At 44.8% G+C, this 67,471-nt stretch overlaps 5 protein-coding genes across 12 annotated transcripts; 2 read left to right on the forward strand and 3 right to left on the reverse strand.

Annotated features, from left to right (window-relative positions):
* Positions 1-7,520: 7,520 nt before the first annotated feature.
* Positions 7,521-10,109, reverse strand: LOC129059387 (annexin-2 receptor-like). The gene has a single exon (XM_054555529.2). It carries the CDS (start codon positions 8,469-8,471, stop codon positions 7,890-7,892), a length of 582 nt encoding a protein of 193 aa, XP_054411504.1. The 5' UTR covers positions 8,472-10,109; the 3' UTR covers positions 7,521-7,889.
* A 184-nt stretch (positions 10,110-10,293) lies between these two features.
* LOC103890625 (uncharacterized) lies at positions 10,294-13,439 on the forward strand. Its single transcript, XM_063724094.1, has one exon. It carries the CDS (start codon positions 10,800-10,802, stop codon positions 11,235-11,237), a length of 438 nt encoding a protein of 145 aa, XP_063580164.1. The 5' UTR covers positions 10,294-10,799; the 3' UTR covers positions 11,238-13,439.
* On the forward strand, positions 10,993-13,439 carry LOC112131654 (annexin-2 receptor). Its single transcript, XM_024241689.3, has one exon. It carries the CDS (start codon positions 12,489-12,491, stop codon positions 13,068-13,070), a length of 582 nt encoding a protein of 193 aa, XP_024097457.1. The 5' UTR covers positions 10,993-12,488; the 3' UTR covers positions 13,071-13,439.
* Positions 13,440-26,194: 12,755 nt separating this feature from the next.
* Positions 26,195-34,563, reverse strand: LOC134761389 (uncharacterized). The gene is made up of 2 exons (XM_063724095.1): positions 31,280-34,563; positions 26,195-26,331 (listed from the first exon to the last, which is right to left on the reverse strand). The coding sequence occupies exon 1, from the start codon at positions 32,638-32,640 to the stop codon at positions 31,936-31,938; it is 705 nt and encodes a 234-aa protein (XP_063580165.1). The 5' UTR covers positions 32,641-34,563; the 3' UTR covers positions 26,195-26,331; positions 31,280-31,935.
* A 16,165-nt stretch (positions 34,564-50,728) lies between these two features.
* Positions 50,729-59,326, reverse strand: LOC129059388 (uncharacterized). Of its 8 annotated transcripts, none has more exons than XR_008525244.1 (4): positions 58,927-59,025; positions 55,192-55,312; positions 53,788-53,977; positions 50,827-51,601 (listed from the first exon to the last, which is right to left on the reverse strand). XR_008525244.1 is itself a non-coding variant. In XM_054555531.2 (2 exons), exon 2 carries the CDS (start codon positions 51,473-51,475, stop codon positions 50,855-50,857), a length of 621 nt encoding a protein of 206 aa, XP_054411506.1. In that variant the 5' UTR covers positions 51,476-51,601; positions 52,525-53,278; the 3' UTR covers positions 50,827-50,854. The 8 variants fall into 8 exon arrangements, 1 of the variants encoding a protein (XP_054411506.1); XR_008525239.1 differs by lacking the exon at positions 58,927-59,025 and adding an exon at positions 55,408-58,926; XR_008525240.1 differs by lacking the exons at positions 53,788-53,977; positions 58,927-59,025 and adding an exon at positions 56,574-58,926 and having other exon boundaries at positions 50,729-51,601.
* Positions 59,327-67,471: the final 8,145 nt, after the last annotated feature.

A 67,471-nucleotide genomic window follows, 5' to 3' on the forward strand; every position in this document is an offset into this window, starting at 1 on the left:
CAGGCACCATAAAAACAGCTTTTCCTCCACAGACATGGTAGTACTTTTTCCTTTCATCTGCAAAACCAATCTGTCCTAATCTAGATAATTTCACCCCAGAAGGTAGGATTTTATGTTAATATCATTAATTCCATCTCCTAAGGAAATTTGCTCCTAAGACTAAAGTTATCATCGAGTTTCTTGTTATCTGGTTACAACCACCCAAGAGAGCAGAAGAGTATAAAAACACAAATACTGGAGATTTCTAAGTTCCAGATACTCTGTCACCAATTGTGAGATGGATGCCATGAAGCAGCACTTTCCTCCTAGGGTGCAGCAGGGGCAGGACTTTCCCCTGGGGTGCATCAGGCCTGGGATTCAACAGACCAGGCACCAGGACTCCAGAGGCCACCAACCCTGAGCCCAGGGGATTGTGTGCCCTGTCTGCTCCATTGTATATTATTGCACACATACAACCAAATTCTGCAATACTTTAAATTTAGCAATTCAGCAGTAGAAGACAATACTGGGAGAGTGAAAGACCACATTAAGTATTGGGCAATGACCAGCCTGGGCAACATGGTGAGACCCTATCTTTACAAAAACTACAGTAAAAAAAATGAGCCAGGTATGGTGGCACAAACTTGTATTTCTAGCTACCCTGGAGGCTGAAGGGGGAGGATCAATTGAGCCTGAGAGTTCGAGGCCGCCAAGGCCATGCCAGTGCATTCCCACCTGAGCGAAAGGGCAAGACTCTGTCTCAAAAAAAAAAAAAAAAAAAAAAAAAAAAAAGAATTGGTCAAGTAATAGGCAAAGCATCCTAAGCAAAAAAAAAAAAAAAAAAGAAGAAGAAGCCCGAGGCATCACATTATCCAACTTCAAACTATTCTGTAAGGATGCCATTACCTAGAGCAAATTAATGCAGAAACACATATTGCATGTTCTTACTTGTAAGTGGGAGGTAAACCTGATACACAGGAACATAAAGATGAGAATGGGGCAGGGTGCGGTGGTTCACGCCTGTAATCCCAGCACTTTGGGAGGCCGAGGCAGAGGGGCAGGGAGGGATCACTTGAGGTCAGGAGTTTGAGGCCAGCCTGGCCCACATGGTGAAACCCCATCTCTACTGAAAAGAAAAAAAAAAAAGAAAAGAAAAAAAATATGTATATATATATATAAATAGCCTGGCATGGTGGTGGGCGCCTGTAATCCCAGCTACTCGGGAGGCTGAGGCAGGAGAATTGCTTCAACCCAGGAGATGGAAGTTGTAGTGAGCCAAGATCATGCCACTGCACTCCAGTCTGGGTGACAGAGTGAGACCCTGTCTCAATAAAATAAAATAAACATGAGAACAATAGAAAACTGAAGGACAACAAAAGGAGGGACGGAGACAAGGGGGTAGAGGCTGAAAAACTTCCTACTGAGGACTATGTTCACTCTCTGGGTGACAATATCAATAGAAGCCTTAGCATCACACAATATACCCTTGTAACCTACACATGTACCCTCTGAATCTAAAATTAAAATTTAAAAAGAGGCCACATAACACACAATAGTATTATGAAATACCATAAAAGGCCAGGCGCGATGGCTCACGCCTGTAATCCCAGCACTTTGGAAGGCCGAGGCGGGCGGATCACCTGAGGTCAGGAGTTCAAGACCAGCCTGGGCAATATAGTGAAACCTCGTATCTACTAAAAATACAAAAAAATTAGCTGGGCATGGTGGCGGGCGACTGTAATCCCAGCTACTCGGGAGGCTGAGGCAGGGGAATCATTTGAATCCAGGAGGTGGAGATTGCGGTGAGCCGAGATCTCGCCATTGCACTCCAGACTGGGCAACAAGAGCAAAACTCCGTGTCAAAAGAAACAAACAAACAAACAAAACAAAACAAAACAAAACAGGTATTTTTATTTTAAAAATGGGCGACTACCGTGGCCTGCTCCTCAGTAACATTATGACCCATCAGGCATCTGACAAGCACTGCTCTGGTGTAGAAAAGGATCCAAGTCTGCTCAGGTACTAGTAATGCATTTGGGGGCAATAATGAACTTTCTAACCAGGGTCCCCCAAAACAGATTTCCCTGCACCCGATAGTATTTTTTCTTTTCAATCCCTAAAGCAAACTATTTAACTAGATAACTTCATCTCAGATGATAGGACTTTATGTAAATCTCATTAATTCCATCTCTTGATGTAATTTGCTCCTAAGAGTAAGGTTTCCATCCACCTCCCTGAAATCTGATTTGGACCCCCAGGAGGCCAGAAGAGTATAAAAACGCAAAAGATGTTGACTTCTGAGTCCCACATACCCGGCGTCAGCTGGTGGATGAAAGACGCGAAGGAGCTGCTGTGGAGCTGCTGTCTCCCCTCGGAGTTTGGCAGGCCCGGGATTCCGCAAAGGAGGCGACGGGGCCAGATGCCTCCAGCCCTGAGCTCAGTACATTCGGTGTCCTGGATGCTCCCTTCCTTTCCTTACCACTGCGAGCTCTCCTGGGACGGCCTAGATTTCCACTGGGACCTACTTTCCGCTCCCTGCGTGCTTCTTTGCTGAAACTGCCGGCGAAAAGATCTCTTTCCCAAGCCTCAGAGCACCTTGAGGCCGGGCGCAGAGTCGCCCGCTCTGGATCCCGCGCCAGAGACCCAGGAGGATCCGCAGGAGCCCTCGGGAGAGCAGGAGGCTGCATAGGGTCTCAACGTACTCCCGTCCCCGCAGCCTGCCTCGCAACTCGTCCCTCGCTCGGTAGGCAGACAACTCCAGCCGGACAGGTCCGTCTGAGGAGACCTTTCAGAGTGTCAGCCTACTGCTGACCTCGGAGCCACCAACCAAAGTTCCAAGACTGCTGGCTGCAGATTGCATGCGCTTGGGACAGACGCCCTAAGAATGTGTCCACCGAGTCCAATGTGTCTTCGGAGTCCTGAGCCCTGAGATTTCCGCTAAGACCTTCCATTGGACGATCTCTTGTAACAGGTGTTCTTACAGTAACACGTGAGTTCGCTCAAACGCGATGGAAGAAGTTTCGCCTTTCGATCACTTTGTGCCTTTTTCTTTCCCCTTCTCAATAAAATCGTACACAAATGTGAAATTCCTGTTGCCTGTGTTCCTGTTGATGTTGGGTAAGGATGAGCCTCAGGGGCGGGGTGGCTGGTTGCTGGTGCCAGGACTATCACGGGGACCCTGAATCCCCTAGATTTGCTGGTTGCAGGGCAAACAAAAAGTACAAGAAGTGTGTGTCTTATGCAGAGATTGGAGGGGAGAATAGGCCAGGGGTCGTGCATGCCTGGTGACTCACAGGCTGAGCCTACAGGAAATCCGGTGAACAGGCAGCAGACCTGAGAACTTACTGCAGGAAATTCTCCTGTTCTGAGGCCCTGGAACTTTTTCCCTCTGAAGATTTGCACCTTTCTATCTTGAGGCCTTGCTAAACTCATAATTTCTGGAAGTTTTCTTCTAGACTCTTTAAGATTTTCTCCATAGGCTCATGTTCTGCAAGTATGGATAGTTTCATTTTTTCACTTCCAATGTGTATGCTTTCTCACCTTATTGCACTGGCAAACGATTCCAGTACCTTGTTGAATAGAAATGGTTGGAGTGAATATCTTGGCCTTGTTTCTGATTTCATGGGGAAAGCACTGAGTCTGTCACGATTACATACAATTTTGCTATAGGTTTTTGTAGACGTTCTTTGCACGGTTGATGAAAATCCCTCTATTCCCACGTTGCTGAGAGTTGTTTTTTAAATTTTAAATCACGAATGGATATAGATTTTCTTAAATGCTTTTTGTGCATCATTTGACAGGATTATACAGTGTTTCTCATTGAGCCTATCAATAGGGTGAAATATACTGATTGACTTTTGAGTATTAAACCAGGCTTACATATGGAATAAACCTTACTTGGGCATGGTGTTGTTCTTTAACATACATTTCTGATTTCTATTTGTTAGTATTTTGGTGAGGATTTCTGCATCTACGTTTAGGTGCAATCTTGGTCAGTAGTTTTCTCTTAGTGTCCTCGGTTTGCCAGGAAAATGCTGATCTCATAAAAAAAGTTGGGAAGTATTCCATATTCTTCTATTTTCTAGAATAAATTGTGTAGAATTTATGTTATTTATTCTTTAAATATTAGGTAAAATTAGTCAGTGAAATGGTAAGAACCTCTAGGTTTTGTTTTTTTTTTTTTTTTGACCATTAAGTCAATATCTTTAATAATTGCAAAAATTTACAGATTATTTTTCATGAGTTGGGTAGACTGGATCTTGCAGGATTGATGCATTTTATCTAATTTGTTGAAATTATGAGTGCAGAGTTGTTGTTAGACCATTTTTAAAAGTTACCATTGTGGGCCAGGCCGGGTAGTTCATGACTGAAATTCTAGTGCTTTGGGAGTCCAAGGTGGGCAGATCACTTGAGGCCAGGAGTTGGAGACCAGCCTCGCCAACATAGCAAAACCCGGTTTCTACCAAAAATACAAGAAGATTAGCCGGGTGTGGTGGTGCATGCCTGTAATCCCAGCTACTGGGGAGGCTGAGTCACAAGAATTACTTGAACCCAAGAGGCAGAGGTTGCAGTGAGCCGAAATCGTACCAATGCACTCCAGCCTCGGTGTCAATGGGAGACTGTCTCAAAAGAAAAAAAAGAAAAAGTTACCATTGTGAGTAGGTTGATCAACATAAAGACACTGCTAGGTAACAGTTTGCCTCTCTAGATCCACTTAAGGCTCTTCAGTCAGCACTATGCTGCAAGAAGCAACCTGTATGGACTGCACTGAGAGCTACTTTTGCTCCCAGGCTTCTGATTGAGTTTAGGCACTGAAAGACAACAGCTGTGCAGAGATATGGATTAGTAATTTATTACCTTGTTTCGTTTCACCTAGACCTCAGGGTACTGAATTATTTTACCTGAAGTCAAAAATAGGCTGGCTGTGGTGATTCACATCACACCTGCAACCACAGCACTTTGGGAGGCCGAGGCAGGAGGATTACTTGAGGCCAGGAGTTCAAAACCATCTTGGGTAATAGAAAGATAACCCGTCTCCACACACACACATACACAGACACAGACACACACACACACACACACACACACACTCACACACAGTAGCCAGGCATGGTGGCACGTACCTGTAGTCCCAGCTACTTATGAGGCTGAGAAGGGAGGATTGCATGACCCAGGATGGTTGAGGCTGCAGTGAGCTATGCTTGTGCCACTGCACTCCAGCCTGGGTGACACAGCCAGACCCTGTCTCAAAATAAGTGGGGGGGGAAAAAAAAGCCAAAAAATACTGTGGAGTGGCCCTTCCTTCAAGCATCTGCTTGCTTTCTCTAACACCACTCATTCTATTGCCCCTACTGAGCTTGAAATGATAATGCTTTCTTCAGGTGCCTGGTCTGGAGTGCTGGTGCACCTATCTCAAAACGCTGTCTCAAAACTCCAACAGGGAGCACCTAACGGTACTGGGTACAACAGTGCTAGCACGAAGCAAACAGCAGTCCAGTAGCCTGGAAATAACAGGCTCTGCGAAACCAAGGACTCTGACCAAGAGAAATTGCCAATTCCAGACATAGCCTGTTTTAGAGAAATGAATGGCGTTGTCATCGAAAAATCACAGACTCGATTGTGACAGAAATACCGCCACAAACGCCGGTACAGGGACAGCCGACACCGAGAACCAAGGGAAGCGGTTGAGAGCTTGCGCCTCCACGGAATAACCGCCAGCCGACACAGTGCGAGTGAGAAACCGGCCTCTCCATGAAACGACCAGTACTGCCACGGAAAGGAATTCGACGTCGCCAACAAGCGGTGCTACCAGGAGAAACGGCTGCTTTTGAAGAAAACAGCCAGGAACGCGACTGAAAGACATTTGCTCCCAGGAAGAATTGGCATTTGTTCCAAAACACAGCCGGATAAACCGAGAACCTTCGGAGTGGTTGCACCGAAACGGGGTCACCCAGCACCTCAGCGTCCTGGGCTCTAGCAAGCCTCACAGAAGCAACCGGCAGTGCTACCACGGAGGAGCACCTAGAGGGACAAAACTAGCAGTAATGCCATGGACGAAAGGCCAGTTAGGCCAAAAGAATAGAATATTTAGTTCCGGGGATTATAGGCCAGCGCAAACCAGACAGCATAAAGCTGAGGGTCAGCAAAACAAAAATTAGGAACAATTTTTTTTTAAAGGGCAAGTTAGCTGAAACACACACACACACACACACACACACACACAATAAAAACAATACATTTGGGAAGATTCATCAAATGAAATTTCAAAACTAAGCAAAACGTGGAAAAATGGACTCTACAAAGAAGAAAATGCAAACACTTCTAAACAATGTGGTTTCACAGAGGTGATATCGCTGTCAGGCCTATATCAATATCTGCTCGGTCTCACCAGGACTTCTAACTAAGGGACGGCAGACCTTAAGGGACTGCTAAACCGCTACTTGCTACTCCTAAAATATCTTCTTCACCTACATGCCCGGACTTCTATATTTAAAACTCAGGCATAAGTAAAGCAGGGTAAGTTATTATGAAACCGAAAGGTACTGGGACTAAGGAGTCGCAGGCATGGCTATGCTAGTACTGGTTGCGACTAAATATGGACTTGCAAGAGCTAAGAAATCGCATTCGCAGGGGCACTTAGAATCGAAGCATGCACTTGTTACTCTAAGAAATCCCTAACCCACGACTCGCTCAGAATATTTCGAACGCAGAATTAAGCATCTCTATCGCAGGCGAAATAAGCCGATACTTATTCCGCTTAAGTTCGAACTTGCTATGCAGAGAAACCACAATCAGGGCCATATTCCGAGTGCAGGAGGTTTAAAACTCCCGAAAAGGCAGTCAAAGCAGGCAGGGCCAAGCCGGACCTGCTGTGCCTACTGGAATTGCTAAACCCAGTTGTGGTACCATTAAGTAATTGGTAGTTCTCTTCTAAGCCACGCTAAACTGTTCCAAAGAAAAAGACGCGGGAAACACTGCTAGCCCTGAGACCTGTGAACAAGTAACCTTTTCAATTATTTATGTATTTTGAGACACGGTCTCGCTCTGCTGGAGGGCATTGGTGCTATCCGGCTCACTGCAGCCTCGACCTCCTGAGCTCAGGCAACCCGCCCACACCAGCCTCCGGAGCAGCTGGCACTACAGGTGCGCACCACCTCACCGGGCTAATTTTTGCATTTTTTGTAGACACAGGCCTCACCCTGTTGCCCAGGCTGTTCTCAAACTCCTGAGCTCAAGCAATCCGCATGCCTCCGCCGCTGAAAGTGCTAGGATTACTGCCGTGAGCCACTCTGCCCCGCCAGAATAAGTAATACTAAGAACTGGTCATCTGTGAAGTTGTATTAATATAAGTAATTGAGTGGTCCTTCCACGAGAAACAGCAAAGATTGATAAACCTCTCAGTCTTATGACCGTGAATAAAATTCCTGAGTGTAAAACACAATGAATTGCTATACTGAAAAACAGAAAGACCGCTGTTAAAAATAAAATTAACAATTAAAATTAAAAAGACGTTATAGTAACGTAAAAGACATGATACAAAATTAAATGTAAACAAACAGTATATTTAAAAAGCAATAATTAGAAAAATAGTAGGAATAAGATTTAAAAATACAATGGAAAAAACAAATACATTTTAAATTTGCCAAAAACTCTAAGAATTCTACAATCGTAAAACAGATTTCTCAAAGTTAAAACAGATACGAATGAAATATTTAATGAAATAAATATACATGTTTAAAATACAAGGAAACTGAAAGTAATAAGCGACGCGAAACAAGAAAGAAACATCAGGGAAAAGAGAATTTAAAAACTGACAACCAGCAATGTGTATTTTTATTTTCTAGGTGGAGACGTTTGGTAACTGAGAATCTTTTCAAGGAGGAGAATCCAAAAAAGCCTTCTGCTGCTATCTAAGGCTGCTTAGCGCCACAGATCCGTGGGCAGCACGCCCAGAGTACAGAGAACGCGGTAAAACCAACGCGAAGAATCCACTCCAGGCAGTCTGAGAAACCCGGGAGGTGGCGCCACCGATGGAGGGCAGGAGGATGGCGGCGTTCCAAAAGGCACCCGCTGTCACAGACCTCGGTGTCCTGCTGTCTGTCCCAGGGATGGGGAGGACTGCACCAGGGAAGCTGCTGGAGCTTGAGTCTGTCGGGTTCCTCTGCCTGCCCCACCTCTTCTACGGGTGCCTCTTGCCGCTTCTGTGTCCCCGGCCAACTGAACTCAGTGGGCTTCGATGTACTCGGTTCCAAAGTGCTCTGGCCTCCAGGAAAGAGTCCGTTTTGCCAGTAGACTCCGGGTAGCCGCCAGCAAGGACTGGAAAGCAGTCCCAAATCACAGCTGTCCAATGAGTACTCTCCTAGTACCGGATACAAAGGAAGAGGCCACGGCCCACGATCTTCTGAACTCACAATAGGCGGAGGCTGGGGCTCTGGCGCCACCTCTGCGGAATCCCAAGCCCGCTTCACACAGCCAAGATAATGTTGCTCCATCGCTTAAGCCTCAGACCAAAGTTTGCGCTGATCAAGGAGGGATAGTCTTCCTGCACTACCATCAGCCTGAGTATTTATGCTCTCCAGAGCCCGTGGGCGGAGGCCAGTCAGATATTAAGGAACTCAGTAGTAAGAAATGCACGAAAATTAGTAAACAAATGAAAAACGATAACATTTTACAGAGTACATAGAACCAAAACGAACCGTAATTCCGACAGAAAAACATAGCGAGAAAATAAACCGAAATGAAATGACACTAAGCAAACCTCGCAGAGAACTAGCGCTACAGAACGCAGGTATTAAAGAGCGCTGCAAGGGCCAAGAACCACCCGTTTCCGGGAAATGAGCGTTGCTGCCACCGGAAAACCGTCCGCTAGGGCTCTGCGCTAAGCACCTTGCAAACGAGAAACTGGAGCGTTGAACTTTAGCAAGCGCCGGCACCTAGCGGATAGCGCTAGTATTGCCAAACAAATATCCGTTTCGGCGCCATAAAGGGTGCTGCTAAAGAGAAACAGCATGCTCTTAGAAAAGAGCGGTGCTTCCACACCTAAACACCCTGTTTGGAGGCAGGAACCAACTCTGTTTCAATGTGTTGTACCAGAAGAATGTGTTGCGGCATTTTAATGTGCTTTAATCCGTTCAATGTGTTTGATAGGTTTAATATGTTTTAACCCGTTTTAACGGGTTGTGACAGAAAAAGCGCCGGCTAATGGTACCACACAATTACCAGCGCGAGCAGCGGCTCCGTGCAATCACCGTTCTGCACCGCAAAACGGGGTTCAGAAAGTTCCTAGGAGATACTAGCGGTTGTAGGACCGAGAAAGTGACAGCACTGAGAACGTAAGGACCCCGCGAATGGGAAATGTCACGTTGGGTGCAGCAACTGAGAAAACGCCCAGTGGGCGCTACTGGCAAACGTGCTGATACAAAACCGCCAGCTCCGCATAGGAAGCGGAGCCGCCAGACAGAACCCGGAACCTGATACCAGCCAGCGAGGCTAAGACCGAGCTCGGCTCCCCGGCTCCTGAGAGAATGAAAGTCAAGAAGCAAGAATCTGAGACGCTCAAAATTAGTACAAAAAAAATACATAACATCTAAATAAAAATAAAAATTTAAAATAATGAAAGTCTGAAATGCAAGTAAAAATGAAAAACACATCGGTAACATTGTCCTCAGAGCAAAAGACACAAAAATAATTTTAAGATAAGCAAAAATTACAGAGAACTAACCCTACAAAGAAGATATTACAAATATGGCTAAGCGGTGCAATGCCTACCATTAGAATATTTCTGTCAGATCTAAACCCCTGCAGGTTGCTCCTGTCGTAATTTCCTACGACAAACAAAAATAGCCACGGTTAAACGTGTTTAGCTACGTCTAAAAAATCGTAGTAGCTGGTACATCCCGATTTGGTCTACAAGAGGAAAAAGTCTCGATGGGCAGGACTTGCTGTTGTGAAAGGGAGCTTGGTAAAACTGAGAAATCGCGTTCGCCGGCATTTCCTGACTTCCACCGGAGTTTTAAAAACACACAAGCATAGCTAAGACGGGACTCGATATTGCGAAACCAAACTTGGTATAAGAGCTCCCAACACTGCTAAACTGGTTATCACTAAACCTTCAAAAAAAAAAAAAAAAAAAAAAGCAAAACAAACAAACAAACAAAAAAAACAAAGAAAAACGCATTCGCTGATACTCACATTTCCACAGGAGTTAAACATTTCCTGCGCAGCTAAAGCAAGTCTTACCAGCAGGAAACGGGAACTTGCTAGGACTAAGAAACTTGAGGCTACGCTGACCCCATGGTTGTTACGATTAGAAATCCGAGGCTACTGGAAACCCGGAGCTGCTGACAAATGAGTCGCAGAGTAACTTCGCCTTCGCATGGGGAAATGGTGACTTCCTACGGCCTAGATATCGCTGCCAAGACCAGACCGGTGTTTGTCTCAAGTCAGGACTTGCTTGGGCTGAGAAATCACATTTTGGCTATTCTCCTACTTGGACAGGGGGGTGGAAATCCCAGGCACAGCGAAATCGAAACTTGCTAGGACCAAGAAGCCAACGACGCGCGAAACCGTGGGGTCCTGCGACAGAGACGCCGGCGGCGCCGCCACAGGACTGCGTTCTGGAGGCTGAGCCGGAACCCGTGCGGCGGCGCTGGGAAGAGACTGTGCCCCTGCAGCTCCCCTGTCACCGGCTCCGAGGAGCGTCGGGCTCCCCCCGCCCAGCCCTGCAACACCCATCCGGCAACGCCAGACTGTGCGCAACTGGGGCAGCTGCGACTTTGAATCTCTCAGCTCCGCGGCCTGAGGGCTGCCGCCACCGAGAAATGGAGGCAGAGAGCTGTGAACAAGAGACCACGGCTCGGCGAAATGGCAGTGCCAGGAGCCTGAAAGGGAATGCAGCCGGCGGGGTTGTCAAGGACAACATTTGTTTTGGGGCAACCAACGGTGCTGTCACCAAGAAACCGTCGACTCTTGAGAAAAAAGAGAAGTTCGGCTACCGAGAAACTCCGTGCAACAAGTGCTGTGACAGCAAAACCGCCAGCTCCACGCCGCTGGCGAAAGAGCCAACGGAAACGCCGGGTGCTGCGACCGCGACGCCGGCACTAGAGGTCCTCGGATGGAGAAAGCCCCGCAGTGAGACGAGGAAACTGTGCACAGCGCAGCTAGCAGTTGACACAAACAGAAAAGTGTCTGGTCTGCACTCTGGGAGAAAGCGCGGATCAAAACCAGCAACTCAGTGGAGGGAACCCCGCAGCCACTGAAGAAGTTGCCCACGTGGCGGTGGGGCCAGAGAAACACCGCGATTTCGACGACAGCCGTGGGGATACGACAGAGAAACATGCGCGGCCACAGAAGTACATCCAGCTCCGCGCAACCAGTGGTTCTGCGATCCAAAAACCGCCAGCTGGGCTCGACCAGAAACTTCTAAAAAACTGTGGTCCCATAGCAGCTTTCCTACCCACGACAGACAGTCGCCTTTAGAGAGCACCTAACGGTGCTGAGACCAGCCTAGGCCAGCAAAAGCGCAGAGCGGTGCCGGTGCCAGGAAACGCCCGACTTGGTGAAACCAACCTCGTGACCACCGATTCCACTGGCTTCTCAGGACGCAACGGGCGAAGGCGGGGCGGAGAAACCGCAGGCTCCCTTCACCGATTATGCTGCGGGCTGGGGATGGTGGGGGGCACCCGCGAAGTTGTGAAACCAGCGGGGCTGGGACCCAGCGATCAGCTGCCCATAGCAAATGCCTGTGCAGTTGCAAAAGACAACTTTTGGCGGAAAGAAGGTTGCCGCCACAGAGCATCCGATAACGCTGACAAAGGCGTGGCGTTGCCAGTGAGAAACCGCCGGCGCTGGGAAAGGAACGGTGCAGCGACCCACCAACTGCGCACATTAAAATGCCGCAACACATTCTTCTGGTACAACACATTGAAACAGAGTTGGTTCCTGCCTCCAAACAGGGTGTTTAGGTGTGGAAGCACCGCTCTTTTCTAAGAGCATGCTGTTTCTCTTTAGCAGCACCCTTTATGGCGCCGAAACGGATATTTGTTTGGCAATACTAGCGCTATCCGCTAGGTGCCGGCGCTTGCTAAGTTCAACGCTCCAGTTTCTCGTTTGCAAGGTGGTTAGCGCAGAGCCCTAGCGGACAGTTTTCCGGTGGCAGCAACGCTCATTTCCCGGAAACGGGTGGTTCTTGGCCCTTGCAGCGCTCTTTAATACCTGCGTTCTGTAGCGCTAGTTCTCTGCGAGGTTTGCTTAGTGTCATTTCATTTCGGTTTATTTTCTCGCTATGTTTTTCTGTCGGAATTACGGTTCGTTTTGGTTCTATGTACTCTGTAAAATGTTACCGTTTTTCATTTGTTTACTAATTTTCGTGCATTTCTTACTACTGAGTTCCTTAATATCTGACTGGCCTCCGCCCACGGGCTCTGGAGAGCATAAATACTCAGGCTGATGGTAGTGCAGGAAGACTATCCCTCCTTGATCAGCGCAAACTTTGGTCTGAGGCTTAAGCGATGGAGCAACATTATCTTGGCTGTGTGAAGCGGGCTTGGGATTCCGCAGAGGTGGCGCCAGAGCCCCAGCCTCCGCCTATTGTGAGTTCAGAAGATCGTGGGCCGTGGCCTCTTCCTTTGTATCCGGTACTAGGAGAGTACTCATTGGACAGCTGTGATTTGGGACTGCTTTCCAGTCCTTGCTGGCGGCTACCCGGAGTCTACTGGCAAAACGGACTCTTTCCTGGAGGCCAGAGCACTTTGGAACCGAGTACATCGAAGCCCACTGAGTTCAGTTGGCCGGGGACACAGAAGCGGCAAGAGGCACCCGTAGAAGAGGTGGGGCAGGCAGAGGAACCCGACAGACTCAAGCTCCAGCAGCTTCCCTGGTGCAGTCCTCCCCATCCCTGGGACAGACAGCAGGACACCGAGGTCTGTGACAGCGGGTGCCTTTTGGAACGCCGCCATCCTCCTGCCCTCCATCGGTGGCGCCACCTCCCGGGTTTCTCAGACTGCCTGGAGTGGATTCTTCGCGTTGGTTTTACCGCGTTCTCTGTACTCTGGGCGTGCTGCCCACGGATCTGTGGCGCTAAGCAGCCTTAGATAGCAGCAGAAGGCTTTTTTGGATTCTCCTCCTTGAAAAGATTCTCAGTTACCAAACGTCTCCACCTAGAAAATAAAAATACACATTGCTGGTTGTCAGTTTTTAAATTCTCTTTTCCCTGATGTTTCTTTCTTGTTTCGCGTCGCTTATTACTTTCAGTTTCCTTGTATTTTAAACATGTATATTTATTTCATTAAATATTTCATTCGTATCTGTTTTAACTTTGAGAAATCTGTTTTACGATTGTAGAATTCTTAGAGTTTTTGGCAAATTTAAAATGTATTTGTTTTTTCCATTGTATTTTTAAATCTTATTCCTACTATTTTTCTAATTATTGCTTTTTAAATATACTGTTTGTTTACATTTAATTTTGTATCATGTCTTTTACGTTACTATAACGTCTTTTTAATTTTAATTGTTAATTTTATTTTTAACAGCGGTCTTTCTGTTTTTCAGTATAGCAATTCATTGTGTTTTACACTCAGGAATTTTATTCACGGTCATAAGACTGAGAGGTTTATCAATCTTTGCTGTTTCTCGTGGAAGGACCACTCAATTACTTATATTAATACAACTTCACAGATGACCAGTTCTTAGTATTACTTATTCTGGCGGGGCAGAGTGGCTCACGGCAGTAATCCTAGCACTTTCAGCGGCGGAGGCATGCGGATTGCTTGAGCTCAGGAGTTTGAGAACAGCCTGGGCAACAGGGTGAGGCCTGTGTCTACAAAAAATGCAAAAATTAGCCCGGTGAGGTGGTGCGCACCTGTAGTGCCAGCTGCTCCGGAGGCTGGTGTGGGCGGGTTGCCTGAGCTCAGGAGGTCGAGGCTGCAGTGAGCCGGATAGCACCAATGCCCTCCAGCAGAGCGAGACCGTGTCTCAAAATACATAAATAATTGAAAAGGTTACTTGTTCACAGGTCTCAGGGCTAGCAGTGTTTCCCGCGTCTTTTTCTTTGGAACAGTTTAGCGTGGCTTAGAAGAGAACTACCAATTACTTAATGGTACCACAACTGGGTTTAGCAATTCCAGTAGGCACAGCAGGTCCGGCTTGGCCCTGCCTGCTTTGACTGCCTTTTCGGGAGTTTTAAACCTCCTGCACTCGGAATATGGCCCTGATTGTGGTTTCTCTGCATAGCAAGTTCGAACTTAAGCGGAATAAGTATCGGCTTATTTCGCCTGCGATAGAGATGCTTAATTCTGCGTTCGAAATATTCTGAGCGAGTCGTGGGTTAGGGATTTCTTAGAGTAACAAGTGCATGCTTCGATTCTAAGTGCCCCTGCGAATGCGATTTCTTAGCTCTTGCAAGTCCATATTTAGTCGCAACCAGTACTAGCATAGCCATGCCTGCGACTCCTTAGTCCCAGTACCTTTCGGTTTCATAATAACTTACCCTGCTTTACTTATGCCTGAGTTTTAAATATAGAAGTCCGGGCATGTAGGTGAAGAAGATATTTTAGGAGTAGCAAGTAGCGGTTTAGCAGTCCCTTAAGGTCTGCCGTCCCTTAGTTAGAAGTCCTGGTGAGACCGAGCAGATATTGATATAGGCCTGACAGCGATATCACCTCTGTGAAACCACATTGTTTAGAAGTGTTTGCATTTTCTTCTTTGTAGAGTCCATTTTTCCACGTTTTGCTTAGTTTTGAAATTTCATTTGATGAATCTTCCCAAATGTATTGTTTTTATTGTGTGTGTGTGTGTGTGTGTGTGTGTGTGTTTCAGCTAACTTGCCCTTTAAAAAAAAATTGTTCCTAATTTTTGTTTTGCTGACCCTCAGCTTTATGCTGTCTGGTTTGCGCTGGCCTATAATCCCCGGAACTAAATATTCTATTCTTTTGGCCTAACTGGCCTTTCGTCCATGGCATTACTGCTAGTTTTGTCCCTCTAGGTGCTCCTCCGTGGTAGCACTGCCGGTTGCTTCTGTGAGGCTTGCTAGAGCCCAGGACGCTGAGGTGCTGGGTGACCCCGTTTCGGTGCAACCACTCCGAAGGTTCTCGGTTTATCCGGCTGTGTTTTGGAACAAATGCCAATTCTTCCTGGGAGCAAATGTCTTTCAGTCGCGTTCCTGGCTGTTTTCTTCAAAAGCAGCCGTTTCTCCTGGTAGCACCGCTTGTTGGCGACGTCGAATTCCTTTCCGTGGCAGTACTGGTCGTTTCATGGAGAGGCCGGTTTCTCACTCGCACTGTGTCGGCTGGCGGTTATTCCGTGGAGGCGCAAGCTCTCAACCGCTTCCCTTGGTTCTCGGTGTCGGCTGTCCCTGTACCGGCGTTTGTGGCGGTATTTCTGTCACAATCGAGTCTGTGATTTTTCGATGACAACGCCATTCATTTCTCTAAAACAGGCTATGTCTGGAATTGGCAATTTCTCTTGGTCAGAGTCCTTGGTTTCGCAGAGCCTGTTATTTCCAGGCTACTGGACTGCTGTTTGCTTCGTGCTAGCACTGTTGTACCCAGTACCGTTAGGTGCTCCCTGTTGGAGTTTTGAGACAGCGTTTTGAGATAGGTGCACCAGCACTCCAGACCAGGCACCTGAAGAAAGCATTATCATTTCAAGCTCAGTAGGGGCAATAGAATGAGTGGTGTTAGAGAAAGCAAGCAGATGCTTGAAGGAAGGGCCACTCCACAGTATTTTTTGGCTTTTTTTTCCCCCCCCACTTATTTTGAGACAGGGTCTGGCTGTGTCACCCAGGCTGGAGTGCAGTGGCACAAGCATAGCTCACTGCAGCCTCAACCATCCTGGGTCATGCAATCCTCCCTTCTCAGCCTCATAAGTAGCTGGGACTACAGGTACGTGCCACCATGCCTGGCTACTGTGTGTGAGTGTGTGTGTGTGTGTGTGTGTGTGTGTCTGTGTCTGTGTATGTGTGTGTGTGGAGACGGGTTATCTTTCTATTACCCAAGATGGTTTTGAACTCCTGGCCTCAAGTAATCCTCCTGCCTCGGCCTCCCAAAGTGCTGTGGTTGCAGGTGTGATGTGAATCACCACAGCCAGCCTATTTTTGACTTCAGGTAAAATAATTCAGTACCCTGAGGTCTAGGTGAAACGAAACAAGGTAATAAATTACTAATCCATATCTCTGCACAGCTGTTGTCTTTCAGTGCCTAAACTCAATCAGAAGCCTGGGAGCAAAAGTAGCTCTCAGTGCAGTCCATACAGGTTGCTTCTTGCAGCATAGTGCTGACTGAAGAGCCTTAAGTGGATCTAGAGAGGCAAACTGTTACCTAGCAGTGTCTTTATGTTGATCAACCTACTCACAATGGTAACTTTTTCTTTTTTTTCTTTTGAGACAGTCTCCCATTGACACCGAGGCTGGAGTGCATTGGTACGATTTCGGCTCACTGCAACCTCTGCCTCTTGGGTTCAAGTAATTCTTGTGACTCAGCCTCCCCAGTAGCTGGGATTACAGGCATGCACCACCACACCCGGCTAATCTTCTTGTATTTTTGGTAGAAACCGGGTTTTGCTATGTTGGCGAGGCTGGTCTCCAACTCCTGGCCTCAAGTGATCTGCCCACCTTGGACTCCCAAAGCACTAGAATTTCAGTCATGAACTACCCGGCCTGGCCCACAATGGTAACTTTTAAAAATGGTCTAACAACAACTCTGCACTCATAATTTCAACAAATTAGATAAAATGCATCAATCCTGCAAGATCCAGTCTACCCAACTCATGAAAAATAATCTGTAAATTTTTGCAATTATTAAAGATATTGACTTAATGGTCAAAAAAAAAAAAAAAACAAAACCTAGAGGTTCTTACCATTTCACTGACTAATTTTACCTAATATTTAAAGAATAAATAACATAAATTCTACACAATTTATTCTAGAAAATAGAAGAATATGGAATACTTCCCAACTTTTTTTATGAGATCAGCATTTTCCTGGCAAACCGAGGACACTAAGAGAAAACTACTGACCAAGATTGCACCTAAACGTAGATGCAGAAATCCTCACCAAAATACTAACAAATAGAAATCAGAAATGTATGTTAAAGAACAACACCATGCCCAAGTAAGGTTTATTCCATATGTAAGCCTGGTTTAATACTCAAAAGTCAATCAGTATATTTCACCCTATTGATAGGCTCAATGAGAAACACTGTATAATCCTGTCAAATGATGCACAAAAAGCATTTAAGAAAATCTATATCCATTCGTGATTTAAAATTTAAAAAACAACTCTCAGCAACGTGGGAATAGAGGGATTTTCATCAACCGTGCAAAGAACGTCTACAAAAACCTATAGCAAAATTGTATGTAATCGTGACAGACTCAGTGCTTTCCCCATGAAATCAGAAACAAGGCCAAGATATTCACTCCAACCATTTCTATTCAACAAGGTACTGGAATCGTTTGCCAGTGCAATAAGGTGAGAAAGCATACACATTGGAAGTGAAAAAATGAAACTATCCATACTTGCAGAACATGAGCCTATGGAGAAAATCTTAAAGAGTCTAGAAGAAAACTTCCAGAAATTATGAGTTTAGCAAGGCCTCAAGATAGAAAGGTGCAAACCTTCAGAGGGAAAAAGTTCCAGGGCCTCAGAACAGGAGAATTTCCTGCAGTAAGTTCTCAGGTCTGCTGCCTGTTCACCGGATTTCCTGTAGGCTCAGCCTGTGAGTCACCAGGCATGCACGACCCCTGGCCTATTCTCCCCTCCAATCTCTGCATAAGACACACACTTCTTGTACTTTTTGTTTGCCCTGCAACCAGCAAATCTAGGGGATTCAGGGTCCCCGTGATAGTCCTGGCACCAGCAACCAGCCACCCCGCCCCTGAGGCTCATCCTTACCCAACATCAACAGGAACACAGGCAACAGGAATTTCACATTTGTGTACGATTTTATTGAGAAGGGGAAAGAAAAAGGCACAAAGTGATCGAAAGGCGAAACTTCTTCCATCGCGTTTGAGCGAACTCACGTGTTACTGTAAGAACACCTGTTACAAGAGATCGTCCAATGGAAGGTCTTAGCGGAAATCTCAGGGCTCAGGACTCCGAAGACACATTGGACTCGGTGGACACATTCTTAGGGCGTCTGTCCCAAGCGCATGCAATCTGCAGCCAGCAGTCTTGGAACTTTGGTTGGTGGCTCCGAGGTCAGCAGTAGGCTGACACTCTGAAAGGTCTCCTCAGACGGACCTGTCCGGCTGGAGTTGTCTGCCTACCGAGCGAGGGACGAGTTGCGAGGCAGGCTGCGGGGACGGGAGTACGTTGAGACCCTATGCAGCCTCCTGCTCTCCCGAGGGCTCCTGCGGATCCTCCTGGGTCTCTGGCGCGGGATCCAGAGCGGGCGACTCTGCGCCCGGCCTCAAGGTGCTCTGAGGCTTGGGAAAGAGATCTTTTCGCCGGCAGTTTCAGCAAAGAAGCACGCAGGGAGCGGAAAGTAGGTCCCAGTGGAAATCTAGGCCGTCCCAGGAGAGCTCGCAGTGGTAAGGAAAGGAAGGGAGCATCCAGGACACCGAATGTACTGAGCTCAGGGCTGGAGGCATCTGGCCCCGTCGCCTCCTTTGCGGAATCCCGGGCCTGCCAAACTCCGAGGGGAGACAGCAGCTCCACAGCAGCTCCTTCGCGTCTTTCATCCACCAGCTGACGCCGGGTATGTGGGACTCAGAAGTCAACATCTTTTGCGTTTTTATACTCTTCTGGCCTCCTGGGGGTCCAAATCAGATTTCAGGGAGGTGGATGGAAACCTTACTCTTAGGAGCAAATTACATCAAGAGATGGAATTAATGAGATTTACATAAAGTCCTATCATCTGAGATGAAGTTATCTAGTTAAATAGTTTGCTTTAGGGATTGAAAAGAAAAAATACTATCGGGTGCAGGGAAATCTGTTTTGGGGGACCCTGGTTAGAAAGTTCATTATTGCCCCCAAATGCATTACTAGTACCTGAGCAGACTTGGATCCTTTTCTACACCAGAGCAGTGCTTGTCAGATGCCTGATGGGTCATAATGTTACTGAGGAGCAGGCCACGGTAGTCGCCCATTTTTAAAATAAAAATACCTGTTTTGTTTTGTTTTGTTTTGTTTTGTTTGTTTGTTTGTTTCTTTTGACACGGAGTTTTGCTCTTGTTGCCCAGTCTGGAGTGCAATGGCGAGATCTCGGCTCACCGCAATCTCCACCTCCTGGATTCAAATGATTCCCCTGCCTCAGCCTCCCGAGTAGCTGGGATTACAGTCGCCCGCCACCATGCCCAGCTAATTTTTTTGTATTTTTAGTAGATACGAGGTTTCACTATATTGCCCAGGCTGGTCTTGAACTCCTGACCTCAGGTGATCCGCCCGCCTCGGCCTTCCAAAGTGCTGGGATTACAGGCGTGAGCCATCGCGCCTGGCCTTTTATGGTATTTCATAATACTATTGTGTGTTATGTGGCCTCTTTTTAAATTTTAATTTTAGATTCAGAGGGTACATGTGTAGGTTACAAGGGTATATTGTGTGATGCTAAGGCTTCTATTGATATTGTCACCCAGAGAGTGAACATAGTCCTCAGTAGGAAGTTTTTCAGCCTCTACCCCCTTGTCTCCGTCCCTCCTTTTGTTGTCCTTCAGTTTTCTATTGTTCTCATGTTTATTTTATTTTATTGAGACAGGGTCTCACTCTGTCACCCAGACTGGAGTGCAGTGGCATGATCTTGGCTCACTACAACTTCCATCTCCTGGGTTGAAGCAATTCTCCTGCCTCAGCCTCCCGAGTAGCTGGGATTACAGGCGCCCACCACCATGCCAGGCTATTTATATATATATATACATATTTTTTTTCTTTTCTTTTTTTTTTTTCTTTTCAGTAGAGATGGGGTTTCACCATGTGGGCCAGGCTGGCCTCAAACTCCTGACCTCAAGTGATCCCTCCCTGCCCCTCTGCCTCGGCCTCCCAAAGTGCTGGGATTACAGGCGTGAACCACCGCACCCTGCCCCGTTCTCATCTTTATGTTCCTGTGTATCAGGTTTACCTCCCACTTACAAGTAAGAACATGCAATATGTGTTTCTGCATTAATTTGCTCTAGGTAATGGCATCCTTACAGAATAGTTTGAAGTTGGATAATGTGATGCCTCGGGCTTCTTCTTCTTTTTTTTTTTTTTTTTTTGCTTAGGATGCTTTGCCTATTACTTGACCAATTCTTTTTTTTTTTTTTTTTTTTTTTTTTTTTTGAGACAGAGTCTTGCCCTTTCGCTCAGGTGGGAATGCACTGGCATGGCCTTGGCGGCCTCGAACTCTCAGGCTCAATTGATCCTCCCCCTTCAGCCTCCAGGGTAGCTAGAAATACAAGTTTGTGCCACCATACCTGGCTCATTTTTTTTACTGTAGTTTTTGTAAAGATAGGGTCTCACCATGTTGCCCAGGCTGGTCATTGCCCAATACTTAATGTGGTCTTTCACTCTCCCAGTATTGTCTTCTACTGCTGAATTGCTAAATTTAAAGTATTGCAGAATTTGGTTGTATGTGTGCAATAATATACAATGGAGCAGACAGGGCACACAATCCCCTGGGCTCAGGGTTGGTGGCCTCTGGAGTCCTGGTGCCTGGTCTGTTGAATCCCAGGCCTGATGCACCCCAGGGGAAAGTCCTGCCCCTGCTGCACCCTAGGAGGAAAGTGCTGCTTCATGGCATCCATCTCACAATTGGTGACAGAGTATCTGGAACTTAGAAATCTCCAGTATTTGTGTTTTTATACTCTTCTGCTCTCTTGGGTGGTTGTAACCAGATAACAAGAAACTCGATGATAACTTTAGTCTTAGGAGCAAATTTCCTTAGGAGATGGAATTAATGATATTAACATAAAATCCTACCTTCTGGGGTGAAATTATCTAGATTAGGACAGATTGGTTTTGCAGATGAAAGGAAAAAGTACTACCATGTCTGTGGAGGAAAAGCTGTTTTTATGGTGCCTGGCTTTAGAAAGCTCATTACTGCCCCAAATCACATTGCTAGTCCTAGAGCAGAGACTAGAACGCTTTCTACCAGGAGAAAAGCTTGGGGGTAATGTATAAAGCAGTTATGGGGTGTTATTGAGGAGCTGGGTAAGCATAGTTGCCCTATTGTTAATGTGGTCTTTCACGTTTCCAGTTTTGTCTTCTGCTGAATTGCTATATTAAAAAGATTTTGGCCAGGTGCAGCGGCTCAGAGCTATAATCCCAGCACTTTACGAGGTGAGGCAGGCAGACCACTTGAGCCCAGGAGTTTAAGACTATCCTGGGTAACATGGCGAAAAAAAATACAACAATCAACTGGGCAAAGTGGTGCATGGCTATAGTCCCAGCTACTTGAAAGACTGAGCCGGAGAGCCACCTGAGCTTGGGAAGTTGAGGCTGCAGTGAGCCGAGATTCAGCTTACTGTACTCTAGCCTGAGCAACGGAGTGAGACCCTGTCTCAAAACACAAAAAGAAAAAAGACTTAGGCTGGGCACGGTGGCTCACGTCTGTAATCTCAGCACTTTTGGAGGCCAAGGAGGGAGGATCACCTGAGGACAGGAGTTCGAGACCAGCCTGACCAACATGGAGAAACCCCGTCTTTACTAAAAATACAAAATTAGCTGGACGTGGTGGCACATGCCCGTAATCCCAGCTACTCAGGAGGCTGAGGCAGGAGAATTGCTTGAACCCGGGAGGCCGAGGTTGCGGTGAGCCGAGATCGCCGCATTGCACTCCAGCCTGGGCAACAAGAGCAAAATGTCATCTAAAAAAAGAAAGAAAGAAAAAAGATTTCAACACTTCTGCTTGTGTGTAATAGCAAGAAGTCTCAGGCCCCACTGGCTAAGTTACAGAGAGGTTACATGCCATTCTAGATGTGTGAACCTCTGTAAGTTATCTAACCCGGTAGCCTTTATTTTAACCACCTCCGAAATGGAAGCCAAATGTGCTTTCATTTTACAAAGTAACTATCAGGGATACTTTCGATGGAAAAAGTTAATGTTTGGACAGTATCCGGTTGAAAGTAATTAGGTCAGTTTTTAACAATATTATCATTATTGATTTTATCATAAACTGAAAGATATTCTTAATCAGAATGAATGTAAAATGAATCCTTCTTTGTTGCATTCTTTCTGTGGATTTTTTTTCCTTCTCATATCCTCTGTGAAACTGGAATTTGTCTGAGTTAAACATGCTATTTGCAAAGCATCAATGGATACAATTATAGAATTACCTAATTAAACATTATTGTTTACTATTGTAAAATCTGATTGATCCCAACATTTAGCAAGCATGTTCTGATACCCTACCGTGTTCCAGGGGCTATAAAGGGAGCCACAAATACAAAGATGAGGAACTGGTTGCAGTTTTCACAACTCTTACTAATGAGAGAATACTCTGTCAGGAGATCATTCAGAACACAGCTGACTCTGTGTTTATTCCAGGAGCTGATTTGAAGACCAGAAAGAAAAGGTCTGAATTGAAGCTTCCCTTCAAAGCCATGCTTCTTTCTACTAGAAAAAAGGAAAATATACAACTATACAACAGGAAGTGAAAAAAAGGAAACAGAATGAGAATGACAGAACAGATACAGAAGGCAGAAGATTGCAAGCTCTTGTTAGGTGAAAGGTTTATGGACTCTAGGTGTCTGGAGAATGGATCCTGAGAGCAGGAGCAACTCCTACCTGCCAGTATTACTCGAGAAGTACCAGTGGTGATTCCAGAAAACTAGCTTTAGTATTTTTTTTTTTTTTTTTTTTTTTGAGACGGAGTCTCCCTCTGTCGCCCAGGCTGGAGTGCAGTGGCGCCATCTTGGCTCACTGCAAGCTCCGCCTCCCGGGTTCACGCCATTCTCCTGCCTCAGCCTCCCAAGTAGCTGGGACTACAGGCACCCGCCACTACACCCGGCTAATTTTCTGTATTTTTAGTAGAGACGGGGTTTCACCGTGTTAGCCAGGATGGTCTCGATCTCCTGACCTCGTGATCCGCCCGCCTCGGCCTTCCGAAGTGCTGGGATTACAGGCGTGAGCCACCGCGCCCAGCCTCTTTAGCATTTCTTTGAGCATGTAGCCTGGATGTGTCTCTCCAGATGTGAACAGTGGATGGAACCTTACATTGTAGAGAGTTGGCAGTGCTCTGCATGGGTATAACACACAAAGTAGTGACCATTCCCAAAGGAGACCCATGTCACGCAGGCAGAGACCTGCTGTCCAGCCTCTTATGCAGACATGCTTCTCCCTCCAACGTGTGCAAAGGAATGTACTATTTCTTTTCAACTTCCCCAGAGAAAAACTGTTAAGGCAGGTGATACTTTCTTAGGGAATGTTGATTTACACAAACTGCAATTATAATATTATCTGAAAAAAAAGAAAACTGCAAGTGATCTGAGGGTAAACGCTGCAGCTGCAAGCCCCACTTGCAAGTATTCTCAGGACAAATGGGAAATGGGTTAAATGATTGCCTGTAGTATTTTGCTTTTACACTTTATTTATATTATGTTACATCCTGCAAGAATTTGCATGTCATAACTTAGAGAATAAAGAACTCAGCTGATATAGGGGTCAACTAATCTGATCAACTTAGGAAGAAAATGTAGAAATATACCATCAAGCGTTATCATTTACAGCTTTCTTACAAACGCCTTTGCTACATCTTTGGCCAACCTGATAATTTATGGAGTCAATATCATATACGTGGGCACTGTATCATCAGTAGTTTAACAATTCAATCAAAACTAAATCAAAACTTCCATCTTTATCTAATCATGTATCATGTTTGCCTGGAGGCCAGCAGGCCATCTTGGGCAGAAGACTACAAGATTTCTTTAGTCTAGATACCTCCTATTTGGTTCACTGAAAGCCATTAATTGCTTTCGCTTTGTCCATGGCTGTAACAAACGTTTATTTTTATTTTGGAGGCAAGGTTTCACTCTGTAGCTCAGGCTAGAATGCAGTGGTATCATCACAGCTCACTTCAGCCTTGAACTCCTGGGCTCAAACAATTATGTTGCCTCAGCCTCCTGTGTGGCTGGGATTACAAGCAGACACCAACACATCCAGCTAATTTTTTTTTTTTTTTTTTTTTTTTTACTAGAGATGGTATTTTACTATGTTGCCTGGGCTGGTTTTGAGTTTTTGGCCTCAAGTGATCCTCCTGCCTCAGCCTCCCATAGTGCTGGGATTACAGGCATGAGCCACTATGCCCAGCCCGTAATAAAGTTTTCTAGTCTTAGAAACTTTGTACTTTATATTCTCTCATGAAGGTAACTCCACCTTTTTTTTTTTTTTTTTTTTTTGAGGCAGGGTCTTGCTCTGTTGCCCAGGCTGGAGTACAGTGGTGTGTTCTCAGCTCACTGCAAGCTCTGCCTCCCGGGTTCAAATGATTCTCTCGCCTCAGCCTACTGAGTAACTTGAGATTACAGGTGTGGGCCACCACGCCCAGCAGATTTTTTTTATATTTTTAGTAGAGACGGCATTTCACCATGTTGGCCAGGATGGTCTTGAACTCCTTGCCTCAAGTGATCCGCCTGCCTTGGCCTCCCAAAGTGCTAGGAGTACAGGTGTGAGCCACTGCACCCAGCCTAGGTTGGTTTGTTTGCTGTTTTTTGGTGTTGTTCATTGCATTACTCATATCGAAGTGGAAGTATCTGTGACAATTCTATCCTTACTATAGTAGCTAATATAGCATCCTCTTAGTTACCTTTTCAACTAAGTTGCATTAAGTTTCTTGATAACATTTATCATATAAACACTGTTTTATTTATTTATTTGTTGTCATGCTATTTTTTTTTTTTTTTTTACAATCCATGAAGGTGTCAAACACTTTATAGCCAAGTCCATGTCTGCTTGTTGATTACTTATCTCTGGGACCTTGTTCACTATGTAGTACAATATAGACACTTGGTATTTGTTAATGAAGACACGATAAATGTATTAAAAGGTTGAGTGTGGTGGCTTATGCCTGTAATCCCAGCACTTTGGGAGGCTGAGGTGGGAGGATTGCTTGAGCCCAAGAGTTTGAGATCAGCCTGGGCAGCAGAGGGAGACTGTATGTATCTCTACAAAATTTTTTAAATTAGCTGAGTGTATGGTGCGTGCCTGTAGCCTCAGCTACTTGGTAGGCTTAGGTGGGAGGATTGCTTGAGTCTAGGAGATTAAGGCTAAAGTGAGCAGTGATTATGCCACCACACTGCAGTATAGGTGACAGATTGAGACCCTGTCTCAAAAAAACAAACAAACAACAACAACAACAACAACAAAACAAAGGGTAGTCTCAGAGCTCTGTAACTGATTATAAACCACTCTACGAAAGGATCAAAGTAAAACAATAATTGTAGATGACGAAAGTCTTATCATAGCCATGGTTTAAGACACAACTGACAAAGAAATGTGGTTATATCTATGATATATAACATTTGAATATAATAATCATAATTAGTTCTGAAAACATATACTAAGACATATCACAATCATAAGAATCTCATACAATTTTAAAACACTGATAACACATTTACATAAATACAATGCAAAGATGGTTACACATCATTTTATATTTGATAATACTTCTTGTGTGATTATACCAACTAAGCCAAATATGTCTCTTTGGATTTCAGGGGACTCAATGTCAAAAAAATTAATGAGATAAAAATGACTGAATTTAGAATTGGATTTTGGAAAGTTTGTCAAACATCAAAGACTTAAAACACTTGATATCACAAAACAGGATCACAGGTCATTGTAAAAAATAAGTCATTCATTTAGTTAAGCAGTAACTCAAAGTGTTCAAAAACTAAAAGCCAAAACCTTTTATTCTTTGAGACTTGCTTTCCCAAACAGTAAGAGCTAATAAAGACAGCACGAAGCCAATCAAATCTCTCAAATATTGTAGACAAATCTAATAAATTTTGATCATCTTGACCATAAGATACAACTTTTATAAACCTTTTCATAAGCTTTCATAATTTTTTAATAAGAATGAGTTAATGATCCATGAAAACATTGTGAATCTGACATGGGGTCCCACATGCTGGTCTTGCATCAGTGTTCCTTTGATATTAACGTTTACTTTATAGGCTGGCTGTGGTGGCTCGCACCTGTAAACTCAGCACTTTGGGCGGTCTAGGCAGGCAGACTGCTTGAGCTCAGGAGTTCGAGACCAGCCTGGGCAACATGGCGAAACACTGTCTACAAAAAATACAAAACTTAGCCATGTGTGCTGGTGCACATCCATAGTCCCAGCTACCTAGGAGGCTGAGGTGGCAGGATCGCTTGAGCCTGGGAGGTGGAGGTTGCAGTGAGCTAGGACTATGCCACTGTACTCCAGCCTGGGTGACAGAGCTAGACCTTATCTGGAAAAAAAACAAAAAAAACCTGTTTAAATTAAATTCTGTATAAATTATAGAGAAACTGAACTAATTTTATCTGTTAAAATAGGTCCTTACAAGCTTACACACCCACTTCTTCTTCAGTAGTCCCTGGGACTAGAGGGTTTGAATAGTCTTAATTTCTGGCCCCATGTCTCATGACTGCAGCTTATTCTGATTTTCGTCTTCTCCTAGATCTGAAGATGAGGCTTCAATTGCTCTCAATTTAGCGGGAGTTAGTGATCTTTTTAGACTCAGGAGTCAAAGCCATGAAAATTAGTAGCACAAGGACTTTAAAAGAAATACAGAAAGTTACACGGATATAATAACCTTAATTAACCTTAATTTTTTTAAATCTCGGTTTTCTTTTCTTTCTTTCTTTTTTTTTTTTTTTTTTGAGACAGAGTCTCACACTGTCGCCCAGGCTGGTATGCAGTGGCTAGATCTCGGCTTACTGCAACCTTCGCCTCCCAGGTTCAAGTGATTCTCCTGCCTCAGCCTCCCAAGTAGCTAGGATTACAGGCACCCGCCACCACGTCCGGCTAATTTTTTGTATTTTTAGTAGAGCTGGGTTTCACTGTGTTGGCCAGGCTGCTCTTGAACTCCTGGCCTCGTGATCTGCCTGCCTCAGCCTCCTTCAATCTCAGTTTTTCTGAGCAAATAAAAACCTAGTAATGACATAGGAATTATTTTGATAAAATGTAAAATAGGTTATTCTCAGGCTGGCTATCAAAAGGCAAAAAAGGATGTGCTTTTCCATATGGGGATTCCATTTAGACAACCTTCAAGTCAAAACTAATGAAAAGGGCACTTGAATTAATTAGACATAGGAAGAGTGTGTCCCAGGACATAAGTGAAGTTTTTTGGTTTCATAGAACAATTTAGATATATTTTAAAAAGTCAAGAGCGCAGAATGTTCTATTGGAAGAAAACATTTCGTTTTGATCCTAAAGATGAAGTGTTTTTTAGCATCAGACCACAACAACAGTTAAAACCTAAGGAAAAAAGTCACAGGAGCTGACAAAAAAGTTGAAGGAGAAAGTTATTACCTCAGGCCTTAAAAAGGAGAGAGGCCCGGCGCAGTGGCTCAAGCCTGTAATCCCAGCACTTTGGGAGGCTGAGGCGGGCAGATCACGGGGTTAAGAAATCGAGACCACCCTGACCAACATGGTGAAACCCCATCTTTACTAAAAATACAAAAATTAGCTGGGCGTAGTGGTGCGCACCTGTAGTCCTAGCTACTTGGGAGGCTGAGGCAGGAGAATCGCTTGAACCTGGGAGGTGGAGGTTGCAGTGAGCCTAGATCTCGCCACTGCACTCCAGCCTGGTGACAGAGCGAGACTCCGTCTTAAAAAAAAGAGAGAGAAAATAATAATAATAATAATAAATAAAAAATAAAGAGAGAGAAAGCTGAAAACATTGAGATGCGATAAAAGTTGAAAATTTGGGTAAATTCAAATATCTTATAACTTATTAAGAGTAAATAATATTCTTATAACTTATTAAGAGTAAATAATATTTCACAAAAATGTTGTTCTAACCAAGTCTTTTGAGTATTAATGTATCTTTTTATATCAAAGCCCAATCTCTAGAAAGACTACTATAATTTCCTTTTATTTATAGCCAACTAGATAACATATTTTTTTTTTTTTGAGATGGAGTCTTGCTCTGTCGCCCAGGCTGGAGTGCAGTGGTGCGATATCAGCTCACTGCAAGCTCCGCCTCCCAGGTTCACGCCATTCTCCTGCCTCAGCCTCCCGAGTAGCTGGGACTACAGGCACCCACCACCACGCCCTGCTAATTTTTGTGTTTTTAGTAGAGACGGGGTTTCACCATGTTAGCTAGAATGGTCTGGATCTCCTGACCTCGTGATCCATCCGCTCGGCCTCCCAAAGTGCTGGGATTACAGGCGTCAGCCACTGTGCCTGGCCTAATTTTTGTATTTTTATCAGAGACAGGGTTTCACCATATTGGCCAGACTGGTCTTCAACTCCTGATCTCAAGTGATCTGCCCCCCTTAGCGTCCCAAAATGCTGGGATTACAGACCACCACACCTGGCCTATCTCTCTCTCTCTCTTTTTTCTGGTTTCTTTTATCTTGTTTCACAAATAATCTGTGAATTAGACAAAATTATTTTCCTTTCAATAAGAACACTTTTTTTTGGAAAAATGTTTTCCTACAATTTTTTAAAAATTGGACATGACCTGGACATTTAATGACTATTATTTAATTTAATATAACTTTAAGATTCTAAATTGTATGTTTACTTATAAGCGTTTATTCCATTACATTTACCTAATTAATTTATTTTTTTAAAATAGTTTACCTAGATTACTTATAAAATCTGTGACATCAGACAAAGCTAGCTATCATTTAAAGTCATGAAACCAGCTTTGCAAAATTTTAACAGTGAGAAAATATTGACGGTGACAGAGACCTGACCTAACGAACTCCATCTTGCCTTTAACCTCCAAACAGCCCTTGATCACTCCTGGGCATGGGCCAACCTAACTTAGGGAGAAATTTAGTTTATAGTTTATATGATAATAGCACTTCCCAAAACTAAACCATCTTTGTAAAACTGGTGAAAGCCCACCAGGTTAGGAGGATGAGAGGGGCCTGATTTCTGCTAAGACGTAGGCATAGTTAAAGGATTACCAGCCATTATTCCAGAGGTCACAAGATTTGCAACTTCCCTAATTACTAGAACCTAGGTTTGGCTTTTCCAGATGACTTTTCAGACTTTGATGGCCCCAACGGCATCAGCCACTCCTCTGTGGCCGCCCCTCAAGAAATGGACTGAGTGCAGGAGGACTGTTTTCCACACCCCTGTGATTGTTCCTCAGCCGAGCAGCAGCACCCCTCTGCCAAACCATCCTTGAAAAACCTTGGCTTCTGAATTTTCTGGGAGCCTGATTTGAGTAATAATAAAATTCAAGTCTCCAATTTAGCCAACTCTGCACATATTAAACTCTTTATTGCAATTCGCTGTCTTGACAAATCAACTCTATCTGGGCAACAGGCAAAATGAACATATGGGCCAGTTACAGTTATGTCCCTGTCAACCATTATTATAGACTGTGAATATCAGGTGTTTACCTAAGTAAGAACCTTAAGGTTAAATAAATGGATTTTTCTCTTCTGTCAGTAACCCAGGATTTAGCTGTTTTCTTTAAACCAATGATATTAAATGCCTTATTTACCAAAATTACATGAACAAAGATAATTCTGTTTGGGGTTGCATTTATAGATTTATAACCTTCATGCCAAATTTTCACGCCTTATAATATCTAGCAGAGATAAATCAAAAACCGCTGACCAATAAATCTAAACAATAATGTATACTGACAATTCCGAAGACATTTCTAATTTTATTTTACTAATAATTTTAAATGCAGCTTATTTGTTAAAGATTTACTTGAATCAAGTGAACCTCAAAAACCATTTGGGCTTAAAGTTTCTATTTTTCTGATAAAGTATTTAATTGAAGCCACCAACAAGGGCTGGAACGCATTCCCAAATCACAGCTGTCCAATGAGTACTCTCCTAGTACTGGATAAAAAGGGAGAGGCCACCGCCCACAACCTTCTGAACCCAGAGCAGGTGGAGGCTGGGGCTCTGGCGCCACCTCTGCGGAAACCCAAGCCCCCTTCGCACAGCCAAGAAAACGTTGCTCCGTCGCTTAAGCCTTAGAGCAGGACACAAGCGTTTGTGCTGATCAACGAGGCAGAGCCTTCAGCACTCCCATTAGCCTGGGTATTTATGCTTTCCGGAGGCCGTGGGCGGAGGCAAGACAGGTATTATGAAACTCAACAGTAATGAATGCACGAAAATTAGTAGACAAAAGAAAAACGATAACATTTTAGCGATTACATAGAACCAAAACAAACTGTAATTCCGACAGATAAACATAGCGAGAAAAGAAACCGAAATAAAACGGGCACTAAGCAAACCTTGCAGAGAACTAGCGTTACAGATCGCAGCGCTTCAAGGGCCACGAACCATCTGTTCCAGGAAATGAGCATTACTGCCACCTGAAAACTGTCCGCTAGGGCTCTGAGCTACTTACGACCTAAAGAGAAACTGGCGGCGCTGGGACTCAGCAAGCGCCGGCACCTAGCGAATAGTGCTGGTGTTGCCAAAAAATACCTGTTTTGGTGCCGTAAGTGCTGCTGCCAGAGAGAAACCGTGCTCTTGGGAAAGAGCGGTGCTTCCACGCCTAAACATCCTGTTCGGAGGGATGAACCCACTCTGTTTAAATGTGTTGTGTCAGAAAAATGTGTTGAGACATTTTAATGTTTTAATCCTCTTAATGTGTCTAATCCGCTTACAGTATTTTAACCCGTTTTAATGTGTTGTGACAGAAAAAGCGCCGGCTAACGGTGCTATGAAATTACTAGTGCGTACAGCGGCTCGGCGCAATCACCCTTCTGCACAGTAGAACGTGGTTTAGGAAGTTCTTAGCAGATACTAGCGGTGCGAGAACCAAGAAAGTGACAGCACAGAGAACATAAGGACCCCGCGAATGGGAAACGTCACATTGGGCGCTAAGAACGGTGCTGTAACTGAGAAAACGCTAGACGGCTCTACTGGCAAAAGCGCTGATGCAAAACCATCAGCTCCGCATACGAAGCAGAGTCACCAGACACAACCTGGGACCTGATAGCAGGGAGACTGAGACCGAGCTCGGCTCCCCGGATCCTGAGAGAATGTAAGTAAAGAAGCAGGAAGCTGAGACGCTCAAAATTAGTAGAAAAAAATACATAACATTTAAATAAAAATAAAATGAAAAAATAATTAAAGGCTAAAATGCAAGTAAACATGGACAGCAAACACATCGGTAACATCGTTCTCAGAGCAAAAGACAAAGAGAGAATTTAAAAATAAGCAAAAATTACAGAGAACCAACCCTACAAAGAAGAAATTACAAACCTTGCCAAAAGATGCAATCCTACGGTTGTGATATCTCTGTCAGATCTAAACCGGTACATGTTACACCTAAGTCTACATTTCCTACGAAAAAAAAACAAAAACAAAAACTAACAACACCAACAAAAAAACCAGTCACGGTTAAACCTTTTTGACTACGACTTAAAAATCGCAGTAACTGGTATATTCAGACTTGGTCCACAAGAGGAAAAAGTCGCGTTCGGCGGGACTTGCTGTTGTCAAAGGGAGCTTGGTAACCAGAAATCGCTTTTGCCGACATTTCCTGACTTCCATGGGAGTTTAAAAAACGCACAAGTTTAGCGAAGGTGGGACTCAATATTGCGAAAACAAACTTGGTGTAAGAGCTCTCAGGCACTGCTAAACTGATCTTCGGTAAACCTAAAAAAATCACATTCGCGGGTACCCAGATTTCTTTTTCTTTTTCTTTTTTTTTTTTTTTTTTTTTTTTTTTGAGTTGGAGTCTCGCTCTGTCGCCCAGGCTGGAGTGCAGTGGCGCGATCTCCGCTCACTGCAAGCTCCGCCTCCAGGGTTCACGTCGTTCTCCTGCCTCAGCCTCCCGAGTAGCTGGGACTACAGGGACCCGCCACCACGCCCGGCTAATTTTTTTGTATTTTTGGTAGAGACGGGGTTTCACCGTGTTAGCCAGGATGGTCTCGATCTCCTGACCTCCTGATCCGCCCGCCTCGGCCTCCCAAAGTGCTGGGATTACAGGCGTGAGCCACCGCGCCCGGCCGGTACTCCGAAGCCCTCAGATCGGCGACCTGGGCGCTGTAGCCACCGAGAAAATACGGGCACCGAGCCAGGAGCAGTGCCGCAACCAAGAGACCTCGGCTCGGCGAAATGGCGGCGTCTGGAGCCTGCCAGTGACGCCAGCCGGTGGGGCTGTGAAGGAGAACATTCGTTACGGCGCAAACAACGGCACTGTCACCAAGAAACCGTCGTCTCTGAGAAAAAAAGAGACGTTCGGCCGCTGAGAAACTCCGTACAAGTGCTGTGACAGAAAAACCGCCGGCTCCGCGCAGCTGGCAAAAGAGCCAACGGGAACGCCGGGTGCTCCGACCATGACCCCGGCACTGGAGGACGTGGGATGGAGAATGGGACACACGCAGCGAGAAGGGAAACGTTTCGTGCAGACCAACTAGCGCCGCCGCCACCGGAAAACTGACCCGCCAGTGCTGCCAATGAAGTGCGTGTGAGAAACCCAAGACTGGTGGGAGGAGCGGCGCTGGGCGCTGGACCCGCGAGTGCGAGAATCTGGCGGCGCTAGGACCCTCCAGGCGCGGGCACGAGGCCAAAGCCAGCGCTGTTGCCAAAGACAAATGCCCGTTCTTTTTGGGCGCCATCAAAGGTGCAGCCAGCGATCACTCCCAGGCTCTGAGAAACTAGAGATGTCAGCCACAAACCCTCGGTTCAGGGAAAGGTGCGGCGCCGTGACGGATCGACTGGCACTGGGTGCAACATTCTCTTGTGGCCTAGAGACTAGAATATAAAAACAAAAACCAAATACAAGACTGCTGCTGGCATTTCTCCTACTCTCCCCCCTCAAGTCAGTGGCTTCAGGCTTAAGAAAACCTGTATTTTTCTTGGCTGTGCCATAATCCGTAATTACCGAGGCCCCCAGCGACCCACCCAGTGTGATTCGCAGAGGGAAAGGAGCTGGAATAAGGACCGTGAATGGGGCGGATGTGCTTCGTCCTGGGAGAGAGCTAAAGCTTGTGCGGGTCGCAAATAGCTTTACACTGCAGGAAACTGCTCTTCCAATGACCCCGGCTGGGTCCTTCCACACCATCCCTCTGCCCTAGACCTTTGTCCCCGTTCAGAGCCATCAGAGATTCTAGGAGAGCCGTCAACAACCGCATCTCTTCGGAACTTGGAAACTCTAGGTTCAAGATCTCCGTGGAGATTGAATGAAAGGCACAGTCGCCTGACCCAGGCATCAGGCTTGCCCTGCACATCAAGTCCTTCCCCTACTGGATGGAACTCTGTGGCAATCGCTCCTTATTCTGATGGTTCACTCTGTCAGATATCCTCGATATTTGGGGATAGTAGTTCAAAAACAGCCGGGGAGGAAAACGGGCTGAAAGACTCCAGCGTTGGATGTAGAATTGACAGCGAGGCATACACCTCCTCTCTAAGCCCAGAGAAAAGCTCAAGCTGGGGTTCTCTGTCTCTAGCAGCATGATCTTCAAAATGCATCATTGATTTCTTTCTGTCTTCTGGGAAATGCAATGCAGGTGAACTCGTAGGTGCTCAAATCCTCCATGTCCTCACTTTTCAGACTGAGGCCTGTTTTTTTTTTTTTTTTATCTGAGAAGAAATATGGGACTGCCACTGCTCAGTAGGAAAACGTCCTTTCCCACAAGCATTTATATTTTAATAAAAATCTGCACTTTGTGAGTTGAGCCCCCTCAAAGAGACCTACAAACCCTGCCACGAGCATCTCCATCCACACTCATCATTTCCCATTTTCATCACTGCTGCTCCTGTGCAAACCAAGCTATCCTTTCCCTGGGGGATCCTAGGTAGAGGCCATGCCAGGACAAAGGCAGAGATATGCCCTGCCTGGTAAGGAAATCCATTTTGGCCTTGTAATTCTCACCCTCTCCCAAGACATTTGCCTCAATATCTCCTTCGCACCTTACCCCGTCTTCAGCTAGCTAAAACATTCCCTGGTATTTGAGGCCCTTCCAATTCCCTCCGGGTTTTGTGGGTCGGAGAATAAAGAAAAAACTGCACTGTTCCCACCCACATAGTTTCAGCCACTTTATCAAATAGAAGAGCAATGTGGAGCCATTGCAAAGCAAAATACCTGCCACAACTCCTCTCTTCTCATTTCGACTCCAGCTTTTCATCTTAGCAAAAAAGTTGCAATCAGCACCCCCTAGATGGAAGGAATATCCTGTCTTAATGGGAGTCCATAGAGGCTGCAGGCTGCTCCCCTACAGAGACTGACATCAAGGTAGTTGCAGAATTCAGATTCTAATTCCAGTGTGGTTGGAGGCGGGGTGGATTCCAGGGAGGTCAGGAAGAGGTAAAGTACAGAATTGAGCTCCTTGGGAGGAGGTCATGGGAACTTTGCAGTATGACAATGGCTACAGATTGGGTAGAATTGAGCAGGCTGGCAATGGCAGTTTTGTGTGGGTGGTAGGACCTAGGATTCAAACTTGAGGGCAAATTGTGGAGCACATACGACAAATGATGTAGAGCCTTTCCTATTTCCCTTCCTGGTGTGTCATCCAAAACAATAAATAATAAAGAATTAAAAAAGACTGATATTTTTGTTCAATTTCCTGAAGAAAAATCTCATCAAACTAAGATAACTATAATGACAAATCTTGTTAGAATATTATTAACCAAATGAAAGTGACACAAAACAGAAAAACGGTGGGGGGTGGGAGGGACGAAGAAAGAAAAAGTCCCCAACACTCAGGTGGTGTGTACAGGTGAATCTTCTGGTCAGTTGGTATGTTGCAGAAAGCTGGGCAACTAATAAATTAGGAGGCAGGAATTCATATTAATACTTTCCTGATACAGAGAAACTCTTGGTTTTAACAATCTGCTTCTTTGTCAGGTATTGGTTCTTGATTTTAGGCTCAGAAAAGATGGTAACAGTTATAACTGTAGTAGAGCAGGTAAAAACAAAGATCATGCAGGAGTCTAGACAGAAAGTAAAAGGTAAAAATGTCCCAGGGTAAGTAATCTAGAGTAAGAAAGTGAAGAATTCTGCTTGGTGCCAACGGAGGGCTCCACCCTGCCTCTGCTTCACCTACAAAAAATGAACCATTTGCTGTTGGTCTCTGGGATTGAAGAGTCACCCTCCCAATTTCCTGCCTGTCCTAAGCTTACCTGTAACTTAGAGGGTTTTGTGCTTGTTTTTTTGTCTGTCTTGTTTTGTTTGTTTGTTTTGTTTGTTTTGTAAAACACTCTCTACAAATGTTTGATAGATTATAAACCGCAGGATCCACTAGACCCTGCAAGGTGCAGGGGAGCCCTGTGACTACCACTCCAATGCACCTCCACCCATGTTCTTTCTCCTAGTTCCTCCACAGAATTTCTTCTTCCTGGTTCCATTTGCTGTAGTAATTTGGGGCTGTATTCACTGACAAGTAATTTGGGGCTGTATTCACTGACAAGCTCCAAGAGTTTACCCAATTTTGGTGAGCGATAAACTCTTGACTAACAATTATGTGTGTGTGTCTGTCTTTCCTGTAGGAGGAAATCCGTGGTGCTTCAGGATATTGTGAATTTGGGCCTCTGAAAGCAGAATTCTGATTTAACAGTATAATGGAATTCATGAACGTCATGATGCTAATTTGAACAAACAAGCAACCTTGTGAGAGGAATGTTTTTCCTCAAGTCTGAAGAACACCAGGAGAATCTTTCCGGATGGAGTTACCAGGAATCCTCTGCTGAGGAAAGTGAAAGGGAAGATGCAATTTCTCCTGGGAAGGGGGGATGCTGATGTAGAGGGTGACAAGTAATATGCCATGAAGGATTCAGTCACCTGGTTAGATTTAGAGTTAGAGTTATGGTTAAGGAAGAAGGAAGGAAAAAAGGGAGAAGAGGAAGAAAGGAAGCAAGAAAAGATAAAATTTATTCTGAGATAAAATTTGTGAATTTTGCTAAACTATATACATATATATATATATATATATATATTTATTTATTTATTTATTTATTTATTTTTTGCTGTCATTAGCCAAGATAAGGAATCTTCAAGTTGAGTAAGACTGGATTTGGAATTGTCTGGGGGCTTTCAAAAGAGCCATTCAGTAAATAAGAAAGAATAAGGCCTGCAGCATCAGAGTCTGAGCTGGGGGCATAGGTTTGTGTGAATTTGGGCATGGTGGCTCAGGTCTGTAATCCCAGCACTTTGGGAGGCTGAAGTTGAGGACTGCTTGAGCTCAGGAGTCTGAGACCACCCTGGGCAACATGGAGAGACCCCATCTCTACAAAAAAATAAAAAATATTAACCCAAGGTGGTGGCATGCACCTTGCTGCCAGCTACTGTGGAGGCTGAGGTGAGAGGATTAAGTCCAGGATGTCGAGACTGCAGTGAGCCCTGTTTGTGGCACTGCACTCCTGCCTGGTCCACAGAGGGAGACTCTGTGTGAAGGTGGGGAAAGAAAAGATTTGTTTGAATTTGGTGCTGCTTTGTATTTCAAAATAGGAAAGTGGATATATGAATATATGGCATAAAAGGTCCAGATACTGGACCCCACTGAACTCAGTTGTTTTCAAGATCTGACTTTAACCTTGCTAGGCTGAAGAATCTGGAATGGTTCAGATGTTTCTAGTGCAGCTATAACTTTTGCCTCCTTTAGAGTAAAGCTGTGGAGGACTTGAGTATACTCAGAGTGGATCTGAGAGGTATCTGCTTCCAGAATGATTTAGAATTCCTGAATTTGAGTCATAATCAGATGGCTGTTAAGGGGTTATTGAAGACATATGGCTCTTAAGTGCACAATACTGAATTCAGGTGAATATTATAAATATTTGTAAGTTGGATTATATTATGGGAGCACTTCGTAAAAATTGCCACGCAGGGATAAATGTAGGAACGGGATTGCAGAGTCTGATATCTAAAAAATAAGTGGAGCAGCATTTGGAAACCCCTGTTCACATTTCCGATCTCTTTTCTCTCATTAGAACCTAACTGCTATCCTCTAATCCCTACTTTTGAAAAAACGTATTTAAGGCTGGGCACGGTGGCTCACGCCTGTAATCCCAGCACTTTGGAAGGCCGAGGCGGGCAGATCACGAGATCACGAGGTCAGGAGATGGAGACCATCCTGGCTAACATGGTGAAACCCCGTCTCTACTAAAAATGCAAAAAATTAGCCGGGCGTCATGGTGGGCGCCTGTAGTCCCAGCTACTCGGGAGGCTGAGGCAGGAGAATGGCATGAACCCAGGAGGCAGAGCTTGTAGTGAGCCGAGATCGCGGCACTGCACTCCAGCCTGGGTGACAGAGCGAGACTCCGTCTCAGGAAAAAAAAAAGAAAAAAGAAAAAATGTATTTAAAAACTCAGCAAACATTAGTGGAGATATTCCAAGAGCCAGGCTCCTGGTTCCAAGACCCCACTCAGAGGACTAAGCTCAAATCTAATAAGATGTGTAGGCTTGGGGCCAGTGGGGCAAGGGGATATCCACAGGAGGGCCAATCGAACAAGGCCTCAGACTCATGAGCCTCAAATGTAGACGTTAGATTTTTCCTCCAATTGAGATTATACATACAGCCACAGAGCTTCATGGATGTGAATGAAAATGGTCATGTCTCAACTTTTAAACTGTGCTCAATTAGAGGAACTCATTGCCTATGGCATAGTGTCATGTAATAAAATGGTTTTTTTGTTGTCTAATCTTGTAGTTAGTACAGTGATAGTACATTGCGTTTTTGTGTTAAAAGAAGTCATTTGTTATCCCAGCACTTTGGGAGGCCGAGGCAGGCAGATCACCTGAGGTCAGGAGTTCAAGACCAGCCTGATCAACATGATGAAACCCCATCTCTACTGAATTAGCCAGGCGTGGTGGCACATGCCTGTAATCCCAGCTACTCGGGAGGCTGAGGCAAGAGAATCGCTTGAATCGGGAGGCAGCGATTGCAGTGAGCCGAAATTGCGCCCCTGCAGTCCAGCTTGGGCAACAAGAGCAAAACTCTGTCTCAAAAAAAAGAAGGCTGAGCACGGTGGCTCACCCTTGTAATCCCAGCACTTTGGGAGGCCAAGGCGAGCAGATCACGAGGTCAGGAGATCGAGACCATCCTGGCCAACACGGTGAAACCCCATCTCTACTAAAAATACACAAAAGTTAGCCCGGCGTGGTGGCGGGCGCCTGTAGTCCCAGCTACTTGGGAGGCTGAGGCAGGAGAAAGGTGTGAATCTGGGAGGCGGAGGTTGCAGTGAGCTGAGATCCCGCCACTGCACTCCAGCCAGGGCAACAGAGCAAGACTCCAACCCCCGCCCCCAAAAAAATCATTTTTAAAATTTAGCTTTTAAAACACATTTAGTTTTAATTTTCTGTGTTTATTCTTCGTGGTCAGGCAGATTTGTGCCCTTTTGTTTCCTCCCTTGAGGTGTGGGCCTGGACTCCTAAAACCTCCATTTCTAAATTTGCCTTACCAACAGGGTCACAAATGGTAGGCAGACTTGGTGGGACATGAGGCAATAAAAAGATGAACAGTCATTCCGGTTATGGCTTGGCAGTGGGATGGCAGCACATCAGCTTGGCTCTCACAGTGTGGGCTGCTTTGGTTTCTTTTCCTAACTGAACTCTGACAGGTAGAGTCCTCATGTCCAGGAATAATTCCAGGAAACAATAAATAAAAGAAACAAGTTGGTTTTCAGACCGGGACACAAACATAACCATAGTGGATGAGAGCTCATTCATTTACTCAACTTGAATGTGGTTATTACTTCATTGCTATTGTAAACCAAAAATAAAATTTGAAGCCCCCCGCCACCAACGTCTGAATGGACCCCTCTTCTCAGCCAAGGGCATTCCAAAGTCAGCCTGAAAAAGTAGTTTCAAGCCATGCTGGGAGTGGGGAGTGAGACGTGCCTCATTATATTCTCCTCTCTTTTAAAATTATTGATAGAACAGACTCTTTAAGTCTGGTTAGAAACATTTACAGTCTATCTCTCTGAAGTCTTCCACCTGGAGGCTTCATCTGCGACACCTTTGTCTCTGGAACACCTTATGGCAACCCAGGCATTCCTTTCTAGAGATAATAGTTATTGCAACAAATTGCCAATCATAAAATTTTTGAACCTCTCCAACTTGAAAGATCATGCTTCCAGTTATTCTGCCTTTCTGGACTGAACCAATGTACACCTTAAATGTATTGATCTCATCACTTCCTAAAATATATATAAACCAAGTTGTGCGCTGACCACCTGAAGCACATGTTCTCAGGGTCTCCTGATGGCTGTTTCACGGGCTAACGGTCACTCACATTTGGTTCACAATAAATCTCATCAAGTATTTTACAGAATTTGACCCTGTGTCTGCCGGACCTCCCGGAAGAGCAGCACGTGTGCTGATTTCTTTGGGTTTCAAAATTGACAACAGTCAATGGAAAACTGGATCCAAATTCTACCAGGGAATACTGTGCCAGGTGCTTTCAGTGGGATCCTTGCTGTCTCTGGGATTTCAAGTGCTATTACAATGGTCTTCCCCAGGGCACATTAAATGACTGGTGAGATCCCTAACTGGCATGACTCCAGAAGTGACGTGGAAGTTAGGAAACTCAGGCAGTCATTGATTTCCCAGCCCCACTGACGCTTTTCCTCTATCTCCTGGCTGAGAAAAGAAGACCAGGAAGAGGCGTGAGGGACTTCCAGGGTGGCATGTGGCTGTCTCCAGCACACGTAGATAACCTGGATTCTATCTGTAACGGCTATGCTGATGGATCAGCAGGTTAACCCAAGCTGAAAAAAGCAGCCAAGCACTTCCTTTGGTGTGTGAGGCAGAAACCGGGACATCTGCTGGTCCACCAGGGGACAAAAATCAATCCTATTTCACCAATTTGTCTCCTCCGTGTGGGGAGCATAGGGCATTGAAGGTGGATGCGAATCACCATCCACCTTCTGCTGCACAGGAAAGACAAGGGAAGACTCCAGGGAAGACAGAGGAGGAAAACATCGAGCAGCCCCAGGTGGATGTGTCTCTGTGTGTGTGTGTGTGTGTGTGCGTGCGTGTGTGTGTGTGTGTGTGTGTGTACCTTGACAGTGGGTAGAGGAAGGGAGAGGAGGGTTGAGGTCTTCCCACTAGAGGAGTGAAATGAGCAGAACTGAGAAAAGAGGTCAGAGAAAAGAAAGAGGAACCTACAAGCCACCACAGAGCTTTCTTTCCCCAGGGAATGGTCTCTTGCCCGACTAGGGGCTGCGTATCCTTGTGAAGTCACTGGAAGTTTTCAAGGGGTGGGCTTCCCGGCTTCAGTAGACTCAAGGTCCCTGGGGTCCAGTTAGGATAGGCGCCTGTGAGGGCTCCCGAGTTGGAATAAGAGTCAGAAGAACTGACAGGGCTGGGGGCGCACTAAGCACACTCTATGCCTGAGAGTTGAGGGTGGGGATGTTGGAGGGTAAAAGGGCTGCTTTTTCCCGCGTGCAGGCTTCAGATTCACAGGGGGTGTGAGGAGAGGGCAGAGGAGGAGGAGTCAGTGGCTATTTATGCTGGGAAGATGGCTCAGTTGAGAAGTGAGGCAGATGTGGCCTCAGAGGGTCTGGCGGATGGCTGCCGGGATCACCGGGGGCTGGACTTTGAGACGTCCAGGACGAAGTCCTTTCAGTGCTGCCCTCACTGTGTCTGCTGGAACTGTTGGAGCCGCAGTGCAGCCTAATTTTGACTTTAGGTAAAATAATTCAATACGCTGAGGCCCAGGGGGAACAAAGCAAGGTCTACTCCATATCTCTGAACAGCTGGTGTCTTTCAGTGCCTAAACTCAATCAGAAGCCTGGGAGCAAAAGTTGCCCTCCAGTGCAGTCCATACAGGTTACTTCTTGTAACACAGAGGTGACTGAAGCACGGTAAGCAGATCTAGAAGGGCAAACATCTCTAGCAGATCTAGAGAGGCTAGCCAATGTTAGCTAGCAGTGTCTTTATGTTGATAAAACTATTCACAGTGTTAACTTTGTTTGTTGGTTTGTTTGTCCGTTTTTGTCTCCCAGGCTGGAGTGCAGTGGTGCGATCTCGGCTTACTGCAACCTCCAGTAATTCTCCCGCCTCAGTCTTTCCAGCAGCTGGGATTAAAGGCTCCCCACCCCCACACCCAGAATTTTTTGTAGAGACGGGGTTTCGCCATGTTGCCCGGGCTGCTCTCAAACTCCCGATTTCTTAGTCTGACCAAGTCAGAGTTTAGCTATTTCTTAGCGTAGCAAGTTGAGATTTATTCCAGTTTTGATTTCTAGTTGTAACAATGCTGGCTTTAACCGTGCCTACATATTTGTAGTCGTTGCAAGTTCCTGTTTTGTAATAGGAACCCCCATTATAGCCGTGCGTGCGGTTAAGTCTTGTAGAAATCTGGGTACTGGAGAATGTAATTAAAAAAAAAAAATTAGCAGTGCCTGAAATCTTTTAGTCACACCAAGTGTGATTTCACAATAGAGATTCTCGCCCTGGCTGTGCTTGTGATTTTTCACTCACGCAGAAGTTGAGGTGTCTAGGCTACAGGAACTTTTTGGTGTCGCAAATACTGGTTTAGCCATGGCTGTTTCTTCTTAACCCGAGGAAATTTCGGATAGACGCAAGAGGCACAGGTTTAGTGCTAATACAAATATGGCCGTAGGATCGCACCGTTCGACACTGCAATTTCTTTGTAGGGTTATTTGTATGTTTTGTATATCAAAAAAATTTTTTTTGATGTGTCTGTTTCTGGGAGCGAGGTTACCGGTGTATTTTATTTTCATTTCTGTGCGCTTTAAAAATTTAATTATTTGATTTTTAATTTAAATGTTATGTATTTTATTTTTTCTTACCCACTGCCGTCCCCAGGAGAGTAAATGTGGCATAATTTCTTCTACTGATTTTGAGTATCATGTCTCAGCTTCCTACTAACTAGCCTTCTCCCGTGAGCCGGGGAGCAGAACTGGTGCCTGGTCTCTGGGGTTCTCTTCCGCGGCTCTGTGCCTATGTGGAGCCAGCAGTTTCGCATCAGCACTTTCGCCAATAGCGGAGACTCAGTGTTTTCTCCGCTGCTGCACCTTTGGAAGCGCCGAACAAAACAGAACGTTTCGGCCGGGCGCTGTGGCTCACGCCTGTAATCCTAGCACTTAGGGAGGCCGAGGCGGGTGGATCACTCGAGGTCAGGAGTTCGAGGCCAGACTGGCCGGCGGGTGAAACCCCGTCTGTACTAAAAATACACTAGTTAGCTGGCCGTGGTGGCGCGTGCCTGTAATCCCAGTTACTCGGGAGCCTGAGGCAGTATGCTTGAACCCAGGTGGCGGAGGTTGCAATGAGCCGAGATTGCGCCACTGAACTCCCGCCTGGGCGACAGAGCGAGACTCCTTCTCAAAACCAAAACAACCCAGAAGGTTTCTCGTTCACAAGACTCGGGAGTGCTTTGTGGTAACGCTTCCTCTCTCCTAGCACCGCCACTTTCCCCGGGCTTGCTGTCTCACGGTCTCAGCCCAATGATTGGCCGAAGGGCTTGGGCTCGGTTTTTCCGCCACAGGCGTTTCACTGGGTAGGTGGTTTCTCGGTGGAAGCACCGTACAACCTTCCAAGCCCCGGTATTTCTCGGGGACGGCGATTTCTTAGTGGCAATACCTTAACTGCGCCAAAAATGAAGTTTGCCGCTGGGTACGCCACTAGTCGTTCAGTGTGGGCATTTGCTGTTGATGCAGGATTTTTGCTTCTAAGCTCAGCTATATCCGGGTCCTTGTCTCACGATCAGGAGGAAGTGGGCACGCGGATATCCAAGAGTGAGGGGAGGAGAATTTATTAAGCGTAAACGAAAGCTCTCATCAAAAACAAGGGTCCTGAAAGCAGGCTGCCAGGTTGCTCCCTTAGCAGTTGAATACAAAGGCTTTTATATGAAAGCTGATGAGGCTGGGTTCCCTGTTTGTATAAGGCGAGAATTCCTGGAGGCTTCATCCCATTGCCCCAGTGCGCGTGCGCGCTCTTAGTCCGCAGCAGGCATGTTTAGGCAAGTCCCCTGCGCAAGTTCCCTTGTCTGCACAAAACACCAGTCGGAGGTTCTCCGGGGACCCTTCCCTTACAGTCTCCCTAAAGCTGGCTAACTCCTTTCACTATGTCCAAGTACCCCTGCTTCCTCGGACTGGCACTTTCTCAGTCATAGCAGCGCTCATTCGTCCAAGCAGGATTGATCTCGGTGGCATCACCGCTGGTGGGTCGAGCCTGCAGCTTCTCCTGAGCAGTTTCGTTAGTTTTTGGGTCCTAGCACCGCTAATGGTACCATAGCGGCTCTTCATGGGTTGCAGGATGTTTGCCAACTCCACCCCACGCTGCCTGCCTAGGTTCGGCTACCTGGCAAAAAGAACAGACTCCTGCAAAGGAAGAACCCCCAGGGTTGGATATTTAGGAACGACGTCCTTTGCAGTGCCACGTCCGCGGATGCTGCACTTGGCTTTCTCCCCCCTCCTGGAGAAGAATTGATGTTTACTTCTCCCCACTCTCCGGGCTGCATTATCCAGGGATTTCGGGGACTAGACTACCTGAGATTTTAGAGCTTCTACTGGATCATCCTTTTGGAAATAATTATCAGTTACAATAATGTCTATCCGGGCCGGGTGCGGTAGCTCACACCTGTAATCCCAGCACTTTGGAAGGCCGAGGAGGGTGGATCACGAGGTCAGGAGATCGAGACCATCCTGGCCAACATGGTGAAACCTCGCCTCTACTAAAAGTGCAAAAATTAGCGGGGCGTGGTGGCGCGCGCCTGTATTCCCAGCTACTCGGGAGGTTAAGGCAGGAGAATCGCTTGAACCGGGAGGACTAGGTTGCAGTGAGCCGAGACCCTGCCACTGCACTCCAGCCTGGCAACAGAGCAAGACTCCATCTCAATAATAATAATAATAATAATAATAATAATAATAATAGTAATGTCTATCCATGTTCTTTAAAAACGTTTGCCTTCACGATTCTTTGTCAACGTTTGGTTGTCTTTCTCAATAAAATAACAGAGAAACTTCAAATGCCTTTTGTTTCTTTTGTTTTGTTTGATTGTTGTTGTTTTAGCATTAAGACCAAGTCAGAGGTCTGTTGCTGGGTAAGGAGTGCAGGTAGGAAAGAAGCCAGGACTCCTCCCCCTTACGTTCCTTGATTCCTCAACCCAAGCACATACTTGGTAGGACTGTCTTTGGCCAAAAGCTCTTATCTTTCCAAGTTCTTCCTGGGCTCTGACAAGTGCCTGGGAAGTGGTACTGTAGTCCCCAACTCTACAAATCGCTGTTCTGGAGGGTGGGTTGGCAGAAACGTTGATTAGTTGAAATGTGAGTGGGGCAGCTTAGGTAGGCAATGATCACCTAAAGACTGTAAAGCCAGGCGACTAGACCTGTATACCTTGGTGGTGAAGACCTAGGAAACCAGGTCTCCATCACTTACACAGTATAAGTTTTAACATTTCAGAAGTAAACTGAAATCTTATGCTTCGTATTCCTTTTCAGTAAACTCAGTGGCATACTACACTAATCATGGTGTCTACTTTTTTCCTGAGTTGTATACTATTGAAAGATCTTAGAACACTCTAGCACAATGTAAATGTTCATTATTGTTGCGGGAAGTCAGGGACCCCAAACGGAGGGACCGGCTGAAGCCATGGCAGAAGAACGTGGATTGTGAAGATTTTATGGACATTTATTAGTTCCCCAAATTAATACTTTTGTAATTTCTTATGCCTGTCTTTACTGCAATCTCTAAACATAAATTGTAAAGATTTCATGGACACTTATCACTTCCCCAATCAATACCCTTGTGATTTCCTATGACTGTCTTGTCTTTAATCTTTCAATCCTGTCAGGCGAGAAGGATGTATATGGTCTCAGGACCCTGTAATAATTGCCTGAAGTACACAAATTGTACAGCATGTGTGTTTGAGCAATACGAAATGTGGGCACCCTGAAAAAAGAACAGGATAACAGCAATTGTTCAGGGAATAAGAGAGATAACCTTAAACTCTGACCACCAGTGAGCCAGGCAGAACAGAGCCATATTTCTCTTCTTTCAAAAGCAAATGGGAGGAATATCGCTGAATTCTTTTTCTCAGCATGGAACGTCCCTGAGAAAGAGAATGCGCACCTAGGGGTAGGTCTCTGAACTGCGCCCCCCTCGGGGCATACCTGTCTCTTATGGTCAAGATTGCAGAGGTTAAATAAACTCCAGTCTCCCATAGCGCTCCCAGGCTTATCAGGAAGAGGAAATTCCCGCCTAATAGATTTTGCTGAGACCGGTTGATCTCAAAACCCTGTCTCCTGATAAGATGTTATCAATGACAATGGTGCCCGAAACTTCATTAGCGATTTTAATTTCGCCTCGGTCCTGTGGTCCTGTGATCTCGCCCTGCCTCCACTTGCCTTGTGATATTCTATTACCCTGTTAAGTACTTGATGTCTGTCACCCACACCTATTCGCACACTCCCTCCCCTTTTGAAAATCCCTAATAAAAACTTGCTGGTTTTTGTGGCTTGTGGGGCATCACGGATCCTACCAATGTGTGATGTCTCCCCCAGACGCCCAGCTTTAAAATTTCTCCCTTTTGTACTGTGTCCTTTTATTTCTCAAGCCAGCCGACGCTTAGGAAGATAGAAAAGAACCTACGTGATTATCGGGGCAGGTCCCCCGATACATTATTTATTAATTACAATTACTTTATATAATTGTTCTTTTTCAGTGATTTTTTTTTAATACCTCAAATCACCAAGCACAAGCCTGAATCCACTAAAATGTCCTGTCTAACACGCTCATTTTGAGACAGCTCGTGGTTCTCCATGATAAGTTCCTGGGTGAGGAGTAACAAATCCAGTTTCTTCAACTGCGAATTCAGTTTCTGATGGTCTTTGGCTAAAGCATATTCACACATAGGAGGAATTGATGAAAATGACATGTAGCAGGGACGTTAATGGTTCTTAAATACTTTGGGTTCATTTCTGATTGGCCTTTATTTCTAATAAAGGTATCTGAGGCTGGGCGCAGTGGCTCATGCCTGTAATCCCAGCAGTTTGGGAGGCCGAGGCGGGTGGATCATTTGAGGTCAGGAGTTCAACAGCAGCCTGGCCAACATGGTGAAACCCCGTCTCTACTAAAAGTACAAAAAATTATCCGGGCGCGGTGGCGGGAGCCTGTTAGTCCCAGCTACTCCGGTGGCTGAGGCAGGAGAATGGCGTGAACCCGGGAGGCGGAGCTTGCAGTGAGCCGAGAGATCGCGCCACTGCACTCCAGCCTGGGCGACAGAGCGAGACTCCGTCTCAACAAATAATAATAATAAAATAAATAAATAAATAAATAAAATAAAAATTAGCCAGGCGTGGCGGCGCTTGCCTGTAATCCCAGCTACTCGGGAGACTGAGTCAGGAGAATCACTTGAGCCTGGGAGGTGGAGGTAGGTTGCGGTGAGCCGAGATTGCACCACTGCACTCCAGTCTGGGTGACAGAATGAGGCCCTGTCTAAAAAAAATGTATCTGAGAAAGGCAAGAAAGAAGAAAGTTTAGAGAGTGCCTGGAATTTTTAAAAAATCTTTACTTCCCCCAAATTTGGACAGTAATACTTCATCACTGGGAAGGGGAAGTAGTTTCAAATATTTCTGTAATTATTTGAAAGTGGAAGTTATCAAATAGAGTCCCATAATAAGTTTCCTTATTAACAACTTGGAAGTTCCTAGAGTTTTGAAAGGTACTGTTTTGGATTTTTTTAATAGAGTATAAATTTTGTGTCTATACTCATTTGCAAGGAGATCCTGCCCTGAACCATGATAAGGCTAGGTATTGTGATTATTGCTTTCTTATTGTTAGAAAGTCTTCTCTCTTTAAGTTTTGTCTGTCACCATTCTTTCCATGTGGGAAAGCCTTTAGAGGATACAGTCCTCGAAGAAAAATTAAACCCTCTGATTATGATTGTGTATGATAAGTTTAATTGATACTCCTGTATTGTTCTTGAAAATATAGTACTTAATTCGTAAAATACTTGTCAAAACTAGAGTGTATTTTGCCCCACACCTTCAGTAACATTAGGTATAATAACTTAAATGATCTTTGTAGTTGCTGAGGCAAAATTGTATAAATACTTGTGTAAAAATAGAGTGCATTTTGCCACACATCTCTAGTAATATTGGGTATAATTAAATGATCTTTGTAGTTTCTCAGGGAAAATATACATGTTGGTTTTAACTTTCACTCATTTAATTTGGAAGCATCACATTTCTACAGGCATAAGCCACCTCACCAGGCCTTTTCTTCTTCGTTTTTTCAGTAAAGAAAGATAAAAATACTGTCCATTCTTTGTAAGATACTGGAAAATAACTTGGTTTCCAGAGAGTTTCCGTCCAGTCCCAAATTTGGAGAAATGAACCTGCACACTCCAGTGCAATGTCAAATCTAGACAAACAAGAGGCAAATGTTATTAACATTAGAAAATGTATAGTCTCCATTAAAAGCAAGAATGGGAATTCCTTGGGACCAGAAATGCAAAGAATTCCTGGAAGTGGACTCTAGGTGTCTGCAGAATGAACCCTGAGAGAAGCAGCAGCCCCAGATGGCGAGTGCTTATTGGGAGAATTCTCCTGGTGACCCCAGGAAGCTGGCTTCAGCTTCTTGCAAACTCCAGTTCTTGCAAACCACTATTCTACTTTGTCGCTATAAATTTGTCTACTCTAGGTACCTCACACAAGTGAACCATGCAGTATTTGTCCTGTTTGACTGGCTTGTTTCACTTAACATGTTGTCTTCCAGGTAAATCCATGTTTCAGCATGTGTCAGAATTTTCTTTCTTTTTGGAGCTGAATAATGTTCCATTGTATATACATACTCCATTTTGTTTATTTATTCATCCATTGATGGAGACTTGGGTTGCCTTCATTTTTTTGGCTTTTGTGAATAGTTCTTCTATGAACACAGGTTTATAAATATCTATTCAAGTGCCTGCTTTCAAATGTTTGTGTATATCCCCAGCAAGAGAATTGCCGGATCTCATGCTAATTCTATTTTTAATTTTTGGAGGAGCTGTTATGCTGTTTTCCATCGTGGCTGCATCATTTTATATTCCTACCAACAGTGCACAAAAGTTCCAAGTGCTCTACATTCTTCTGGTTTTTTTTAATAGTCATCTGTTTTTTTTAATAGTGGGTGTGAGGTAGTTACATTCATTTTTGCACTTGGAAAACTGGGGGCAAAAACCAAGGGCATGGCAAAGTATAATAAAATGTGTAAAAAATAAGAAAAATTATGTATGTATTCATTTATTTTGAGATGGAGTTTCACTCTTGTTGCCCAGGTTGGAGTGCAGTGGCGTGATCTTGGCTCACCGCAACCTCCAGCTCCCAGGTTCAAGCAATTCTCCTGCCTCAGCCTCCTGAATAGGTGGGATTACAGGTGCCTGCCACCACGCCTGGCTAGTTTTTCTTTTTTAGTAGAGATGAGGTTTCATCATGTTGGTCAGGCTGGTCTCGAACTCCTGACCTTAGATGATCTGCCCACCTCGGCCTCCCAAAGTGCTGTAATTACAGGCATGAGCCACCGCACCCCACCAGCATTACCATTTCTATCTCAGCAGGGGCAAGAGAATGAGTGGTGTTAGAGAAAGCAAGAAACTGCTACAGGAAAGGGTCACTCCTCAGTATTTGTTTTTCTTTCTTTCTTTCTTTCTTTTCTTTTTTTGAGAGAGAGAGGGTCTCACTCTGTCACCCAGGCTGGAGTGCAGTGGCACAAGCATAGCTCACTGCAGCCTCAACCACCTCAGCTCATGGAGACTCCCAGGTGGCGGAGACTACAGGTACGTGCCACCATGCCTGGCTAATTCTTTAATTTTTTGTGGAGACGGGATCTCACTCTGTTACCCAAGTTGGGTTTGAACTTCTGGCCTCAACTGATCCTCCTGCCTCAGCCTCCCAAAGTGCTGTGATTTCAGGCATGAACCACCACAGCCAGCCTATGTTTGACTTTAGATAAAATAATTCAGTACCCTGAGGCCAGGGGAAACAAAGCAAGGTAATAAATTACTACTCTGTATCTCCGAACAGCTGATGTCTTTCAGTGCTAAACTCAATCAGAAGCCTGGGGGGGAAAGTAGATCTCCAGTGCCACCCATTTAAGTTACCTCTTGTACCACAGTGCTGACTGAAGAGTGGTAAGCAGATCTAGAGAGGCAAGCTGATAGATATTAGCTACCAGTGTCTTCAGGTTGATCAACATATACATAGTGGTACATTTTTTTTTTTTTTTTTTTGAGATAGAGTCTCACTCTCTCACCCAGGCTGGTGTGCAGTGGTACAATCTTGGCTCTCACTGCAAACTCCACCTCCCAGGTTCCAGTGATTCTTGTGATTCAGCCTATTGAGTAGCTGGGATTATAGTCATGCATCACTATGCCTGGCTAATGTTTGTGTATTTTTAGTAGAAATGGGTTTTCCCTATGTTGGCCAGGCTGGTCTTGAACTCCGGGCCTCAAGTTATACACCCACCCTAGCCTCCCAAAGTGTTGGGATTACAGGTGTGAGCCACCCTGCCTGGCCTACAAGGGTAACTTTTTAAAATGGTCTAAAAAGAACTCTATAAATTAGATAATATGGATCAATCCTGCAAGATCCACAGTCTACCCAACTCACACAAAATAATCTGTAAATTTTTGAAATTATTAAAGATACTGAATTCATGGTCAAATGTCTTCCAAAAAACAAACCTAGAGGTTCTTACAATTTCACTGACTAATTTTACCTAATATTCAAAGAATTAATAGGATGAATTCTACACAATTTATTCTAGAAAATAGACGAATATGGCATACTTCCCAACTTATTTTATGAGATCAGCATTTTCCTGGCAAACACAGTACACTAGGAGAAAACTACTGACTAATATTGCACCTAAACATAGATGCAGAAATCTTCACCAAAATACTAACAATTAGAAATCTGAAATGTATGTTAAAGAACAATACCATGCCCAAGTAAGGTTTATTCCACACGTAAGGCTGGTTTAATACTCAAAAGTCAATCAATATGATTCACCCTATTGATTGTCTAGATTGGAAACACCATATAATTCTATCAAATGATTCAAAAAAATGCATTTAAGAAAATCTATACCCATTCATGATCTAAAATGTAAAAACCAGCTCTCAGCAATGTGGGAATAGAGGGAATTTCCTCAACTGTGCAAAGAACATCTACAGAAACCTATAACTAAATTGTATGTAATAGTGACAGACTCAATGCTTTCCCATGAAATCAGGAACAAGACAAAGATATCCTCTCCAAGTCTTTCTATTCAACAAGGTACTGGAATTGTTTGCCGGTGCAATAAGTTGAGAAAAGGACTTAAAAAGCATATACGTTGGAAGTAAAAAAAAAAAAATGAAACGATCCACACTTGCAGAACATGAGCCTATCTTAAAGGGTTTAAAAGCAAACTTCCAGAACTCATGAGTGAATTTAGCAAGGTCTCAAGATAGAAGGGTGCAAAGCTTCAGAGGGAAAAAGTTCCAGGGCCTTAGAACAGGAAAATTTCCTGCAGTAAGTTCTCAGGTCCTCTGCCTGTTCACTTGATTTCCTGTAGGCTTAGCCTGTGAGTCCCCCACCCTGCATGACCCCTGGCCGATCCTCCCCTCCAATCGCTGCATAAGACACACCACTTTTTGTATTTTATTTTGCTCTGCAACCAGCAAATCCAGGCGACCCAGGTTTCCCTGCCAGTCCTGGCAACAGCAACCAGACACCCCACCCCTGAGCCTCATCCTTACTCAGCAGGAACCCAGGTAACAGGAATTTCACATTTGTGTAAAATTTTATTGAGAAGAGGAACGAAAAAAGCCATAAAGCGATCTGAAGGCGAAACTTCTTCCATCGCATTTGAGAGAACTCGGGTATTATTGTTAACTTTATTTATTTATTTATTTACAAGAGGATCATGCAATGGAAGGTCTCAGAGGAAGTTTCAGGGCCCAGGATTCCAAAGGCGGGCCGTGGACACAGTCTCAGGGCGTCTGTCCCCAAGCGCATGCCATCTGCAGCCAGCAGTCTTGGAACTTTGGTTGGTGGCACCAGGGGACAGCAGTAGGCTGACACTCTCAAAGGTCTTCTCGGATGGAAGTCTCCGGCTCCAGTCGTCTGTCCACTAAGCGAGAGGCGAGTTGCTAGGGAGGCTGCGGGGGCGGGAGTACGTGGAGACCCTCTGCAGCCTCCTGCTCTCCCGAGGGCTCCTGCGGCTCCTCCTGAATTGCCTGCGCCGGATCCAGAGCGGGCGACCCTGTGCCCCGCCTCAAGGTACTCTGAGACTTGGGAAAGAGATCTTTTCGCCGGCAGTTTCAGCGAGGAAGCACGCAGGGAGCAGAAAGTAGGTGGCAGTGGAAATCTAGGCCGTCCCAGGAGAGCTCGCAGTGGTAAGGACAAGAAGGGAGCATCTAGGACACCGAATGTACTGAGCTCCGGGCTGGAGGCATCTGGTCCCGCCGCCTCCTTTGCGGAATCCCGGGCCTGCCAAACTCGGAGGGGAGACGGCAAAGACGGCAACTCCATCGCTTCCTTTCACCAGCGGATACAGGGTATCTAGGACTCATAAGTCCACATTTTTGCGTTTTTGTAATCTTCTGGTCTCATGGGCGGTCCAAATCAGATTGCAGGGAGGTGGCTGTGAACCTTATTCTTAGGAGCAAGTTACATCAGGACATGGAATTAATGAGATTAACATAAAGTCCTATCATTTGTGATGAAGTTGTCTAGTTAAATAATTTGCTTTAGGGATTGAAAAGAAAAAATATTACCTTTCTTGTACAGAGAAAGCCCTCTTGGGGGACCCTGGTTAGAAAGTTCATTATTGTCCCCAAATGCATTGCTAGTACTAGAGCAGACTTGGATCCCTTTCTGTCTCAGAGTAATGCTTGTCAGATGCCTAAAGATCGCGATGTTACTGAGGAGCAGGCCAGGGTAGTTGCCCATTTTTAAAATTAGAAGATCATTTTTTGGGGAGATATTTTGTTATTTTATTGTTCTGTGTTATGTTGACTCACGTTACATTTTAATTTTAGATTCCGGGGTACATGTGTAGGTTTGTTACAAGAATATATTGCGTGATCCTGAGGCTTCTATTGATCTCATCACCCAGAGAGTGAACTAAATCCCCAGGAGGAAGTTTTTCAGCCTCTACCCCCTTATGTCCCTCCCTCCCTCCTTTTGGAGTCCTCAGTGGTCTCTTGTTCTCATCTTTATGTCCCTGTACACCAGGCTGAGCTCCCACTTCTAAGTGAAGAGATGCAATATTTCTTTCTGCATGAATTCGCTTATGATAATGGCATCCTTATAGAATAGTTTGAAGTTGGATAATGTGATGCTTTGGGCTTCATTAATTAATTAATTAATTGCTTGGGATGCTTTGCCTATTCATTGTCTTTTTTTTTTTTTTGAGACAGGGTTTTTGCTGTAGCTCAGGTGGGAATGCAGTGTCATGCTCTTGGCAACCTGGACCTCCCACGCTGAAGGGATCCTCCCCATCAGCCTCCAGAGTAGCTGGGTGATCCTCCCCCCTCAGCCTACAGAGTAGCTGGGAATACAAGTATGTGCCACCATACCTGGCTAATTTTTCTTGTATTTTTTGTAATGATGGGGTTTCACCATGCTGCTAGGTTGGTGGTTGCCTCAGCCTCCTGAGTGGCTGGGACTACAGGCAGCTGGGACTCCAGGCAGGAACCACCACACCCAGCTAATAATTTTTTTTTTTTTTTTTTTTTTTGGTAGAAATTGTGTTTCACTATGTTGTCTGGTTTGGTCTTGGACTTCTGGCCTTAAGTGATCCTCCTCCCTCAGCCTCTCAAAGTGCTTGGATTACAGGTGTTAGCCACCATGCCTAGCCCATAATAAAGTTGTTCTAGTCTTAGATTCTTCTCTCATGATGATAACTCCACCTTCAGTTTTTGTGGGTTTTTTTTTGTTCGTTTGTTTGTTTGTTTTTCTTTTTTTTACAACATCTTGCTCTGTTTCCCAGGCTGAAGTGCAGTGGCAGGATCCCAGCTCACTGCAACCTCTGCCCCCTGGGTTTAAATGATTGTACCACCTTAGCCTTCCGAGTATCTGAGATTACAGGTTCATGCCACCATGTCTGGCAAATGTTTGTAGTTTTAGTAGAGAGGGGGTTTTACTATGTTGGCCAGGCTGGTCTCAAACTCGTGGCCTCAAGTGATCCTCCTGCGTCGGCCTTCCAAAGTGCTAGGATTACAGATGCGGGCCACTGCACCTGGCCCAGATTTTTTTTCGCTTTGTTCATTGCATTATTCATATCAAAGTGGAAGTATCGCGGATAATTCTAGTCTTACTATACTACCTAATATAGCATCCTACTACTTATCTTTCCAATACACTTATGTTAAGTTTCTTGATAGAATTTATCAGGGCCGAGCGCAGTGGCTCATGCCTGTAATGCTAGCACTTTGGGAGGCCAAGGCGGGTGGATCACCTGAGGTAAGGAGTTCAAGACCAGCCTAGCCAACACAGCTAAACCCTGTCTCTACTAAAAATACAAAAATTAACCAGGCATGTTGAGCGCCTGTAGTTCCAGCTGCTCGTAAGGCTGAGGTGGGAGGATTGCTTGAACCCAGGTGGCAGAGGTTGCAGTGAGCCGAGATCATGCCACTGCGCTCCAGCAGTGGAAACAGAGTGAGACTGTCTTAAAAATAAACAAACAAACAAACAAAACAACAACAACAGCAACAAAAAGCATGTATTATATAACTACTGTCTTATTTATTTATTTGTTGTCCTGTTTACTGTCTTTTTTCAACTCATGAAGGTGTCAAACACTTTATGGCCAAGTCCATGTCTACTTGTTGATCACTTACCTCTGGGACCTTGATCCCTTTGTAGCACAATATAGACACTTAGCATTTGTTAATGAAGAGACAATAAATGTATTAAAAGACTGGGTGTGGTGGCTCATTCCAGAAATCCCAGCACTTTGGGAGGCGAGATGAGAGGATTGCTTGAGCCCAGGAGTTTGAGCCGAGTCTGGGTAACATAGGGAGACTCTACCTATACAAAAAATTTAAAAATTAGCTGGGTGCGTGGTGTGCACCTGTAGTCTCAGCTACTTGGGAGGCTGAGGTAGGAGATTGCTTGAGCCTAGGAGATTGAGGGTAAATTGAACAGCGATCATGCCACCACATTGCAGCCTGGGTGACAGAATGAGACCCTATCTCAAAAACAAAAACAAAAACAAAAAACAAAAAAGAGTAGTATCAGAGGTCTATAGCTGATTATAATCCTATAAAAGGATCAAAGTAAAACAATAATTGTCGATGGCAAAAGTATTAGAATAGCAATGGTTAAAGATGCAGTGGGCAAGGAAATTTGGTTATAGCTATGGCATACAACAATTTAATATAATGATCATAATTAGTTCTGCTAACATACACTAACACATTTCAGAATCACAGGAATCTCATACAATTTTGTAATACATACTAATAAGACATTCATATAAATACAATCCAAAGAAAGTTAAATATCATTTCATATTTGATAATGCATCTTATGTGATTTTATTATGACAAATAAGCCAAGATCTTATGTGATCTTATTATGCCAAATAAGCCAAATATATCTCTTTGGATTTCAGGGGACTTAATGTCAAAAAAATTAATGGGGTAGAAAAGACTGAATTTAGAATTGGATTTTAGAAAGTTTGTCAAATACTTAAAACAAGGTCAATGTTTAAAACACTTGATATCACAAAATAGAATCACAGGTCATTGTAAAATAAGTCAGTCGTTTAGTCAAAGTGGTAACTCAAATATTTCAAAAACAAAAAGGCAAAACCTTTTACTCTTTGAGACTTACTTTCCCAAAAAATAAGACCTAATGAAGATAGCATGAAGCCAATTAAATCTATTTCTCAAATCTTATAGACAAATGTATTAAATTTTAATCATCTTGACCAGAAGCTATAATTTTATAAACCTTTCATAACCTTTTACAATGTTTAAAAAAATAATGGGTTAATACCTCAAGAAAACATTGTTAATCTGACACAGGGGCCCACAGGCTGGTCTTGCATCAGTGTTCCTTTGATATTAATCTTTAATTTATAGGCTGGCCATTGTGGCTCACATCTGTAATCTCAGTACTTTGAGAGGCATAGGTGGGTGGATTCCTTGATCTCAGGAGTTTGAGACTAGCCTTGGCAATGTGATGAAACACTGTCTCTACAAAAAATACAAAAATTAGCCAGGCATGGTGGTACACACCTGTAGTCCCAGCTACTCAGGAGGCTGAGGTGGCAGGATCACTTGGGTCTGGGAGATGGAGGTTGCTGCAGTGAGCCAGGATCATGCCACTGCATTCCAACCCAGGTGACAGAGCTAGTCCCTGTCAAAACAAAACAAAACAAAACCACTGTTTATAGAGAAATACTGAACTAACTTTCTCTCTTAAAGTAGGTCCTTACAAGTCCAAACACCCACTTCTTCTGCAATAGTCCCTGGGACTAGGGAGTTGAATAGTTTAATTTTCTGGACCCAGGTCTCATGAATGCAGCTTCTTCTGATTTTCATCTTCTCTTAGGTCTGAAGATGCGACTTCAGTTGCTGTTAATGTTTAAGATTTAGCAGGAGTTGGTGACCTTTTTCGACTCAGGAGTGAAAGCCCTGTAACTTGGTAACACAAAAACTTTAAAAAATTACAGAAAGTTATGTGTAGATATAATAACCTTTTTTTAAATCTCAGTTTTTCTAAGCAAATAAAAACCTAGTAATAACTACATAGGAATTATTTTGATGAAATGTGCAATATGTTTTTACCTTTTTCGTAAATCACCTTTGAATTAGATAAAACAATTTTCCTTTTGATAATAACATTTTTTCTTTGGAAAAATATGTGCCTACAATACTTTTGTAAAGTTGAAAATGACCCAGATATTTAATGACTATCTATTATTTCATATAATATAACTCTAAGGTTGTTTTTTTTTTTTTTTTTTTGATGGCGTCTCACTCTGCCTAGGCTGGAGGACGGTGGCACGATCTCAGCTCACTGCAACCTCTGCCACCGAGTTCAAGAGATTCTCCTGCCTCAGCCTCCTGAGTAGCTGGGATTGCAGGCATGCACCATCACCGGCTAATTTTTGTATTTTTAGTAGAGATGGGGTTTCACCACTTGGGCCAGGCCGGTCTCCAACTCCTGACCTCAAGTGATCTGCCCATGCTGGCCTCCCCTAAAGTGGTGGCTCACACAGGAACACCACAGTCTTCTGAATTCAAATAGGCGGAGGCTGGAGCTCAGGCACCACCTCTGCGGAATCTCAGGCAGGCTTCACATAGCCGAGAAAATGTTGTTCCATCGCTTAATTAAGCCTCAGAGCAGGAGGACATAAGCGTTTGCGCTGATTAACGAGAGGAAGCAGAACCTTTAGCACTACCGTCAGCCTGGGTATTCATGCTCTCCGGAGCTCGTGGGCAGAGGGCACCCAGATATTATGAAACTCAACAGTAACAAATGCACGAAAATTCGTAGACAAATGAAAAACGATAAAATTCTAGAGAGCACATAGAAACAAAACAAATCGTAATTCCGACAGAAAAACAGAGCGAGAAAAGAAGTCGAAATGAAACGGATACTAAGCAAACCTTACAGAGAACGAGCGCTACAAAACGCAGGGATGAAAGAGTTCTTCAGGGGCCAAAAACCATCTGTGTCCGGGAAATGAGCATTGCTGCCACCGGAAAACTGTCCGCCAGGTCTCTGCACTGCTCTGTATCTCGCTAACAAGAATCTGGCGGCGCTGAGACTCAGCAGGCGCCGGCACCTAGCGGATAGCGCTGGTATTGCCAAACAAATATCCGTTTAGGCGCCTTAACGGTGCTGCTAGAAAGAAACTGTGGATTCTTAGGAGGGGTGCTTCCAGCCCGAAACATAGTGTCTGGAGGAATGGACCGACTCTGTTTAAATATGTTGTGACGTTTTAATGTGTTTTAATCCGTTTAAGGTGTTAAATCCGTTTAATGTGTTTTAACACGTTTTAATGTGTTGTGACAGGAAAAGAGCCGGCTAACGGTATTACGGAAGTACTAGTTGGTACAGAGGCTCGGTGCAATTACCGTTCTGCACCGTAAAACGGGTTTAGGAAGTTCCTAGGAGATACTAGCGGTGCGAGAACCGAGAAAGTGACGGCAGGCACAGACAACTTATGGACTCCGCGTACGGGAAACGTCCCGTTAGGCGCTAAGAACGGTGCAGCAACTGAAAAAAGGCCGAGTGGACGCTACTGGCAAAAGCGTTGCTGCAAAACCGCCAGCTCCGCATTAGAAACAGAGCCGCCAGACAGAACCCGGGACCTGACACCACCGAGGCGGAGACCGAGCTTGGCTCCCCAGCTCCTGAGAGAATGCAAGTCAAGGAGCACGAAGCTGTGACACTCAAAATTAGTAGAAGAAAAATGAATAACATTTAAATCAGATAAAATTTTAAAATAATAAATTCTAAAATTCAAATAAAAAGGCAAAGCAAACACACCGGAAACTACCGGTAACATTGTTCTCAGAGCAAAAGACACAAAAAGAGAATTTAAAAATAAGCAAAAATTAGAGAGAACCAACCCTACAAAGAAGAAATTACAAGTATGGCTAAATGCAGCAATTCTATGATTAGGATATCCCTGTTAGATCTAAACCGGTACATGTTACACCGAAGTCTACATTTCTTACGACAAAAACAAAAACAAACAACAACAACAACAAACCAACAAAACCCAGTCACAGTTAAACCTGTTTACGACTAAAAAATCGTAGTAGCTGATATATCCCAACTTGGTCCACAAGAGGAAAAAGTCGCGTTCGGCGGAAATTGCTATTGTCAAACCGAGCTTCGTAAACCAGAAATCGTGTTTGCCGGCATTTCCTGACTTCCATGGGAGTTTAAAAGACACCAACATAGCTAAGGCGGGACTTGATATTGCGAAGCTAGCCTTGGTGTAAGGGCTCCCAGGCACTGCTAAACTGGTCATCGCAAAACCCAAATGAATCGCATTCTCTGGTACACAGATTTCTACAGGAATTGAACATCTCCTGCGCAGCTAAAGCAAGGCTTACTAGTAGGAAGCTGGAACTTGCCACGACTTAGAAACTTGAGGCTTTGGGAGGCCGAGGTGGATGGATCATCTGAGGTCGGGAGTTTGAGACCAGCCTGGCCAACGTGGCAAAACCACGTCTCTACTAAAAATACAAAAATTAGCCGGGTGTGGTGGCGGGCGCCTATAATCCTAGCTATTTGGGAGGCTGAGGCAGGGGAATCACTTGAACCCGGGAGGTGGAGGTTGCAGTGAGCCGAGATCGCCGAGATCGCGCCACTGCATTCTAGCCTGGTCCAAAGAGCGAAACTCTGTCTCAAAAAAAAAGGAAAAAGAAAAAAGAAACTTGAGGCAGGGCTAACTCCGGGTTTGTTATGATTAGAAATCCAAGGCTACAGGAAACCCGGAGTTGCTGGGAAATGAGTCACAGGGTCACTCAGCCTTTCTGTGGCGAAACACCGACTTCCTACGACCTGGAAATCGCCGCCAGGGCTAGACTGGTGTTTGTCCTAAGTGGGGACTTGCTTGGGTTGAGAAATCACATTTTGGCTATTCCCCGACTTGAACCAGGGGGTAGAAATCGTAGTCACCGGCTGGGCGCAGCGGCTCACGCTGCAATCCCGGCAGTTTGGGAGGCCGAGGCGGGCAGATTATTGAGGTTAGGAGTTCGAGACCAGCCTGGTCAATATGGTGAAACCCCGCCTCAGTAAAAATACAAAAATTATCCGGGCCTGGTGGCGCGCGCCTGTAATCCCAGCTACTCAGGAGGCTGAGGCAGGAGAATCGCTTGAACCCGGGGGGCGGAGGTTGCAATGAGCCAAGATCGCGCCACTGCACTCCAGCCTGGGCGACGCAGCGAGACTCTGTCTCAAAACAAAACAAAAGGAAAAGAAGAGAAAAGATAAGGAAACGCAGGCACCCTGAAATCGAAACTTGTTGGGACCAACAAGTCAACGACGGACGAATCCGCGGGGTCCTGCGACAGACACGCCAACGGCGCCGCCACAGCACAGGGTTCTGGAGGCCGAGCTGTTCTGCGGGTTCTGCCGCGGCGCTGGCGGCGCTGGGAAGAAACAGCGCCCGGGCAGCTCCCCTGTCACCGGCTCGGAGGAGCGGCGGGCTCCCCCAGCCCAGCGCCGCCGCCGCCGCCCGGGAACGCCAGGCTCAGCGCAGCTGGGGAAGCTCCGAATCCCTCAGATCGGCGACCTGAGTGCTGTCGCCCCGAGAAAATGGAGGCACCGGGCAACGAGCTGTGCCGAGACCGAGAGACCTCAGTTCTGCGAAATGTCGGTGCCTGGAGCTTGCGAATGACTGCAGCCGGCGGATTGTCAAGGACAACATTCCTTATGGAGCAACCAACGGCGCTGTCACCAAGAAACCGTGGACTCTGAGAAAAAAGAGGGGTTCGGCCACCGAGAAACCCCGTGCCACGTGTGCTGTGACAGCAAAACCGCCCGCTCCGCGCCGCTGGCGAAAGAGCCAACCACCGCCGGGTGCTGCGACCGTGACGCCGGGTGCTGCGACCGCGACACCGGGACTAGAAGGCCTCGGATGGAGAATGGCACGCCCAGAGCAAGCAGGAAAACGTTTTGTTTGGCTCAACTAGCGCTGTCGCAACCGGAAAACTGTCAGGCCAGTGCTTCCGCGGAGACGGATGTGAGAAACCGTTGATCCGAGGCAGGAGTGGGGCTGGGCGCTGGACTCGCTGGTGTGAGAATCTGGCTGCGCTAGGACCCGGCAAGCGCGGGCACCAGGCGAACGCCAGCGACTGTGCCAGACAAATGCATGTCATTTTTGGTCGCCATTCAAAGGTGCAGCCGGCAGTCAGCCCCGGCTCTGAGAAACAAGTGGAGGTGTCAGCCATAAACCCTCCGTGCAGGGAAAGGAGCGTCGCTGCGACGGATCGACTGGCCGTTGGGTGGAACTTTCTTTGGTGGCCTAGTGACTAGAAAACAAAAACGAAAACGAAATAAAAAACTGCTACTGGCATTACTCCCACGCTCCCTCCTCAAGTCAGTGGCTTCAGGCTTAAGAAAACCTGTATTTTTCTTGGCTGAACCGTGATCTCTAATTACTTAGGGCCCCGCGACCGATCCAGTGCGATTCGCAGAGGGAAAGGAGCTGGAATAAGGATCCGGAATGCGACGGATTTGGCTCCTCCAGGAAGAAAGCAAAACAAATGCAGGTCGCGAACACTTTACAATGCAGGAAGCTGCTCTTTCAGTGGCCGCGGCTGGGTCCTTCCACACCACCTCTCTGTCCTAGGCCTTCGTCCCAGTTCAGCCCTCACGGATTCTAGGCTAGCGGTCAACAACCGCATCCCTTCGGAACCTGGAAACTCTAGGTCCAAGATATCGGTGAAGAATGAAAGGCACAGTGCCGTTCAACCCAGGCTTCAGGCCTGCCCCGCTGGTCCCGTCCCTTCCCTGTGGGATGGAACTCTGTGGGAATCGCTCCTTATTCTGATGGTTCACTCATTCAGATATCCTTGATATTTGGGGATAGTTCTAAAACAGCTGGGGAGAAAAATGGACTGGGAGACTCCGGCGTTGGACGTGAAATTGTCAGTGAGACATCCGCCTCTAAGCCCAGGGAAATGCTCAAATTGTGGTTCTCTGTCTCTGGCACCGTGATCTTTGAAATGCATTACTGATTTTTTTCTTTCTTCTGGGAAATGCAATGCAGGTGAACTTGTAAGTGTTGAATCCTCCCTCTCCTCACTTTTCGATCAGACTGAGGCCTACTTCCTTTCTGATAAGAAATATGGAACTGCCATTGCTCAGTAGGAAAATGTCCTTTCCTACAAGCATTCATATTTCAATAAAAATCTGCACTTTGTGAGTTGAGCCCCCTCAAAGAGACCTACAGACCCTGCCCCGAGCATCTCCATCCACACTCATCATTTCCCATTTTCACCACTTCTGCTCCTGTGCAAACCACTACTATCCTTTTCTGGGGGATCCTAGGCAGAGGCAATGGCAGCACAAAGGCAGAGAAGGCACTGCCAGGTAAGGAAATCTATTTTGTCCTTGCAATTCTCTCCCCCAAGGCATTTGCCTCAATATCTCCCTCCCACCATACCCATACCCCTTCTTCAGCTAGCCAAAACCTTCCCTGCTGTTTGAGGCTCCTCCAATTGCCTCCTGGTCCTGTGGTTGCGAGAATAAAGGAAAAACTACACTGTTCTCACCCACATAGTTACAGACACTATGAAATAGAAGAGCAGCCTGGAGTCATTGCAAAGCAAAATACCTACCATCAGTTCTCTCTTCCTAGTTCTTTTTCTTGTCTTTTTTTTTTTTTTTCTTTTGAGACAGAGTCTTCCTCTGTCACCAGGCTCGAGTGCAGTGGCGCAATCTCGGCTCAGTGCAACCTCTGCCTCCCGTGTTCAAGGATTCTCCTGCCTCAGCCTCCTGAGTAGCTGGGACTACAGGAGTGTGCCACGACGCCCAGCTAATTTTTGTATTTTTAGTAGAGACGGGGTTTCACCACGTTGACCAGGATGGTCCCGATCTCTTTACCTCGTGATCTGCTCGCCTCGGCCTCCCAAAGTGCTGGGATTACAGGCATGAGCCACCGCGCCCGACCCTCTCTTCCCATTTCTACTCCAGCTTCCCATCTTAGTAAAAAATCTGTGAGCAGCACCCTGTAGCGGGAAAAGGTAACCTGTCTTGATGGGAGTCCATAGGAGGCTGCAGGCTGCTTCCCTACAGAGACTGATATCAAGGTAGCGGCAGAATTTAGATTCTAATCCTAGTGTGATTGGAGGTGGGGTGGATTCCAGGGAGGTCAGAAAGTGATCAAATACAAAATTGTGCTCCTCTGGAGGAGGTCATAGGAACTTTGAAGTATGACAACGGCTAGTAATTGGGTAGAATTGGAGCAGGCCGGCAATGGCAGTTTTGTGTGGGTGGTAGGACCTAGGAATCAAACTTGAGGGCAAATTGTGGAGCACATGTGACAAATGATGTAGAGCCTTTCCTATTTCCCTTTCCAGTGTGTTATCCAGAACAATAAATAATAAAGAATTAAGAAAGACTAATATTTTTTATCAATCTCATGAAGAAAAATTGCATCAAATCAAGATAACTATAATGATAAATATTGTTAGAATATTATTAACCAAATGAAAGTGACACAAAACAGAAAAACGGGGTGGATGGTGGGAGGGATCAAAGAAAAGCAAAGTCTCCAACACTCAGGCAATTTGCACAGGTGAATCTTCTGGCCAGTTGTTATGTTGCAGGAAGCTGTGCAACTAATGAATGAGGAGGCAGGAATCCGTATTAATACTTTCCTGATACAGAGAAATTCTTGGATTTAACAATCTGCTTCTTTGTCAGGTACTGACTTTTGATTATAGGCTCAGAAAAGATAGTAACAGTTATAATCACTTAGTCTAGTAGAGTAGGTAAAAGAAAGACTGGAGGAGGCTATACAGAAAGCAAAAGGTCAAAGTGCCCCGGGGTAAGTCATCTAGAGTTGAAAGTGAAGAACTGTGCTTGGTACCAGTGGAGGACTCCACCAGGTCAGGTTAACCTACAAAAAATGAACCATTGGCTGTTGATCTCTGGGACTGAAGATTCACCCTATCCCATTCCTGTCTAGCCTCAGCTTTACATTCACTGTGTAGCTCAAAGGTTTTGTTTTTTTTCGTAAAACACTCTCCACAACTGTTTGATAGATTATAAAACCCTGTCCTAAGACTTTGTCATCCACAGACAATTGTCTTATTTTTAATCCTCTTCAAAACGTCGTTTATAATTAGCTATTGGACTTTGATAGGTGTTTTTGAATGCAGGTTTCTAATTACTCTGGAGATTGTGACATTAGAATAAAGAAAAATGTGACACGAGTCTGGTTGGGAAAATTTTTTTTAAAAAAGTAGAATGGAGGAGTAAACTTTTAGGACTCTCATGGAGAACTGAAATATTCGTGAATATCAAACAGAACAGGAGTTAATTGCATGGACTGAACAAATGGAAGACTGAAGTGATATTGTTGATTTTTTTGCTAAAAAATTGCTGAACCTTAAAAAATTGCTGACCCTTTGTTATGTTTTTCTGAGTCAAGGAAACTTTACTGTTGAGCTATTGACAGCTTTTAACAATTCAGTAAAGTATACTCCAGTGAACAAAATTTGGAGCATATTTGTTTCTCTCTTTACCTGATTTCTCCAGAATTTGCAAACTATTGGTGAATATTCTTAACTTATGTCAATGTAGTTATTTGCATAAGTGCAATAAGAATGTTTTCTTTTGCAACAGAACACCATTGGAGAAACTGGTTATTTTACCAAGGCTTTGACTGAAATGGTGCGCTTTTCTTTAAGGAGTCAAACTTGATTTACAGAGCCAATAAAAGCCCCTTGGGAAAACAGGCCCCAAACCTCGTCTACACAGTCCCTATACAAGGTTTCTGACTTGTGGTAAATAAAGAATGTCACTTTCTGACAAGCCCAGGAGCCCCAAGTGATGGGACCTCAAGAGGAGGGGAATTTACCCAACTCATATGTATTCGGTGGTACAAAGCCATGGCTGGGCTTGGCTTTTAAAAAGTCTTATCTGAGACTTTTTCTATGGAACAAAGTTCCATCAAAGTCATTTAAAAAGGCTTGTGTGAAAAATAATTGTTCTTGCGGCACTTTATACAAATAATTAGGCCAAGTATAATAAAGCAAATAGGTCCTACCATGATTTCTCTTTAGTAAAAATGGGAAACTGGAGAGAGAAAAATTATGTTTCAACAACTGTAGTATACATGTTGTTAGATTCTAGTCTTGCCTAATGTTATTTAATTTTTATTATTTTCTACAGTTTGGACTGAATTCCAAATTTTTTTCTGGCTAAAAGTCTCCAAATTAATGTTTTCAATTACTTTCTTCTTTCTTTTCCTTTCCCCTTCCCATTTTTCCTAATTTTAAATCACCGAAAACTAAACTGTGCTTTCTTAAGGCCCTGCAAAATGAAGCTAGATAACTTAAACTTCAGAAGTAAATAAGAACAACCTACATACATACAAAAACCACTCTCATACCTGCCTGCTGATGTATGGACTTCAAAGTATTATGGCCCATATCGATTTTCCAGAATCTTCTTTTTTTCTTTGTTTGTTGCTGTTTTTTCTTTTCCTACCTGTATTTTCTCTTCACAGGATGTGAGACTTCACAACCTGCTAAAAATGAGCTCTCCTAATAATGTGGGTCCTACCCAACTGGGAATAAACCATCGTAGCCATGAGAGATCAGATGACTCTTCTCCTCCAAATATCATGTTAGAGGAGACTCACTTTCTTGTAAAATGCTTTACCTAAAAGAATTTCAAAAGAAAAGGGAGGAAACGTGAAAGGAAAATAAATCCAGGGACCCCCAAATCACTAAGCCAAAGGGAAAAGTTAAGCTGGGAACTTTAGGGCAAACCTACCTTCCACTCTATTCCTAAAGAATATAGCTGCTAAGTTGAAAAAGCTACATACCGGCCAGGCAAAGTGGCTCACGCCTATAATCCCAGCACTTTGGGAGGCTGAGGTGGGCGGATCACCTGAGGTCGGGAGTTTGAGACCAGCCTGACCAACATGGAGAAACCCCGTCTCTACCAAAAATACAAAATTAGCCGGGTGTGATGGCACATGCCTGTAATCCCAGCTACTCGGGAGGCTGAGGCAGGAGAGTCGCTTGAATCTGGGAGGTGGAGGTTGCGGTGAGCTGAGGTCCTGCCATTGCACACCATTCTGGGCAACAAGAGCAAAACTTGCTCTCAAAGGAAAAAAAAAGCCACATACCTCCCTCACCCTCACAAGGAATTTCCTTGTGGACAAAGCACAGATAGAACTCGAAGTCATCCCTCTGCTCACAGAGATAAATGCATATCTGATTGCCTCCTTTAGAAAGGCTAATCAGAAACCTAAAAGAATGCAACTGTTTGTTTTTTACCAATCTATGACCTGGGAAACCCCTCCCCACTTTGAGTTTTTCCGCCTTTCCGGACAGAACCAATGTACATCTTATGTATATTGATTGATGTCTTATGTCTCCCCAAAGTACATAAAACCAAGTTGTGCCATGACCACCTTGGGCATATGTGGTCAGGACCTCCCTGAGGCTGTGTTATGGGTGCGTGCCCTTAACCTGGGCAAAATAAACTTCTTAAATTGACTGAGACCTGTCTCAGATTTTTGATGTTTCCACTATAATGGATAACTGAGACTGATTAAATTATAATGAAAAGATTTTTATTTTGGCTCACAGTTTTGTGCTGTGCAAGCATGACACTAGCGTTTTCTGTTGAGGGTGTCAGGAAGCTTCCACTTATTGTGGAAGACAAAGGAAAAACATGTGTATCACATGGTGAAAGAAGGAGCAAGAGAGAGAGGGAGAGGTACCGGGCCTCCTTTTAAACAACTTGATCTCCTGTAAACTTAATATGAAGGGGAGGGCACCAAGCCATTCCTAAGGGATCTGCCCCCATGACAAAAACACCTCCTACCAGACCCCATCTGTATATTGAGGATTACATTTCAACATGATATTTGGAGGAGAAATGTCATCTAAACTATATCAGAGAGAAATGAATGTAAATTCAGCATGTGGCATGTATTAGGCCATTATTGCATGCTATAAAGAAATACCTGAGACTGGGCATTTCGTAAAAAACAAAACAAAACAAAAGAAGGTTCAATTGACTTAGGATTCTGCAGGCTGTACAAGGAAGCATCGTGGCGTCTGCTTCTGGGGAGTCTTCAGGAAGCTTGCGGTCATGATGTAAGGCAAAGGAGGAGCAGGAACATCACATGTCAGAGCGGAAGCAAGAGAGAGAGAGTGGTGGAGAGTTGTCACACACTTTTAAACGATGAGATGGTGCAAAAGCTTACTATTGCAAAAACAGCATCAAGCCATGGAGGAATCCACTCCCATGACCCCATATCTCCCACCAAGCCCCACCTTTAACCTTGGGGATTTTAAGTCAACATAAGATCTGAGCGGGGACAAACATCCATACTATATCCCAGCACACTCAGCATTAATCATTAGGTCAACTTGTCCCTGACCTGCTTCCTTGTAGTTGTTTGCTGCCTATTTTCTCCAAAGTATGTAGACTCTGCTACAAGATTTTAGTTCCCCTCAACTACTTTATAGATAACGACTTCAATATTAAGGAAACATTAAGTTTTCCCTTTGAAATATTGTTTCAGGTCCTGCATGCTAGGAAAACTACTCACATCAGCTGTTCTGCAGGATCCCATGAGAAGGTGAGTCGCCAGAAAATGCAGTTTCCACATCCTGATGATTTCATCTCCCTACCCCAACTGATGAATTTCTCCAACTTTCCAGCCTCTCATCCTCCACAATCTGCTTACAAACTGTAGCCCAGAACTCTCTGGAATGATGCATTTCAGGGTTTGCTCCTGTCTCCTCACTCAGTAGCCTGTAATCATTAAACTCTTTCTCTGATGCAAACTCTGCTGTCTCAGTGTAATTGGTATGTTAGTGTGCAGCAGGCATATGAATCTGTTGGTGCTGTAACAGTTGGGATGCAGTGGCACAATTGTAGCTCACTGTAATCTCTACCTCCTACACCTAAGGGAACCTTACCACCTCAACACCTGGAATAGCTAGGACTTTAGGTCTGTGTGCTACCACCCATGGCTAATTTATAAAATAATTTTTTTGTAGAGACAGGACTTTTCTATGTAGCCTGGGCTGGTCTCGAACTCCTGGTCTCAAGGTATCCTCCCCACTCTGCATCACAAAGAGCTGTCATTACATGTGTGAGACACCATACCCTGCCCATGGTAGAATATTAACACATGGGTGTGAAATGTTGGCTTCAGTCTGGCACGTTATTACTTTATTAACAGTAAAGAATAATATCTGATCATGAAATTCTGTTTTTTTTGTAAATAGAATATTTTCTATTTACGATGATGCTTTTGTAAATAGAATATTTGACTCTGATGAAGATATATTATAATTTCACTGTGGCTATGACCTGAAATGGAAAAAATTGACTTACAGAAAAAATACACCAAAGAAGTCACCATTTTATATTTGTTTTTATTACAATTATCTTTCAAGCCATAAAAAACAGAAATTAATGATTTTATTAACAACTGAGAAGATTATTTTCTGCCAAGCAATCTCTAAACATTAACTTAGTAGGAATGTATTCATGAAAGGGACTTTGTAAAATAGGAGCAAATTTGACCTCTTATTTAATCATTCAGAGATGAAATAAAATATAATACATTATTAGAAAAGATATCCAGGAAGCAGGAAGTACAGTCAGGGATCCCAGGAACGGGTGTGGTGATGTCTGTTGCACCAGGGCTTAGAGGGCAGGATCTTTCCTCTAGAAACTCTGTGTGTCAGGCATGCCTAGACAAAATACACGTGAATTTGATGTTTTAGCATATCAAAGAGGTATTGCTTGGTTTAAAGATGAGGCTCAGTGAGTTTACACCACAGT

The sequence above is a fragment of the Pongo abelii genome, chromosome 4, assembly GCF_028885655.2.
Source record: "Pongo abelii isolate AG06213 chromosome 4, NHGRI_mPonAbe1-v2.0_pri, whole genome shotgun sequence".
Classification (NCBI taxonomy): domain Eukaryota; kingdom Metazoa; phylum Chordata; class Mammalia; order Primates; family Hominidae; genus Pongo; species Pongo abelii.

Coding starts and splice junctions, on each gene's coding strand:
- LOC129059388 (XM_054555531.2), bottom strand. CDS start 51,475: ATGGAGTTGCCGTCTTTGCCGTCTCCCCTCCGAGTTTGGCAGGCCCGG.
- LOC134761389 (XM_063724095.1), bottom strand. CDS start 32,640: ATGGCGCCCAAAAAGAACGGGCATTTGTCTTTGGCAACAGCGCTGGCT.
- LOC129059387 (XM_054555529.2), bottom strand. CDS start 8,471: ATGGAGCAACATTATCTTGGCTGTGTGAAGCGGGCTTGGGATTCCGCA.
- LOC112131654 (XM_024241689.3), top strand. CDS start 12,489: ATGGAGCAACATTATCTTGGCTGTGTGAAGCGGGCTTGGGATTCCGCA.
- LOC103890625 (XM_063724094.1), top strand. CDS start 10,800: ATGGAGGCAGAGAGCTGTGAACAAGAGACCACGGCTCGGCGAAATGGC.